Source organism: Oculina patagonica, chromosome 13, assembly GCF_052425735.1.
Source record: "Oculina patagonica isolate OP01 chromosome 13, crgOcupat, whole genome shotgun sequence".
NCBI classification, from domain to species: domain Eukaryota; kingdom Metazoa; phylum Cnidaria; class Anthozoa; order Scleractinia; family Oculinidae; genus Oculina; species Oculina patagonica.
This window is the reverse complement of record NC_135770.1, coordinates 6822343-6887000: the sequence shown is the minus strand read 5'-3', so window position 1 is coordinate 6887000 and position 64658 is coordinate 6822343. Positions and strand designations below refer to the sequence as shown.

The 64658-nt window shown below is 39.6% G+C and overlaps 1 protein-coding gene and 1 pseudogene across 2 annotated transcripts; both read left to right on the top strand.

Annotated features, from left to right (window-relative positions):
- The first annotated feature begins 11399 nt into the window (after window positions 1-11399).
- On the top strand, window positions 11400-25691 carry LOC144634952 (uncharacterized). Its single transcript, XM_078494002.1, has 4 exons — window positions 11400-11628; window positions 12563-13156; window positions 13545-14513; window positions 24998-25691. Exons 1-4 carry the CDS (start codon window positions 11400-11402, stop codon window positions 25159-25161), a joined length of 1956 nt encoding a protein of 651 aa, XP_078350128.1. The 3' UTR covers window positions 25162-25691.
- Window positions 25692-27690: 1999 nt separating this feature from the next.
- On the top strand, window positions 27691-33866 carry LOC144634950 (uncharacterized; annotated as a pseudogene). The gene is made up of 3 exons (XR_013567287.1): window positions 27691-28018; window positions 31004-31554; window positions 32375-33866. The product of XR_013567287.1 is annotated as an uncharacterized LOC144634950 (transcript).
- The last annotated feature ends 30792 nt before the right edge of the window (window positions 33867-64658 follow it).

Sequence of the window (64658 nt, the reverse complement as noted above, 5' to 3'; positions counted from 1 at the left end):
TTTTTCAGGCAAACTTGTTTCGCTAAATCTTTCCCATGAGTCCATGTATTCGTAAGGATAAATTCCCTTTTTGCAAAGAAGTTCAAAACTTTCATCAGACGACTGTGTTGAATTAGATTTTGTTATATTTAATTCCTCCTTCGGCATCGCTTTTACAAGTGAATCAAGACTTCCTTTAAGAAAGTTTAAGCTGTCTATAAAACGCAGTTTGCCAAGTGAAAATGTGATGTATTTTTCCATGTTGTTTGCAACACATTTTACTTCTTTCTGTGCCTCTTTTGAAATCTTTGAAATTGACTGCATTAAATGGTGCGCATCATAACCCCTCAGGTTGTGAAATGCAACTGGTATTTGGACCTTTTTCGGATCTAATCGCATCATAAAGTTACAAATGTTGTGTGCGGCTCCTCGAAACTTGCCTGTTATGTGGCAATGGTCTTTTACCACATCCTTGTAGTTCGGCTGGATAAGCGGCTTGTGGCACGCTAAGCAGTTTTTTTGGTTTTTCGCTGCTAATTTGTGTGTTTCTTTTTCAAGCTTTTTTAGCTTATAGTGGGTTTCGGTATCCAGGTTTTTTGCCTCTTTTTCCTTTCTGTAATAACATTTTTTGTGCATCTGTCCAAAGTAATTAAGCTCCTTTTTATTTCCAATCCAAACTGGCAAAGAGTCCAAAAAGTTTTGTTTTATTAGCGTTTCTTCGCAAATGTGGCAATTGGTTGCATTTTTGAAGTTTACCCAGTCTTTTGCCGTCATCACAAGGGGTTTTTGCTTTGACAATTCATATCTTATTTTCTTTTCTTCACTTAAAAGACAGTTCAAGAATACTTCAACGGAGTTTTCTCCTCTGTACACAAATGTTTTTTCGTGTTTACCATCACTTCTTACAACTGTGTAAGCAAATCCGCATGCCTCGTGCTGTTCTGTTTTGTCTGTGTAACTCGGCTTCATGTCTTTTACTTCTTCACCAAGGTCTTTTCTTATCTGGCGCTCCTCGGGCGTTTCGCGTTTACACCCTTCTATCGGCCTTAGCAATGCCTCAAAGTCGGCGTAAATCGTATAAGGCGCTTTCATTTGTTTTTGGTAGTTTTTAAAAGAAAGAGTGTTTTTCCCCTTCTCCGGCATTTCAATCCTTGTTGGCCTGCCTTTAGCGCCATTGCAATATTTTTTGTGCTTTTCGAGCAAGTCTTCTCTTGTAAAACCTGTCAAGCACATCATGCAAAAGTGGTTTTTATGCTGATCTCCAGTTTGGTCATGTAACAAAGCACTTACTCTTTTTATAAAACAGTAGTGCTGTGTTAATCCTGACTCAATCAACATAAGGAATATACGGGGAATGCTATTTTCTTTTTCGCTTAATCTTAAAGGTATAACACATTTGTCTTCTGAATCCCACCCAAGCACATTTATTGCAAGGTCCCTGTTTTGCGCCTCAAGCCTGTCAATCTGCTTTAGTGGAGTTGGAAAATCGATTCCATTGTAGTTAATGCCGTCGTCAACTGGGTATCTGCTTGTTCTTTGTGGATTTTTCCCATCTCTTGGTGGAAATAATGCAGCTCTCAAAGCCCATTTTAGGCATTGGTTGTCTCTGTTTTGCACGTTAATAATTGCTTTTTTGTTTGCCAACTTTGGGGGCAAAGGCAAATAAGTTCCTCCTCTCAATGGCTGATAACGCGCAACGTTGATGTACGCATTTGTTATTCTTTCAATGGCCCACCCAGAGCCGTTCTCTGACCAACCCTCAATTTCTCCCTTTGCTTTGTCAATAAATTTGTCAAACTCTTTTTTTATTTGGTCTTTGTCGTTTTTTAAAAAAAGGTGTGGTTCACTTTCTCTAAAATAGTGTTCCATGTATTGCTTCTCACCGTCTCTTTGTTTCGAAAATTTGACTTCAAGTCCAAAGCTTGCTTTTAAATTTTGTAAGTCATCAATTTCGCTTACCAAAAGCTCATAAAACTTTTTTTTGTGTTTTTTTGCAAAAATTAAAAGATCTTTGTTGTTTTTTTCGGTTTCGGGTATGTCCATTTTCCATACTCGGAGCCATTCGTTAAAATCGGTGTGGGCCAATAAAAAAGTTAAATTTCTTTGGGGGTTTTCTTGAAATTCACGGAGGTTTTTCTCCATAGCTTGCAAAACTTCTGACGAATATCTTGCGGCAGCCATTTTTCGGTGTATATACCTTAAAAATATTTGTTCAATTGATATTTATTCCTAGCACAGGGTTGGCCTTGCGAGCCCCGCACACAAAAGGGCTGGCCTTGCGGGCCCCACACACATGAGAGTTTTGGCATTGCGACCCCCACACACATGAGATTTTACCGGTTGTGGACACAACTTGCAAAAAATAGCGAGGCGAGACTGGCGAGCCAGCGAGCCAGGCGAGCCCGAGCGGTTTTTTTGCAAGTTGTGCCACAACCGGTAAAATCTCATGTGTGTGAGACAGACATTACCTTAAATAGTCAACGAGGCGCAGCCGAGTTGACTATCGCTCATAGAAAACGAGGGCGAATAGTCTAACTGTTTTAGTAGAAACTCTAAAGGATTTTAGTCCAAAACCTACAATATTGTGCACTTTGAAGACAAAAATCAAGAAAACTCACCGCTTGAGCTACGCGCGCGAGCAACTGTTTTCTATTTTAAGAATAGAGTGTTTCTGTCGAGTATCAGCCCGAGAAGCGAAGCTTCGAGGGCTGCTAGTTTTAAGAACATCAAATTTCCAAGGGGCAACTATCAGACCGATAGTTCCGAGACAGAAACACTCTATTGTCTTTATTGTTCACCACGAAACAAAACGAAACAAAACCAGACGAGAAACCCACTAAATGCAGTGAATTTGGTTGGGTTTTTTTGTCTGCAGGCAGCTTGTTTACAAAAAACAGTCACGGGCGGGCACTATCGATCTGGGCATTTTTCACGGGAGGGCACTATGGGCTGATACTGCCCTCCAGCGGACGGGCACTATCGCGTCACGTGTTCAATTTAAACCAATCAGAATCGGAGAAAATTTAGTGGTGAACTATAATTTAACAATAGAATGTTTATGTCGAGGAACTATCGGCTGATAGTTTCCCCGCGGAAATGTCATGTTCTTTTAAAACGTTGTAAAGCACAATTGACAATTTTTACCTGCAATATAAATAAATAAATAAATCATTATTTATTACTATTGTTTGTGTAGCGCGCGGATATTTTAAAGCAAGCGCGCGCTTTCTTTTCAAAGGAAACAACACGATTGTTGCGTCACTTGCAACAACGGACAAAGACTAGAAAGCTTTCCGAGAGCAACGTAGCTCTTTCTTGCAATAGAAAACCTTGATTCGGTAGTGAAACTAGAGAAAACTGGATTGGACTGCTACTGAAAGGATTTGTTAGAATAAGATGAAGAAAGGTCTATTGCATTGGAAGATTACAAAGAGCGCTCCGAGAACTTGAGAAAAGAGTTGACAAGTATTTTGAAGACTTTGGTGATATTCGGAAAAAATGTGCAAGCAAGCACATGCGGATGTAAAGAGGTTCCAGCTGAAAGCTAAAGTGGAGAAGAAGATAGTGAAGAGAGATGCTGAGATACAAGCTGCTATGTGGATGGATGTTGTGTTTCAAGGCGGCTAAATATGCTCTTGTAGGGAGAATATATATAAGCGTGTTTGATAATGGATGCTGATGCTATATTGATTTTAAAGTAATTTAACCGAAGAATCTACTCGAAAAGAAAAGTTAAAAAGTAAGTGTGCAATAATTGATCACCTAAGAGAGCTTAAAAGAGGCAGACTGCATGTGTCGATATCCCGCGCTACCCGCGGGAAGTGAACACTGAAGATCCCGAAATTTCAGAATATTCTCGACTCCTTTTTAAATCGAAAAGAGATGAATGAATCTTAGTAACAGTCGGTTTACAGTCGGTTTACTTTGTATGTTGAACACAACCGAAGCGAAAAGTAACGGTTTACAACGGTTTACAACGGTTTACAGAGGCAATAAAATATGATCATCAGAGTTTTTTTCAATAGATGTAAACCGTGTAAACCGTGTGTAAACCGTTTGTAAACCGTTAAAATAAGCTCAAATCCTCTTGTAAACCGTTCAAAATCACAGTATTTACAATTATTTAACGTTATAGCAAGTAACTTGGCAGCACGGATTCCATTTGGAACAAAAAACTTCGATTTAGTATAGGAAAACTGTCGTTTGCAATAGTTTTATATTAACCACCAGTCCGTCACGAGTCATTTGATTTGACACGCTTGGGACGAAATCGCGTGACGTTATTGTACACTTTAATCCACAAAAATCATTGTTTTTTCTTTACAATCTGAATTTGCGTCATCTCATTTTATCACGCTTGAGACGTAATCGCGCGAGAGAACTTTCGTTCCATTCCTTTCAAATGCTAAATTTGTTCAATTTCTTTTCGTTCTCTGCACTGAACGCTTCTCGGTTTTATTACGAAATTCGGGTTCAATTTAATATACTCATTGTATACACTATTCTTTTGTAAATCAAAAACGCTATTGGAGAAAGTGGTACAAATTGGTCTAATTACAACAAGTTACATGCATGAAAATCTCATTTTTTTTTTAATCTGAAGTTTTAGAGGCAGATTCTTCACTTAAAACTCGTTCAAATCAATATAGCATCAGTATGCCTTTATAAACACACCTATTCTACCTGCAAAAGCATCTAGGGCAGCCTTGAAATGCTACATGTCTGCAACAGTCACTTTTAAGATATTCTTAGAATAATTCATTTTTACAGCCCCCCTCCCCCATTTCAATGTTGTAAAATGAAGGATTATTTGCGCGGTATGTTGGGGAGCTCAACATTGAAAAGGGGAGTGGGGAGAAAAGGAATGAGTTTGGATATCGTGGCAACACGTTCGACGAGGGCTGTATAAGGCACTGCAAATACGATATACCCAAGTAGGAGCTCCTGACTCAAGCAATGACCGATAAAACAAGGTATTCTACGCCCCCCCCCCCCCCCTTAAAAAAAAATTACTAGAATATCTGAATAATAAACCTTTTCATGATTCACCAGCGTTTGAAAAGTGATGATGTCCGAAAAAGGAAAAGTTGAGAACAGTAATATAGGAAAAAATAAATTAAAAAATAATAATAGAAAAAAAACAGAGCAATTCCTGGAGCCGTAGGGTCGAATCTTCACGCGGGGAGGAATTTACACAGCCCCCAAGCCGTTTAGTGTAAACCCTATACTGGAAGATTCGAACCCGCGACTTTGAGGTGATGAAGCTACATCAGCCGCCGGCAGCGATGCCACTTCGCCACCTCCGAAATTCCTTGAGTTGCAAGCAAAAGTTTTGCCTCTGTATAGTTGGTTATAATTAATTAGCTTCCGCCGGAAGTCGGCTGAAATCGAGTGAACACCAAGTTATAGAAAATGGGCTAAGATTATTTCGCGGCAGTGAAACTTATTTCAAGCCTGGCGAAACATTTTTGGACCAGGCGGTCTGATGTCGGTCATTATCCTGCGCATTTCGATGGCGTAGTTTATGACCTTTTTCCTAATTCGGTTAAGCAACAACAAACATCACATCATTTCCAACAAGCTGTTGTCTTTACTTATAGTTTTGTTCAGTTGAGTTTCACATATTAAGAACGAAAGTGCCAAGCGAAAAAAATGAGTGTTTACGTTTCGTCTACAAGAAGCCAAATGTACTGCGAAGTTTCATCCAAATTTGAATACAAGCTAGTACACAGACTAATGAATAAGTGCCAAACCATTTGTTAAACGTATTGTTATATGTGTATTTCACAGTTTGATCTATTGTTCATTTTCAGCACTTGAACACTTCCATTTTATAGCCGACATTGACTTGAGAACGACATTAAGCCAACGTCGAAAAGTACGTTGTCGGTTAAACATTTTGTTTTACTGTAATTATAACTTTATGGCGATAACTGGTGACATAGATTATACACACACTCTTCGAGGAGAAACAGTTTAAAAAATTCAAAAGCCGGTGAAAAACGCTTGAAGCGCTGGTACTGTGCTCAAAGCCCTCAAAAGTGTTTTCTTTTTCTCAACTGTTTTAAAATAATTTTAGGCGGAGCACAGTTGTTCAAAAGATGGATAACGCTTTCCACCGAATAAATCGCTATCCAGTGGATAAATGTTAACAAAACATACTGAGATACTAACGGGATAGTGTTTTATCGGCAATTTGAGAAGTTTGCGGAAAATCTGTGAAATGCGTTTGTCTCAGCAGGTTTCGTCCAAGATTGTAGTTGATTTTGAATTTAATTTTTAGCTCTTTTTTAACGTTGTAAAGCACAATTGACAATTTTTACCTGCAATATAAATAAATAAATAAATAAATAAATAAATAAATAAATCATTATTTATTATTATTGTTTGTGTAGCGCGCGGATATTTTAAAGCAAGCGCGCGCTTTCTTTTCAAAGGAAACAACACGATTGTTGCGTCACTTGCAACAACGGACAAAGACTAGAAAGCTTTCCGAGAGCAACGTAGCTCTTTCTTGCAATAGAAAACCTTGATTCGGTAGTGAAACTAGAGAAAACTGGATTGGACTGCTACTGAAAGGATTTGTTAGAATAAGATGATGAAAGGTCTATTGCATTGGAAGATTACAAAGAGCGCTCCGAGAACTTGAGAAAAGAGTTGACAAGTATTTTGAAGACTTTGGTGATATTCGGAAAAAATGTGCAAGCAAGCACATGCGGATGTAAAGAGGTTCCAGCTGAAAGCTAAAGTGGAGAAGAAGATAGTGAAGAGAGATGCTGAGATACAAGCTGCTATGTGGATGGATGTTGTGTTTCAAGGCGGCTAAATATGCTCTTGTAGGGAGAATATATATAAGCGTGTTTGATAATGGATGCTGATGCTATATTGATTTTAAAGTAATTTTACCGAAGAATCTACTCGAAAAGAAAAGTAAGTGTGCAATAATTGATCACCTAAGAGAGCTTAAAAGAGGCAGACTGCATGTGTCGATATCCCGCGTTACCCGCGGGAAGTGAACACTGAAGATCCCGAAATTTCAGAATATTCTCGACTTCTTTTTAAATCGAAAAGAGATGAATGAATCTTAGTAACAGTCGGTTTACAGTCGGTTTACTTTGTATGTTGAACACAACCGAAGCGAAAAGTAACGGTTTACAACGGTTTACAACGGTTTACAGAGGCAATAAAATATGATCATCAGAGTTTTTTTCAATAGATGTAAACCGTGTAAACCGTGTGTAAACCGTTTGTAAAGCGTTAAAATAAGCTCAAATCCTCTTGTAAACCGTTCAAAATCACAGTATTTACAATTATTTAACGTTATAGCAAGTAACTTGGCAGCACGGATTCCATTTGGAACAAAAAACTTCGATTTAGTATAGGAAAACTGTCGTTTGCAATAGTTTTATATTAACCACCAGTCCGTCACGAGTCATTTGATTTGACACGCTTGGGACGAAATCGCGTGACGTTATTGTACACTTTAATCCACAAAAATCATTGTTTTTTCTTTACAATCTGAATTTGCGTCATCTCATTTTATCACGCTTGAGACGTAATCGCGCGAGAGAACTTTCGTTCCATTCCTTTCAAATGCTAAATTTGTTCAATTTCTTTTCGTTCTCCGTCTGCACTCAACGCTTCACGGTTTTATTACGAAATTCGGGTTCAATTTAATATACTCATTGTATACTCTATTCTTTTGTAAATCAAAAACGCTATTGGAGAAAGTGGTACAAATTGGTCTAATTACAACAAGTTGCATGCATGAAAATCTCATTTTTTTTGTTCATCTGAAGTTTTAGAGGCAGATTCTTCGCTTAAAACTCGTTCAAATCAATATAGCATCAGTATGCCTTTATAAACACACCTATTCTACCTGCAAAAGCATCTAGGGCAGCCTTGAAATGCTACATGTCTGCAACAGTCACTTTTAAGATATTCTTAGAATAATTCATTTTTACAGCCCCCCTCCCCCATTTCAATGTTGTAAAATGAAGGATTATTTGCGCAGTATGTTGGGGAGCTCAACATTGAAAAGGGGAGTGGGGAGAAAAGGAATGAGTTTGGATATCGTGGCAACACGTTCGACGAGGGCTGTATAAGGCACTGCAAATACGATATACCCAAGTAGGAGCTCCTGACTCAAGCAATGACCGATAAAACAATGTATTCTACGCCCCCCCCCCCCCCCCCCCCCCCCCAAAAAAAAAAAAAATACTAGAATATCTGAATAATAAACCTTTTCATGATTCATCAGCGTTTGAAAAGTGATGATGTCCGAAAAAGGAAAAGTTGAGAACAGTAATATAGGTAAAAATAAATTAAAAAATAATAATAGAAAAAAAAACAGAGCAATTCCTGGAGCCGTAGTGTCGAATCTTCACGCGGGGAGGTATTTACACAGCCCCCAAGCCGTTTAGTGTAAACCCTATACTGGAAGATTCGAACCCGCGACTTTGAGGTGATGAAGCTACATCAGCCGCCGGCAGCGATGCCACTTCGCCACCTCCGAAATCCCTTGAGTTGCAAGCAAAAGTTTTGCCTCTGTATAGTTGGTTATAATTAATTAGCTTCCGCCGGAAGTCGGCTGAAATCGAGTGCACACCAAGTTATAGAAAATGGGCTAAGATTATTTCGCGGCAGTGAAACTGATTTCAAGCCTGGCGAAACATTTTTGGACCAGGCGGTCTGATGTCGGTCATTATCCTGCGCATTTCGATGGCGTAGTTTATGACCTTTTTCCTAATTCGGTTAAGCAACAACAAACATCACATCATTTCCAACAAGCTGTTGTCTTTACTTATAGTTTTGTTCAGTTGAGTTTCACATATTAAGAACGAAAGTGCCAAGCGAAAAAAATGAGTGTTTACGTTTCGTCTACAAGAAGCCAAATGTACTGCGAAGTTTCATCCAAATTTGAATACAAGCTAGTACACAGACTAATGAATAAGTGCCAAACCATTTGTTAAACGTATTGTTATATGTGTATTTCACAGTTTGATCTATTGTTCATTTTCAGCACTTGAACACTTCCATTTTATAGCCGACATTGACTTGAGAACGACATTAAGCCAACGTCGAAAAGTACGTTGTCGGTTAAACATTTTGTTTTACTGTAATTATAACTTTATGGCGATAACTGGTGACATAGATTATACACACACTCTTCGAGGAGAAACAGTTTTAAAAATTCAAAAGCCGGTGAAAAACGCTTGAAGCGCTGGTACTGTGCTCAAAGCCCTCAAAAGTGTTTTCTTTTTCTCAACTGTTTTGAAATAATTTTTAGCATCTAGGGCAGCCTTGAAATGCTACATGTCTGCAACAGTCACTTTTAAGATATTCTTAGAATAATTTATTTTTACAGCCCCCCTCCCCCATTTCAATGTTGTAAAATGAAGGATTATTTGCGCAGTATGTTGGGGAGCTCAACATTGAAAAGGGGAGTGGGGAGAAAAGGAATGAGTTTGGATATCGTGGCAACACGTTCGACGAGGGCTGTATAAGGCACTGCAAATACGATATACCCAAGTAGGAGCTCCTGACTCAAGCAATGACCGATAAAACAATGTATTCTACGCCCCCCCCCCCCCCCCCCCAAAAAAAAAAAAAAAAAAATACTAGAATATCTGAATAATAAACCTTTTCATGATTCACCAGCGTTTGAAAAGTGATGATGTCCGAAAAAGGAAAAGTTGAGAACAGTAATATAGGTAAAAATAAATTAAAAAATAATAATAGAAAAAAAAAACAGAGCAATTCCTGGAGCCGTAGTGTCGAATCTTCACGCGGGGAGGTATTTACACAGCCCCCAAGCCGTTTAGTGTAAACCCTATACTGGAAGATTCGAACCCGCGACTTTGAGGTGATGAAGCTACATCAGCCGCCGGCAGCGATGCCACTTCGCCACCTCCGAAATCCCTTGAGTTGCAAGCAAAAGTTTTGCCTCTGTATAGTTGGTTATAATTAATTAGCTTACGCCGGAAGTCGGCTGAAATCGAGTGCACACCAAGTTATAGAAAATGGGCTAAGATTATTTCGCGGCAGTGAAACTGATTTCAAGCCTGGCGAAACATTTTTGGACCAGGCGGTCTGATGTCGGTCATTATCCTGCGCATTTCGATGGCGTAGTTTATGATCTTTTTCCTAATTCGGTTAAGCAACAACAAACATCACATCATTTCCAACAAGCTGTTGTCTTTACTTATAGTTTTGTTCAGTTGAGTTTCACATATTAAGAACGAAAATGCCAAGCGAAAAAAATGAGTGTTTACGTTTCGTCTACAAGAAGCCAAATGTACTGCGAAGTTTCATCCAAATTTGAATACAAGCTAGTACACAGACTAATGAATAAGTGCCAAACCATTTGTTAAACGTATTGTTATATGTGTATTTCACAGTTTGATCTATTGTTCATTTTCAGCACTTGAACACTTCCATTTTATAGCCGACATTGACTTGAGAACGACATTAAGCCAACGTCGAAAAGTACGTTGTCGGTTAAACATTTTGTTTTACTGTAATTATAACTTTATGGCGATAACTGGTGACATAGATTATACACACACTCTTCGAGGAGAAACAGTTTTAAAAATTCAAAAGCCGGTGAAAAACGCTTGAAGCGCTGGTACTGTGCTCAAAGCCCTCAAAAGTGTTTTCTTTTTCTCAACTGTTTTGAAATAATTTTTAGCATCTAGGGCAGCCTTGAAATGCTACATGTCTGCAACAGTCACTTTTAAGATATTCTTAGAATAATTCATTTTTACAGCCCCCCTCCCCCATTTCAATGTTGTAAAATGAAGGATTATTTGCGCAGTATGTTGGGGAGCTCAACATTGAAAAGGGGAGTGGGGAGAAAAGGAATGAGTTTGGATATCGTGGCAACACGTTCGACGAGGGCTGTATAAGGCACTGCAAATACGATATACCCAAGTAGGAGCTCCTGACTCAAGCAATGACCGATAAAACAATGTATTCTAAGCCCCCCCCCCCCCCAAAAAAAAAAAAAAGCCGATAAAACGAACTTTTTTATAACAAAGTACCCGGTTTAGAGAGCGATATATTCTTCGGCCAAGTCAAAGTTTCATACAGCAAAGATGAATTGGAACAGAACACAATCTCCCAGTCCTTTCGGCAATCTTACTGTACTATATCGAGGAGGCCATCTCTTCACCTATATCCCCACCCCACACCCCATAAACAAGGCACATTGACAGCAAAAATAAAACATCTCTAGCCTGAAGGTTTGAAACTGATCCAATGCAAGCTGGAACCGGAAAAAGGTCAATGAAGGGTTGAAGCTCAGCGCCAACAAAGACTATGTGTTTTTGTCTACCTTTGATCACACAGGCATAAGGTTTGCTCTCTGTCGAAGACTTTGTCAAAGCTTGATAATTATCGCAGCCTTTCCAGACGAAGTTATGGAAATATCAAAGGCGCGCCCGGTCTCCAACACGATGGTGTTTTCATCGATATTTCTCTCCGTTATTTGCTTCGCGGGATTGATTCACGTCGAGATCGAACTTCACGTTCATCGACAAATGCTTCAAATCTTGAATCAACAAAGAGAAGAAAATCTCAGGCCACTAAACACAGCAAACGACGAAAATGAGTCTGTGATGAAAATGTTACACAGTGATTCAAACAAAGGTGAGTAATACAATTATCGAGAAAATAGTTATATATAGGCGTAGATTTATATTTATCTGAAGAAGCTACAGCTGAAACATGACTGAAACATGACTCCTGTGAATCGCCATCCCATGTTCTTATTTTGAGAAAACAATATATTCCAAGCATTCTAGCGCCCCTATATTCTAGTACTACAGTAATTCATAATGCACAACAACTTGAAGTTTATAACTGAGTAAAAAATTGCGTTTTACACCTAAAAAACAAGCGCTTTCCTTGTACGACGGTTCCAAAGAAAAAATGTAAATAAATATTTCATACGACTTCCTTTAAAGATAACACCGTGTGACGAAAATTCGGTGTCGCTATCGCTAAAGGCCTACCCCGGGAGGCCAATTCAGCACTTCAGCACTTCAGTGAGGCAAAATCATTAAGAATAGCATTCAGTGACAGACACTTTAATTTAGCCTACATTAAATGAGAAGAAAGAGAGGCATTTAACTAGTGATTGTTTTAACTTTTTCACAACAACTGTGGGCATTTTTTAAAGAAACTAAAACATTGAGCACAAGCATTTCAGCAAAGAATGAAAAGCAAACGCCTACTTTAATAGTATGTGGCCAGAAGTCTATTTTATATGAACTTGTACTATTCGCACTGTTTTTCAGTACAAGCCATACCGTTAGTTTGTTTCTCTACCAATTTTGAAAAATAAAAAACAAGTAAGGTGGTGTCAATTTGAATAAGTTCCAATCTCGATTTATCACTAAGATCTTCCTTTTTAGGTTGCAAGTCACTTTCCACCTGTTTAACTCATGCAATTCTTCTGTGCACTTCAAATTAGACTTTCTGGTACGTAACAAAAAAATAACGGAAACTCTGAAAAGTCCGCTTTATAGTAGAGTGAGTGAAACATCAACTAAGTAGATTCATTCTGTGATGTTCCTCGCAGGACTACACATTCTTAACAAACGCCACGTTCCGGAAACAACAAACCAGAAAACAAACGCCAAAGAAACCATCGAACGTGATGAAATCAAAAGGGAAGTTAAAATTGCTCTAAGTAGCCTGGTCTGTAATGCTCAATGCCCCAAAGGCGTTAGGGGAAGACGAGGCAGGCCTGGTCCCAGAGGCTCTCCAGGTAAACATGGACCGCCCGGGCCGCAAGGACCACAGGGACCTAAAGGAAACCAAGGTACTCAGGGAATTCAGGGAACTCCGGGACCTAAAGGCGACCAAGGCCCCCAAGCACCCAAGGGCGATCCTGGTAAATCTATCTCAGCCCCTTCAATTGTGGTACCTCCGATGTCCATGGTGGTAAACGAAACTGGTACAGCCTCGTTTCAGTGCAAGGCTGAAGGAAACCCGGAACCTAAAGTCACGTGGCCGAAGCAGAATTCCAGTCTTGTCGCGGACAAACGAGTTGTGCCGTCACGTGGTGGTCTGATGATTACAGATGTGACGTCACAAGATGAAGGCATGTACACTTGTGTAGCAAGAAATATTCTTGGAGAAATGACGTCATCGGCTTCGTTATCTGTTCAAGGTGGGTAACAAGTATTGCATTTATAAACTTTATTGAGGATCAATTGTGTAAGCAGGGACCAGCGAAACAAAACAGAAGCACCGGATCCTAATGGAGAATCTAATAAGCTATGAGATTTTAAATAAACGAAAACAGCAAGGCTTACTAAAAAATTAAAGGAAATCTTGGCATTCAAACTATATTCTTTTATTGTTTTATTAGCCTTTTCATGTATCGGGGTTGTATTTGCATTTAAATACATGACTGTACAGTTATTAGCTATAAAAGAAAGCTATCGTCTGGGTAGCTATGAAGAAAGCCCTGTCTGTCAAGTTCTCTCAATTGCCTCTTTCTTCTAGTTCAATTTTTATCGCTTTAACGCTGTTGTTTGTTCGTTTCTTTAATCTAGTTGGCGCCGTGATCACTCAGAAGCCGTCATCTGTCATCGTTGAAGAAGGACAGAACGTGAACCTAATCTGCCAAGCTACTGGTCAGCCGACACCAACGGTCACGTGGCGAAAAGCGTTCAGTCAATTGCCAAAGGCTCCAGTTTTCGGTGAAAAATTGACCATACACAATATAGCAAAAGCAGATGGTGGGGATTATGTGTGCGTGGCAAATAACCTCCTTGAAGAGGACTCTGCTGTCGCACAAGTAATAGTGATTGATAAACTCAAATTTACCTTAACCCCTTCAGTGAAAGTTGTTGCATCAGATTTTAGCAATGTAATACTGTATTGTACAGCTCAGGGCTCAGTTGACATTGATTGGAAAAGAGCGGGCCAAAATCTTCCTCAGAATCATGTTCTCTATCCAAACGGAACTTTGCTTCTTAGAAAAGTTTCGAAAAACGATTCTGGGATTTACACCTGCGAAGCAAAAAATTCTCAGCGTTCTATCGTGGCATCATCTGGTGTTGAAGTGCTCAAACCCATGTCATCCTGTAGCGATTTAAAATCAAGCCGCAGCGGAAGCTCTTCAGGTAACTATATGATTGACCCGGATGGCAAAGGAGGCGTGACTCCCTTCAGTGTGTACTGTGACATGAGTGACAAGGGCGGTGTAGGCGTGACGGTCATAAGTCACGACAGTGAGAGTAGAACCCATGTTAATAACAAATCTCCTGGATGTTATAGTGCAGGATGTTACGGTAAAGATGTGAGGTACACTGGAGTCAGCATCGCTCAGCTAGCAGCACTCACTCGAGTCTCACAGAACTGTGAACAGTTTATCAAGTTTGAGTGCAATAATGACGTGGCGTTTATTGAGGAAAGTTATGCTTGGTGGGTGTCACGTGATGGAACACGGATGAACTACTGGGGCGGAGCTACAGGCCATGACAACATGTGCGCATGCGGAGTAACAAACTCTTGTACTGGTGGTCATTCTCGACCCCAGAGCTCTTTCGCGCATGCACGACGGAGGAGAAAGAGCTCTGGGGAAGTCTGGGACCTACGCCGCCTCTGATTGGCTATCGGATAAAACAATAATAACGCTTCTAATTGGCTAATTTGTTACGCGCGAAAAATAGAACTTGCAGCCGGCAATAAACAAATCAGAGAAAGGGAAAAAGATGGAGCTCTGTGAACAAAGCTGTGAAAACAGCGCTTCTATGTGCGAAACTCCAACAAAACCTTGTAATGCAACTTGTCGCTGCTGCAATTCTCCATTGGCAAAGATATACGATCGTATAGATTTATTTGGGAGAACTGCCCAAAAAGAGAATCTTGTAGAAAAGCTTAAGGAAATTGGAAGGATCGAAGTGCTAGAAGAAGACGTTGGTGTGGTTTCAACATTACTTTGCCGAAAGTGTTTTCGGAAAGTTGTGGGATTAGATAAAGCTGTGCATGCATTCAGAGACATGTGTTTAAACTCCATGATACAGAACGAAAAGGTTCGGCAAAAGCGTGGACGAAATCCGTTTTCGCCAACTGTACAAGGTAAACCAGAGAAAAGATTAAGGCAGTCTTCACTTCAGTCTGATCAGTTTACAGTGCGACACTTCGTCAAATCAGCTATCGACACAGAGAGAAGCAGGCCCGTGGACGTGAGTGAACGAGTTTGTTTATTTCCATTAGAAGAGCAAACGTTTACCGCAAGAGAGATACAACCTCTAGTACCCGCGGCTGAAAAAGGAACCAAAGAAACGCCGCAGCAAGCCTCCGAGATCTTGCAAGGTGCTGGTCTACGAAACCCCGAGGTTCGTTTATCTGTTAGTTGTAAATACTCATTCGATCAAAAAGGGAGTGAATTAGCCTCGAATTGATTTTACGATTGATCACGAGCGTCCTGTATCCTCTGACGTTCCCTACTGGTGCAAATTATGTCGCTGTATTTAATGTTCAATTTTTTATTCTTTGAACTCTCCATTTAGTAACTTGTTACTAAAATTGCTACTTCAATTGTTCTCCAATAATAAAATAAAATACCCCAAGGCTTTTATAATTATGGTGCCATAACAGCTACATGCGTAACTTAATAAAGAATGGGTTCCTTGATATATCGAGTGTACATCAAAGTATAGGCAGTATAGGTGCTAAAAGTGGTTTGTGTTTTTCTTGATTTGACCCAGCTGCTCAAGGCAGGCAAAGATGCCATCCCAAAATCAGTTATTTCAAATCTGGTCAATACAGTGCAGTGGGGAATTCCAGGAGACATTGCCAAAGATGTTCTTAGAGTTGAGAGCATTCAGAAAGCAATTAAGCTTCAACTGCTTCAACAAATAAATCAACAGTGTCAGGACTTGTGCGTAAGAACTCGTGGAGAACCTTCTGTTCTGAAAGACAGTACAGTAAACGCATTAGAAGGTGTAAAGTGGTGTAGTGTGATGCAGGAGATGAAGGAAAGGGCTCCAGATGTCTTGGACTTTATAGCAACAGTAGCTGCCCCTAGACTGAAAAAGAATGTGGATGAGCAGGTGCCTCCAGTCTGCATGATTTATGGGATGATGATGAACCAGAGGTGGCAGGAGTTAAGCCTGATACAGAAGATTGCCACGATTATTCTAGGAATTGGACACAGCAACAAGAAGGTTAAAATAATTTTATAAATTACTAATATAAATTATATATTATGTTATTCCCAAACGGCCAGCCCTTTATCACTGATGACAGCAGGGTCATATAAACATTTTTTCAATCAAAATATGATGGACCAGTCATTGTAAATACAGATTGAGAAGGTCAAAATAAGAGGAATTCAAGTTGGGAAACATTTACTATCTGTTTTGCTATTTATGTTTAAAATATCTCATATGTCCAGAACTGCCTATGATTATTGTAATCTCCTTACTTTCTCCTACATTTTCTCTATTTCCATCATATCTCTGCTGACTGGTCTCTGAAAATAGTCACATAATTAAACCTTCCAAGCATAACTCCCTATATAGAAAATGTTGATACTTCTTACAAGCCTGTCACAAGTATGAAATGTCACTTGCACAGATCACTGCTGTTATTGTCTCAGAAATACTCCCAGTCAGTTACATAATATATGCTGTATTTTGACAATTTTATTTTGTCAGGTGGACTCTCTAAGCACACACTCTGAGGCTTGCTTTTTTTGCAGCCACACTAACATCAAATACTAATCAACAACAACTAAGTAACTTTGTCTATAAATGACTCAAATAGCCAAAAAAAAACAAATTTATGACTGCTTATTAATACTATAGCAGCAAGCGTGGTTGGATTAGAATGCCCATTCTAATTAAGAGATGTCACTTCTAATTAATTATAAAAAAAAGTTTGCTTTGTTATTCTATTTGTCATACAACAAATGTATGCTGATTTATGTACAATTCTGTTTCATACAGACTTTTGAAAGAATGAGGAGTTTAGGAGTCTGCCAAACAAGGGCCAATTACTTGAAAACCATGGATGCCATAGGTAAGCATTAATTAAGGGACATAAATTAAAATACATACTACAAGTGACTGTTTAATAGCTTGGTTCCTTGCCCCTGGGTGAGGGATAGGGCCAGAAACTGTTTAACCCTTTACCCCCAAAAGCGGCGCGGTGGCCAAATGGTTAGCGCGCTCGACTCCGAGTCGAACAGTCCGGGTTCGAGCCCTGGCCGGGGCTACTGCGTTGTGTTCTTGGGCAAGACACTTTACTCTCACAGTGTTTCTCTCCACCCAGGTGTATAAATAGGTACCGGCGAATTTACTGCTAAGGGGTAATCCCTACAATGGACTGGCATCCCATCCAGGGGGGAGTAGCAATACTCTCAGTCGCAAATTAATGCTACGGTAACCGGGATAAGCTCTGGCTGTCTGGGCCACTTGGCTTGGACACAGACTTTACCTTTTACCCTAAAGCAAATGGTCTTTTTTCATAAATTAAAAAATATAAACCTGATATCCATATATGATTTACCATTTGAAAGTTCTTGATCAGAAAATTTCATAAAACACTTGAACAAATAAGAAGGAAGTTACAGTTTTGAAAGAAGTTGGTTGAAACATTAAAAAGAAAAAGATTTAAAAATTGTTTCTCTCCGTACATATATAGTAGGTATACCCTTAACTATAGCTTATTGTGCAGCTCTCAGTTTACTGGTAAATTTCAGCACATTGCATGTCACTTCTGTGTCAGACAAAAAAAGTTGCAAAAGTTATAGGGGTGGTCAATCATTGTCAAATAAATTGGACAAATATTGACCAAGTTATATAATTATGACACTATGTGCCAATTGGCACTCTTAATTAGGGGTTAAAGGGTTAAGAGCCATCTTAAAAATCGAATTAATTTGTATTCTCTTTTTTTTATGTAGGTGATGAGCTAGTAGAGAAGGTTCGAAAAATAATGGAGCAAAACAGTGCAATGGAACTCAGAGTCACCTTCGATAACTTCGATTTTAAGATGTTGGCAAATATTGTCTTAAAAAATCATAGGAACTCTGATTTCCATTGGATAACACAGTACTTTACTTTCAGTCGTGTTTCCAGTGCACATTTGGACGACACAAAGCCACTGGTGGAGGACATAAATACCTTTCACAATTCCAGTTACCTGCTTAGTATGGAGGAACTTCAGATGTTCAGAAAGGAATTTATTGTCCTAGTCAGCAGAGTGCTTGTGGAATTTTTCCCATGCCTCCACCCTCTGAAGCCTCTTATCCCAGAGCATATAAAGCATTCCTACTCTGATGAAATGGCAAAGAAATCTGTGATCATTAATCTGCCAGTTGTGCCATATAATCAGTCAAAACACTCTGATGTTGTGCAGTATCTGGAAGGCCTACAGGACCTGCTAACTGAGGTCTATGCTCCTGTTGACATGTTTCCATTAAACAAAGAGATGTCACCCTTGGAAAAATTGGAAACAACTGAAAGAGTTCTAAAAGGTGGGAATGATATAGAAGAAAAATAACAATTTTGCTCTACATGATCAGTAAGGGAATTGGAATTTTTTTTTTTTCAGAGAAGGGTATATTCTCAGCTGATCAGCCAATGAATGTTTTGTTGTTGTTTTTTTTAATTTGGTTAAAATGAAAAATCGAATTACCGTACTTACTTGAATACGTGCCGCCCCCGAATAACCACCGCCCTAGAATAAGCGCTGGGACAAAAATGTTAATAATAATAACTTGAACATTTCTTTTCATCAAAAGCAATATTTTGCAATTCAAAGTGATTGTCTACCACTCGCTTTTTTCTATTCATCTCTCTTACAATACATAGTTCTGTAAATATTGTGAACGCTGCAAACTTTGTCAGGGCAGCTAGCGCCACTTTTGTCTCAGCAAGAGACGAATACTGGCAATCAAAAGACGCTCTTTACAATTACTGTAAGAGATAAGATTTTCATGGCGTCCAAATTTTAAATAAGCGCCACCCTCAAATAAGCGCCGCACTTGAGGCGCGTAAAATTTAATAAGCGCCGTGGCGCTTATTCGAGTTAATACGGTATGCACTGTTGTATTTATGTTTGGTGTTTTAAAAAACTTCTTTGTTCTCATATTAAGGAAAGCGTATTCCACTTTTTGGCGACCTCCTTGGACGCGAGAGAGTGACAGGAGCCAAAAAAACTAGAGCTGGATGCGATTATTCAAGTGAACGTTTTGAATCTATTGTGGAAGCTTGCGCTCAGTGGCATGCAAAGCAGTCATTCCTAGGGGTAATGTAATATTTCTTAAAAATACGTATTTTCCAAAATCATGCATTAATTGACTAAATCTTGTTATTCCGAAAACATATCAAGACTTTCCTTTTTATAACCTCCCCCATCCCCTCAATCCCCTGGAAATTCCAGTTAAGTTCCTTCTTTTTGTTGGGCAGGGAGGAGGCAGGTATGGAAATTTTCAGGAACAACACATTCCACAATGATTATGTTTGAGAGTCAACTTGTGGAGCTCCCTTACAAAGACCACCTTGCGTACCAGGGTTTAAACATTCCCAGTCTAAGTGACCCTTCCTTGTCTTTTGTGCATGGTTAATGACATTTTGTAGAAACATTTACCGGTGCTTGATCTTTCCATACTTTTTTGATTTACCAAACTCTTTTTTCTCCCATCCCTACAAGGACATTAATAACAATTGGCAATTAATGGATTTAGTGCATATATAACTGGAATTAGAAAACTCATTCATTTCATCAATAACTACAAAACTAAAATTTTTTAATATCTAATTTTTAATTATTTCTGAATGCCTTGTTTAGTACATCTGGGAGCAGCTTTATGACACACGGTCTGCACGAGATGTTGGAACACTATACAACTTCAGGCAACGATTTGGCTTGGTGAATGTTACTAAAAAGGTGAAAAACAACTTTGAGAGTGCCAACTCACTAATGTTGTCAGCCACAAAAGCATACTTGTGCAGTGCCTTTATGGAGTATGCTGGACTGCAAACATTGGATGGAACTCCAAAGAACATCATCAGTTCAGATCCAAAAGACTTGGAGAAGATAATTGGTTCTTTTGTTGATGAGTATGTCATGCTAGAATGTGACGTTGAAAAGGCACGAAGACAACAAAAGGAACAAGCAGAGAAGCAGACAAATGAATGTAGGATTCACCATGATCAGCAATCAAGTACCCTGCAGCCAGGTACAGATTTGAAAATCTATAATAAAATCCTTATAACCTATTGCATTTTTTAGTGCATGCCTAATCTCAGAATTCTGTTTTTCTTTGATACAACCTGTAACTCATGGGTGAGAGAGAGGTCTGTACACAGTACCACTTTCTGCATTTAGTGATAAACAATGAGTGTTTAATATATGTATGTATGTATTTATTGTTATTATTTTTTTAAAGATCAAACCCAACAGAATCCTGACACAGTTCCAGTACCAAGGGTTCAAAGTCCTCCCTTACAATCAGGTAAGCAAAAAGGTATGCATACAAAATTAAACAATGTACAAAAAAATGTAGCTAAAAATCTCATGATACATTGACATTGCTTATAAATCATTAACTTATAAAATACATGTATGTAGATTATTATTAATATTATATATTACTCTGTCTTACAACCTTTTTCCCTTTCATCAAGTAATAAAACTTATTGCGTCCAGCTCAGTGAGCAGCCTGCATGACATGTTTTTTTTTTTTCTTTTAAAAAGATCCAACCCAATTGAATGCTCACACAGTTCCAGCAACCGGGGTTCAAAGACCACCGTTACCATCAGGTAAGCAAATCATTACAAATACAAACTTAGCAATCATTTACATGTCCTTCTATAATACATGTATATTATATTATATATTTATATTATAGATCATTATTTGTCTTACATGAAACTTTTTCTCTTTATCAAGTAATATATTACTTTTTGCATCCAGCAAGCAACCTGCATGAAATCTATAAAAAACAATTTTAGTTATTAATTCCCAGTATTATAGTATCATTTTTTTAATTTTAAAAAGATCCACAGGATCCAACCCAATTGAATGCTCACACAGTTCCAGCAACCAGGATTCAAAGACCACCCTTACAGCCAGGTAAGTAACTACATTGCCAGTGTACATAGTATTACATACAAGGTGAACAAAAATCAAATCAGTATGCCGTTTTGCCTTAGGTTTTGTAATTAAAGTAATATTTACTCCACATTATTAACCATACAGTCTCCTTTATTGGCCAAGATCCTTTGTTTCTGTCTTCAATAACTCAGTGTGAACCATAAAAGAAAATAAATTACATTTACTGTTGAATCTGCAGGACAAATTGTTGCCCTCATCCAGCAAACACCTGAACAGGGACCTACAGTACTAGCAGTAGGGAAAGTAATGACTTCTTCCAATATTGAGACCCAACCTGGCAATGTTCTAGTGTATATTGCACATGTTGAAGCTGGAAATCCTCAAGCAAACATGCTCAACCTCTGTGTTGGACAATGTGTTAGTTGCCCAGAAAACCTTCTGGCCATAATAAAATTATGTGGCCAGAACACATCAGTTCCTAATAACACCAACAATGAGCAGCCTCATCCTCAACCAAACAAAAGTCCAGAAGCTACCCCGTCAGTAATACCACCACAAGATCCTGCAAAAGATGACGGGGTGTTTAATTATGGCTTACAAGTAATACAGCTTGGTGTTTTACTTATGCAGCTTCATGATACTGAAAAGGAAGGTGATGGCAACAGAAATGTAAGAAATGCAAAGCTCTTAATGCTGTATTTTAGATCAAGGCCAAGAGGAACAAAGTATGCATATGAAATGATGCGATTTATCACCTGTGTCAAGGCCCTTTATACTGAGAAAGTAGCACACCAGGTAATTCATGGTCAGTATGTGAATTGGAGAGGTGGTGAAGGAAAAAACGTTGCTGATGACCTCAAACAAGAACACCTTGTGAAGGGGCACAAAACTGTTTTGAAGGATCTTGCTGGCAATAAAACCCTTCAAGCAGTAGAAAGGGGGACAGGGGCCTCTTTTGGTCTTAAGGCAATTTCCGACAATGTTGATAGCGAGTGTCACATTGCCCCTGATTACACACTCCACACATCTTTGAGTAAAGAGGAAGATGAAAACGAGATGATTAACCTAGTCCATAGCCAAAGACCATTTGCATTTACTGCAAGTCGCAAACACAACTCCTTCCCAAACATTTCAAAGAGCCCTCTTGATCAGTTAGATGTGGTAAAACTTGACTCTTGGTTAACAAGACATAAGAGAAAGCTGGCAGCCTGCAGGTTCGCTGAAGCTGATGCTGATGGCAGTGATGATGAGGGTGACAGCAGCTCAGAGCAAGAAGATGAGTCAGACGAGGATGAAAACAGTTTTGATTAGCTGCTACAATTAAACCACCCTGGTTCTTATCAGAACCACTTGAAAAGTTTACTTGGTGATGAACTTAACAGTGTCAACTTTAACTTATGCTTGACAATAAGGAAATATCAAGATCCATGGCATGAAATTACTTGGCTACAGTAAAACCTCTCTGTATCAATACATCACTTAATAACATTTAATCATACAGGGCCATACACTTGCATTGCCCAGGTGCTTCCTTACTTTTGTCTTTGGGGCAACTTGAAAAAATAACTTATTGTGAAAACTTTATATTAGCCACATTTCATGGTTGCGAGGCTGTAGGTGCCCTGTCGCTCTTCTATAGAATAAGAGCACACCCTAGATATCAATGCATTTATTGCTATAACAAGAAATAGCATCATTAATCTGATTTCATTATTACTGCTTTGGCAGTGACTTATATTCATTTCCCTCAGACTACACCTGGAGCTTAGCAAGAACACCCTGTATGATTTCAAAAATAGCTCTTGCATTCTCTTCACTGAAAACAGGCAGGGAAGAGAGAATGGCATCTACTGAGTGCAAATTTTCAATGTTTTCCATGACCTTGTCAATCAACTGTAAGCTGAAGCCAGTTGATAAGGATATGTTTCCAACGCAAGACCTGGAAGATCCCAGGCCTTCACGGTAAGAAATAAGATTTTTCCGAATAAGGTCTCTATGCTCTTGAGAGATGGAAATCTGAATCACGGTGGCTGCAGGTAATTCACTATCAGCATCACATTCATGTACAGTTTGGGGTTTTGATACAGCCTCCTTGCACAATTCACACTTGCAAATGTTTCTGTGATGATCACAGCAATTGTGACCACCATCTTTCCTCTCGGGGGCACGATAACCAAAGTACTGAAGGATGATATCTCGTTTGCATTCTGCAGACTTTGCAAAATTGATCATAGTATCTTGCAGGTCACGTTTTGCCTTGCTGATGTCATATGCATTATAATACATAGTGGCCTCAGCTGGTAAGCCATCTCTCCCTGCCCGGCCTGCTTCTTGGAAGTACTCTTCCATAGTGTAAGGTACACCCAGGTGAATAACCCTTCGAATGTCTGGGCAGTCAATACCAATTCCAAAGGCAATGGTTACAAAGAAGACTCTGTGTTTGCATTTGTTGCTGACCAGCTCATCCATAATCCGCTCTTGTTCATGTTTCGGATACTGAGCGTGGTACTGTGTGAACAGCCTGTTTTTTGCTACTTGATCTGCATCAAAGGGCTCATACTGCATGTTTCCTAGTTCTGAGCTAAAGTATAAAAAACTTTCTGCACAACACTCCAGATCACCATAGAAAATTGTCAGGGGCATCGACAACCTTTTTGCCTTTAACTCTTCAACATATGGTTGAAGTATGTTTACCCTTTCTTCCCTTGCAGCAGGCCGGGGTCTTGACTCAAAGTAAATATTTTCCCTGTCTGGATTCACCTCAACAATAAAGGGGAGTTGAAGACCGATTGACTCAATAATTTTTTCTTGTTTGCTTTTAGTTGCAGTGGCAGTCAGTGCCACAATAGGTACATTTGGAAATATGCTGCTAAGAACATCAAGTTTTCCAAAAGCAGGGCGAAATTGTTTCCTACAATGTGTAAGAGAAATGTATTTTAAGTAATAAAATGAGGCGAGCAACAGTTCTCACACTTTAAATTTATTTTCAGTGTATAAAAAGAGGAATAAATTCTCTCTTTGCAGATGAAAAACAGTAGGTCATCAAGAAAAAAGTGCAAAACTTTAAAAGTTCAATAGTTTTCATTTTATTCCGACTCAAATTTACATTGCCAAAAGTTGACTCAGAGTTAATTCATTTTGTTACAAGCTTTAAATTTGGACCTAATTGTGTACGCAAATAAATTTACAATGCATGAAACATTTGAAGCTTGCACTGAAACTAAATTAGATAGCTGGAAATCGTACATCATCGTTACACCACAATTCTAGGTAAAGCAGTATTATATTAAGGTATTGGAAAATAAGACAAGCACTCACCAGTCATCCACCAAATGCGCCTCATCGACAACAATACACCGCACATTTTTCTGAAACGCTGAGGTCTTCAGAATAGACTTTGTGCATTTGTCCAATAGAACCTCTGGGTGGGAAAACAATATATCTAGTTTACCTTCTCTTGCGTTAGACGTAGCTAAATCTAGAGATTTTTTGGAGCCGTCGAGAATCAGCGCTTCAAGGTGGTTTAGCTTGCTGATTTGATCGCGCATCAAGGCATTCAATGGCGAGATGACTATGGTGATGCTTGAAGCTTTTTTTGATGGCGATCCTTTAGATTCTACGAAGTTAAACACATCACTCATCAAATGAAAGGCAAGTGATTTGCCATATCCTGTGGGCAAAACGCCTAACACATCCTTTTTCGAACACACTACAGCTTCAATAATGGCCTTCTGTTCTTTTTTTAAACGAAAGTCACTTCCTTTGCCAGCTTTAGAAAGGGCAAAGCTTATCGCTCTAGCCAACAGATCCGCCATTTTTGATTTGCACTTAGAGCATGCGCTCTAAAGACAACGTAGCCAGATTTTGGCTACGCGGGCGCAGAGTTTCCCAGAGCTCTCGGTCGCGCGGCCAAAGAAAACCGACCTAGAGCTCTGGGGTCGAGAATGACTGGTGGTAAAAAGTGTAACTGCGACAACAGTGGCAGTGGTTGGTTTGAGGACAGCGGTCTGTTGACAGACAAGTCTGCTCTGCCTGTGACACAAATCAGACTGGGAGACTTAGATCACTCAAGCGAAGAAGGATATCATACATAAGGAAAACTCAAGTGTTATGGTCAGGCGTAAGGTTAATAGCTTGACATCACTGGCAGTTGCTTTACAACGTCAACAGACCTCATAAGTATGATAAAGAGAACTTATATGACTGCATTTATCATCATGCAAACCTCAGTTTGCGAAAGCGAAAGTAAATAGTAAAAAGGAGTTCATGTGATCTTACTCAAATAGTATGGAATGAATAGCACTTTATGCTTTAGCTTTAATATCATTTAAAGAAACAAAAGACAATTTAATTTACCAGTTAATATGATAGCATTTTAGAAAAATATTCCTTTAGTTTTAATGTAGGTGAAACTAATACCGACGCAACAGTGTAGCTTCCAAAGTGTTAATAAACTCTTATTTCAGTACAATTGCTGTAACGAAGACAAGCACGTATACAAAACCCTGCGTATTCTTCTTCATGTTATTTGACAAAGAAGAAAGAACGTTCCGAGACCAAAGTTATATTACTAAGCCCGGATTTCGTTTTCATTTTTCTCTCAAGGTCCCAATAAAAAACTTGAATAACTACAAGGCTCCAAGGCTAAAAAGTTGAATTTTTTCTGACTGTGTAAAAGAAATGGGAAAAGGGAATTTCAGATCCCCTGCTGCCACGCCCACCCCCCTCCCCCCCCCCTTTCCCCTCTCCATATATACTTAGTTGACTATGTGGTCCCCGCCTCTTTGTGTTCTTTCTGAAGCAGAAATATTACGTAAAAACTCCAATATTGTGAAACTAAATTTTAAGTTTTTCCAGTCCCTTCACTTTGTGTGCCCCCCTCTTTTCACCCTCCCGTCTTCCGCCTCCCATAAGGTTCCCACTCGCTTTACTATAGCTACCAGGTTCACGCTCCTTCTCCTTGAACGCCTTTGCACTTCAAAAGTGTGTGTGAGTTCGGTAGGCGAATCACGCCCCAGAAGCGAAGATATGGAACCTGCCGAAAATCGCGCCCCAAGCATTGCCCCACCCTTATTGGCAGGCTTTACGTTGATCCCTGAAACAATAATCGGAAAATTGAACGTCGTACAAGACGATAGATTATTTTTCAGTCCAGACATGTAACCCTAAACAAAGAGCAAAATTAGTCCAGTTCTGGCCCTCTTTCTCTCTCGCGGCCGAACTGGACTAGCCTGCAACTCTTCATTGTTACTCACACTACAATTAGGGACTGGTCAATAAGTACAGGGGGGGTGGGCCGGAGCAGAAAGGGGGTGGGTCATCAGTTTTTGGGCCCTCGAAAAGGGGTGGGTTATGTAGTTTTGATCTACACGTAGGGGGTGGGTCATCTTATTTATTCACTAACTTTTAACTGTTATAGTTCCAAGAAAAGTTGTATTCATCAGTATATAAAATTGATAAATTTCTCCATTTAAGCAGTTTTAAATGAATTTCTAGCGATTTCAAAAGGCCCAAATATAAAAATTTCCCTAGGGAGCATGCCCCCTGACCCCCCTAGATGGCTTGTAATCATTTCATCAGTTTACCTGACTCTCTTCAACCTGCATAGATTCAAGCTGGGCTTTAGGCCTTTTAATACCAGTGAACTCTTTTCTCAAATAATTTGCAAATATGAATGACTGACAGTGGTTGTATTTTATGTTATTAATTTCTGTATAAAAATATGAACTCTTCAGTAATTGATTATGAATTAATATCATATACTGATTCAGTTTCCCCATGGACTTTACATACAAATATGTGGAAAACTTACAAAAGGCTAGTATGAGAAGTGATAAATTCATCCTTCTTTGGTGTGTTAAGAAATGGAAAAAGAAGTACATGGAACAGCAGTGTCCATCAGGAAAAATGTCTATGTAGGGAATTTCACTTTAAAAGCTGAAGTCAAATAAAAAATCTCCAACCCCTAACAGATGTAAAAGAAATGATAGGTCCCTTGATTTTTTTTAGCAAAGGGGGTGGGTCATGTAATTTTCAACCGCCTGTTAGGGGTGGGTTAGTCAGTTTTGAGCCAGACGGAAGGGGTGGGTCACAAATTTTCTAGCCACCACTTTTCTAATTGCTCCGGCCCACCCCCCCTGATACTTATTGACCAGTCCCTTATTTCAAAGCAATATGCCGCTGGTAGGCGTATAGACTCCGACCGATCCTCTTGAATTTTAGCACTTTTAGCAATTTTAACAATTAAAGTAACCAGATGTAATGAATCGCTTTCTACCCAAGGCCCAGCCGGTATATCATAAATGTTATATACAGTTCAGCCCGGCCAACGTTATACTAACAGTGAAATGTATTGGGACAACACTCCGGTATAACAAACCTGTAATATATCGAGGACAATTTCACAGTCCCTTGGTAACACGTCATTATATTGCGATCTTACTATACTGTAAAATACACCTTTTAACCAATACCCCCACCCCACACTACAGGAACATGACACATGGACGTACGGACAGTAGAAATGAAAGAGCTCTAGCCTAAGTTTGAAATTGATCCAACGCAAGCTAAAACCGGAAAAAAGGTCAAAGAAGGGTTAAAGCTCACCGCCAACAAACACTGTGTTTTTTTGTCTGCCTTTGAACACACAGGAATAGGTTTCGCTCTACAACGAAGACTTTTGTCAAAGCTTGATAATTCTCGCAGCCTCTCCAGACGGTGTTATGGAGATATCAAAGACGCGCCCCGTCTCCAACACGGTGGTATTTTCATCGATATTTCTCTCCGTTATTTGCTTCGCGGGATTGATTCACGTCGAAATCGAACTTCACGTCCATCGACAAATGCTTCAAGTCTTGAATAAACAAAGAGAAGAAAATCTCGAGCTACGAAACACAGCAAACGACGAAAATGAGTCTGTGATGAAAATGTTACACAGTGATTCAAACAAAGGTGAGTAATACAGTTATCGAGAAAATAGTTATATATAGACGAGGAATTTTATTTATCTAAAGAAGCTACAGCTGAAACTAAGGAAGTTGAAACATGATTCCTGTGAATCGCCATCCCATGCTCTCGGTTATTTTGTAAAAATAATCCCGAGCATTCTAGCGCCCCTATACTCTAGTTTAAGTAATATAACTCATGCACAACAAATTTGTAGTCTTTACCTTAGAAAAAATTGCGTTTTAAATCTAAAAAATGCGCCTTTTCTTGTAAGACGGTTTTAAGAAAATATGTTATTAAAAGGTAATCCTTTCAGCATAAATAAATATTACATACGACTTTCTTAAAGATAATACCGAGTGACGAAATTCGATGTCGCTATGACTGAAGGCCTACCCAAGGAAGCCAACTCAGTACTAATTTAGTAAGGCAACAACATTAAAAATAGCATTGCGTGACGCTTTTAGGTCGCGCAGGACCCTTGCTCATTAATAAATTCATTAGGCAAATTTCCTGACGGGGTGCTATCTTGAAAAGCTTAAATTCGCTAAATTTTGAACATCGATTCCTCTAAAATTTATCAAGGATATTAGGGGATGATGGAATTACATCATGATTGTCTTTTTACTGAGAGATGACCTTTGTCTGTGATGTTACAAGATCTTAAAAGTTTAACTGCAGATAATGCGATTTTGTGTCCAAGTTTTCAGCTAGAACAGCGCACCGGATTAAATGATTATATAACCTAGTGATAAATCATAACCTCTTTTGTGTTCTGACAAGAACGAAATTTTCGATTTTAAAAACTGCTTGGAGTTTATGGCTTTAAAGAGAGTAGAAATGTGAAATCTAAACTTTGAAACGTGCTACCTTCATTTTGAGAAGGAAATTTCAAAATTCGCTCTTGTCAGAACACAAAAGAATACTCCAAGTTTGTGTTCCTCGAAGATCAACTCCTGAAAGTCTATATCGGCGGAGAAAACTTGGACACAAAATTGCAGGTTTTTAGGCTTCCGAAGACCTTCCGACTCAATGTTTACAACAACGTGTGCTATATTCAAAGCTGTGAATATAATTATGATAATTCGCTTTGTCCCAGCGCACGAGACACAAAGCTAAGAACAATAGCGCGTAATTACTTGTACAAAGAACTGTAAGAAAATAATACCATGAATATTTCGTTTGTTTTCGGCTTCAGTAGTCGCAGTTCGTGCACACTCTTTAAATAAATACATACATAATGACTGCAAGGGTCCTGCGCGACCTTAAGTTAGCCTACAGAAAAATAAGAAGAAAGACAGGCATTTAATTAGTGATTGTGTATTCTTGTGTATTCTATGTCCATGTTGGAAGCACCTAAGTCTGAACTTGAAAAACTAAGTAAGTTGATTTTTAAATTCTTCTGGAAGAATAAACCGGATAGAATAAAACGAGAGGTGTTATATCAAAATATTGATAGAGGTGGGATTAAGTTGCCCAATATTTTTTTGATGAATAAAGCACTGAGGTTAAGTTGGATCAGTCGGCTTTTGGATGGTAGGCCATGTAAGTGGAAGACAATACCACAACACTTCTTAGACAAACTGGGTGGAATTGAATTTGTACTGAAATGTAATTATGATGAGAAGAGCTTGGACAAACAAATCCCAGCATTTTACAGAAATATGTTATTGTATTTTAAAGAATTAAAATGCCTCTATGACAAAGAAAATCTAGAAAAATTCGTTCTATTCAACAACAAATTGATTCTTTTTGACAAAAAGACCGTGTTTGGAAATCTTGGTTTTATAATAATATTGTTACTGTCCAAGATCTGTTAAAAGACAATGGCGCGATGATGACTTACAATGACTTTACTAATAAATACAAGAACGTTAAATCGAGCTTTCTTCAGTTCTATCAGATGATATCAGCGATTCCAAAACGCCTGTTTCTTTTAGGCAAAAGTAATAGCATCGATAAGGAGATTTTCCATAATGGTAAACCAGTAGCTTTAGGACCAAAAACCAAAATAGATATATTTAAATTAAAATGTAAGGACTTTTACAGACTATTTATTGAAGGAAAGTACACGCAGCCCACAGGCTTTCGGAAATGGTCCAACTATTTAAATAGTGATGTAACAAAAGAATGTGAAAACTGTCTTAAATATACTCAAGCTATTTGCCAAGATACCAAAGTCCTACAAACAACTTTTAACCTATTACATCGCATTGTTTTTACTAAACGAGAGCTGACATTCTGTAATATTGCCAAAGACGCAAAATGTATCTATTGTGAACAAGAGGACTCGATAGAACACTGCCTTTTTCAATGCAAATCAGTGCTCGACCTCATTTCCAGTGCACGTAATTGGTTTGAGCAGAAAACAAACAAGTCTCTGGTTATAAATAGCTACTCTTTACTCTTTGGAACAGAACATCAAACAGCTGATAACACGAATCAAATAGAAAATCTCTTTATTATTTATCTAAGACATTACATAATTCATAATAAAGTGTAAATAAAATTAATTTAATAACTATTGTAGAACCTTAAAGATTAATAACCCTTTCTCAAATTACATTAATTATTATAGATGGAAATGTACTTTACATAGTGTATTTAAAATTGCTTGATAGTGTATTGGGGAATTGTTATACTGTAGTTAGTTTTCCGTTTTTTTTTTTCTCTCTTTTTGTCTGTTGTATATCGTTCTAGTTTTACTTGTGCTGTACTTGTAACATTTTATTTTATTTGAATAAATTATTTAAAATAATAATAATAATAATAATTAGTGATTGCTTTATTTTTTCAACAACTTAAGGTATATTTTTAAGAAACTAAAACACTGAGCACAAGCATTTCAGGAAAGAATGAAAAGCAAAAGCCTAGTTTAAAAGTATGTTTACTGGCCAGAAGTCTATTGTATAGCTCTTGTACTACTCGCACTGTTTTTCAATACGGTTAGTTTGTGACTCATAAAATGACATACTGTGAATTTTCTGGCAGATCATCACATTCGATACAAACGCCAAGTGGAAACAACAGACAAGAAAACAAACGTCAGCGAAGCCATCGATCGTGATGACATCAGAAAACTGCAAATTGCCTTGAATAGCCTGGCCTGCAATATTAATTGTCCTAAAAGCATCAGGGGAAGACGAGGCAGGCCTGGTCCCAGAGGCTCTCCAGGTAAACATGGACCGCCCGGGCCGCAAGGACCACAGGGACCTAAAGGTAACCAAGGTACTCAGGGAATTCAGGGACCTCCTGGACCTAAAGGTGACCCAGGCCCCCAAGGAACCAAGGGCGACCCTGGTAAATCTATCTCAGCCCCTTCAATCGTGGCACCTCCAATATCAAGGAAAATCAAGGAAACCCGGAACCTGAAGTCACGTGGCTGAAGCAGAATTCCAGTCTTGTCGCGGACAAACGAGTTGTGCCGTCACGTGGTGGCTTGATGATAACAGATGTGACGTCACATGATGAGGGAACGTACACTTGTGTAGCAAGAAATATTCTTGGAGAAATGACGTCATCGGCTACGTTATCTGTTCAAGGTGAATAGTGTTATAATTGGAACATAAAATATTGACACGTGCAGTAATGTTTGCAATTAAAGCAAGAAACTAATCAGTGCTTCACCGAAATTGGAACCCATTACCTCTGTGTTGCTGATGAGTCACGGGTTTAAATTCCGTTATTAGAGCACTGATTTAATTGGTTCTATTGCAAATGCAAATGTGCGTACCGTGTTTTCAGTTGAAACGTATGATTCATTAATACACACCATTATCAGTGTCATAATTGCCAGTCATTTTATTAAAACTTAATTAAAGCAGTAAAATGTTTGCATGCAGCAACTTGAAAGAAGCCTTTGTTTGGTAAAATTACATTAGAATGTAATATTTTTCACCGACATAAAAAGGTGAAAACAGTCTTTGTCAAGTGTTCTCAATTTCTTCTCTACAGTCGGGTGAACAAATGCTAGTTGATGACAACATCACTTCTCTGAGAAGTGACTAAGCCGGCGGTTTTCCTCCTAGAAGTTGCTTAGCAACATGACGTATTTGTTCGTGCAATACCCAGCAACGTGCATCGTTGCTGAGTCTCGCGCATGGTCTGATAAATACAACTACCGTGATTGCCTGCAGGCGCGCGCAATAGAGGGAATCGGCATGAGCGCTCGCGCTAGTTTTTGATTGGATAAAATAATTCGGAAATTCTTCGATTGCTTCAACGAAGATTTGCCAAAACTGGCATTTATTCCCCCGACTGTTAAGTTCTGTATCTGTTCACTTGTAAGTGTTTTTTATTTGCTTTTTTTCTTTTCTCAGTCTTGTTTTTTCTTGATATATTTTTCCTTTTTCGTACATTTAGTTGGCGCGGTGATCACTCGGAAGCCCTCATCTGTCATCGTTGAAGAAGGACAGAACGTGAGTCTGGTCTGCCAAGCTACTGGTCAGCCGACACCAACGGTGACGTGGCGTAAGTTGTATAATAATGCAATGAAAAAGCGATTCAAGGTTGAAAAAGTCAAAATGGTTATTGTCAGTGTAACAAAAGCTGACGGAGGAGATTACGTATGTTCAGCTAAAAATCTGCTCAATGAGGATTCTGCCGTGGCACAAATTACAGTCATTGAAGAGCTCAAGTTTAAGTTGCTGCCACCCGTAAAAGTTGTCGTATCAAGTTCTGCCGCCGTAATTCTGAACTGTTCAGCTCAAGGGGCTATAGAAATTTCCTGGAAACGATCAGGCAACAGTCATCTCCCAAATCATATTCTTTATCCAAATGGGACTTTAGTTGTCAAGAGCATTAGTTCGCGCAATGCCGGAACTTACACTTGCGAAGCTAGAAATTTCCATCGCTCCATTAAAGCAAACGCTCTTATCGAGGTTTTCCCAAAATCTTGCAGCGATTTAAAATCAAGTCGCAGTGGAAGCTCGTCAGCTAATTATATGATTGTCCGTGATGGCAAAGGAGACGTGACTCCCTTCAGTGTGTACTGTGACATGAGTGACAAGGGCGGTGTTGGCGTGACGGTCATAAGTCACGACAGTGAGAGTAGAACCCATGTTGGTAACATTCCTGGATGTGGCGGTGCAGGATGTTACAGTAAAGATGTGCGATACACTGGAGTCAGCACCGCTCAGCTAGCAGTACTCACTCGAATCTCACAGAACTGTGAACAGTTTATCAAGTTTGAGTGCAATAATGACGTGGCGTTTATTGAGGACAGTTACGCTTGGTGGGTGTCACGTGATGGAACACAGATGAACTATTGGGGCGGAGCTACAGGCCATGACAAGATGTGCGCATGCGGAGTAACAAGTTCTTGCTCCACTAGTAGTAAGTGTAATTGTTACAATGGTGGCAGTGGTTGGAGAGAGGACAGCGGTCTGTTGACAGACAAGTCTGCTCTGCCTGTGACACAAATCAGACTGGGAGACTTGGATAGCTGGCCACTAGAAGAAGGATATCATACATTAGGAAAACTCAAGTGTTATGGTCAGGCGTAAAAAAAAAGCTTGAGATCCCCACAGTTGCTTTACAAGACTAACAGGCTCAGCGAGTATTATAAATAGAACTTATATCATTGCATTTATCATCATGTATGACTCAGTTTATTAATTAATTTAGCGAACGTAAAAAGGAACACGTGATCATTTTCTTATAACTTTAAAAGTGGTATGGATTGAATAACACCTTATGACTAAGGCAATATAACTCTTTCCGGATTCAGACATTCTTCCTCCTAAAGGTTTTTTTCTCAAGGTCCCAATAAAGAACTTTAATAACTCCGAGGCTAAAAAGCTGAATTTTTACACTATGTAATAAGTGCGGGAAACCTTGAGTAAAAGATATAAGAAAAGGGAATTTCAGATCGCCTGCTGCCACTTTTCCCTCCCTCCCCCGGCCCAAAGAGGTCCCCGCATTTTTGTGTTCTTTCTAATGCAAACATATTACCCAAAAACTCCAATATTGCAAAAATAAATTTCTAGATTTTCCATTTCTCTTCACCTTGGGAACCTCCTCTTTTCATCTTCTCGTCTCCCGCTTTGCATAAGCTACCCACTCGCTTTACTATAGCCACCACGTTACCGCTCTTGTCTCGTTGAACGCTTTCCGTATTTAAACGAATAAGCGCTGTCCCCGAATAAGCGCCGCCCTCAAATAAGCGCCGCATTTGGGACAAAAAAGTTAATAAGCGCCGCCCCCGAATAAGCGCTGCAGATCCAATGCGGCGCTTATTCGAGGAATTGCGTATAACTGAAAATAGCACTACAAAGCAACTCGAAAACAGCATTGGAAATTCCTTTTCGTCAAAAGCGATGCTCCGCAGTTCAAGTTATTATACTTAACCGCTCGCCTATTATTTTTTATTCCAAATTAGCTCAGTGGTTTTATTCCAAACAAGAACATTGAGAAGCTTGAGAAGCTTCAAATCGGGCGTTTTGCCTTGAAAGGCAGGGTTCAGTACAGCAGAAACGACGAAGTAGTTACTTAAGTAGCACTCAGTCCGACTGTGTTTGTGTAAGTCACAGGGCTTGCATGAGCTGTATTAGTGTGCATAATATAATATCTAGAACGTTGTCGAGATTGCATTATTACTTAATGACATGATGGTTTCAATTTATAAATGTATCTCACACAATACAAATAAACGATTGAAGTAGACGACTAGACAATGTAAAGTTTTAAGACTTAGCAAAGTGCAGTGTATTGGTAATACTGTAAGGTGCGGTTTCACCTGAAGGTCGTGTGCTTTTCGGTATTTTCCAGGCATTGCACTTTGATGGGACAGTACTACAACTGTTTACCGGGGAACTACTATTGTCAAGAAAATGATCACAACTTGTTGATGAATGATTGAACATTTGTTTCATACCATTACTGTAATAGCAATTGATGAAGGCTTTTAGTCTTGAACCAAAGTATAAGGACTGGGAAATACATTATCAGCCACCTTAAACGGAAATATCTTGTTGGTGTTTCAAGGAATCCAAGGAAACTTCGCTCATCCCATGTATCTATGTATTGCGGTATTTTGTAATTTTTTGAGTGATTTTTGGGGATGTTTGGCAGGTGATAGTTTTTTTAAAAGAATTAGTAAAATTTAGACAACTAAGAAATATTGAAAATTTAATGTGAATTTAACATTGGAATTTGAAGTTAGAAATTGGCAGACGAACACCAAACAGTCCCGTGACATCCTGGAGTGTTTTTGCATGGGGGTCAACTGTGTGATGATGTTTCCATTTTGTTCTTCAATCACCACTGATAAAGAACTGTTGTTGGTGTTATGTTGGTGTTATCACATGTCAAGCCTTTAACAAGGTATGAGAGAACACAAGGATTTAAATTATTCTGGTGCTCAATTTTTGCGGAACTAAAATTAATGTTACTCAAATTCCTGATGGATTCTGTCTTAAACTGTTACGAGCTTAGTATTTCCAAATTATTGCATGTCAATGTAAGGCAAGACAAGACATGCCTTGGTTCTTATGTAATTCTCTTAAAAACACATAAGATATTGACTATAATTTTGTCTGTGCTATGGCAATTCACAGTGGGGTGGTCTTGATGTGTCTTTAACTTGTAGACTGGACTGGACTAGTAAAACGCGGACTAGTAAAACGCGGACTTGTAAAACGCCTCTAGACACTTCGAATTCCTTGGCCACAATCATCTTACGGCTCTCTTCAATACATAATGTCTCAAAAAAACAGTAACCTCAGAAAGAAGTCAGAAGCAAATAAGGTCGAAAGACCGAATTTGAACATATAACGGCAAATGTTCTAATGTCACGAACGTAGGAGTCGTGTAGGCCCGTCACCTTTATTTACGATTGACTGTTGATTTCTGGACGGGCCCCGTTCTACCTCGTGCGAGCAATACAAACGACTGCACTCAACAGACGTCAAGTAGTGGAAAGAAAGAAACATATGCACACAACTCATAGCATCAATCCCGTTGTTTTAGTAGGGGTTTGCAGAACGAACATGTGCTATACTGCAAAAACATCTCCACGCTAAAACAGACCATAGAGTGCTCAAAAAAGCTAGAAATATGCCGTCGAAGAAACACACAATAGCTTCAAACACAAATTGTTTCGCTCGCTAAACCGTTTAGTTTTATCCGATTTACAAGCGCTTGTTTTACAAGTCCGCGTTCTACAAGTCCGTGCTTAACAAGCCCTCGTTTTACAAGTCCGCGTTTTACTAGTCCGCGTTATACTAGTCCGCGTTTTACAAGTCCGCGTTTTACTAGTCCGCGTTTTACTAGTCCAGTCCAGTCCTCGAAATACAGTATCCCAAAACTCCCCGCCCTCTAAAGATAAGTCCTTCACGGTTCTTGTCGTTTTTCGGTGCCTATTCATCTTCGGCATCTTTCTCATCCACCTCTCGTTCTGTCCTGTGTCTGTCATCACACGAAAGAAAAGCTGATTCTCAAAAAATCTGCCACAAAAGGAAATTGACAAAAACAATATGAAAACCATATATCGAAAGTTTCTTATTCTAAAATTTTATCATACGTCTTAATTCAGAGCTACAAAGAAGTTCCTCCTTTTGAGTTATTGATACTGTTCTTACAGTACCTCTTTCCACTAGCGAAATTTTACAAAATTCCTTCGCGGCGAAAAGGTAGCGCGAATCCAGAACAGACTCCAATCGAGAGTGGGTTAATTCTAGATTACTATTAATTAACTATTACAACATTCATTTTTAAAATAGTTTCCCAAGCCGACTAAGCTAACTTAACGTCGAGTGTATCTTTCAGTACAAAACATGCCGTTATGACGCCGGAAATCCAGCTCACGCATACTATACCCCGTGACTCACGCAAACCTCCGACTTACGTGCTACTACAGTCATTCCTTTCTAAACATTTTTTTTTTGACCACCACCGTACCTTTCTACCCAAAAAACTCATGAAACCGCCCGGTTTTAACCTGTTTTAACCTTTCAAAAATTAGAGCGTTCGAAACTAAATAAGATCCGTAATCACAAACAACATACAGCCGTTTACCAGCACTCTTTAAAACTCCTGAAACCCTTCAAAATCAGGCAAAATAAATCTTTGAAATAACCTTTATCAATGTTTCTTATTTTTTATTCAGTTCTATAAAATGCCTTTCGTACACTACTGTCAAACAAAAATTTCAATTTCCTCAAAGTTTCAAGACAAAAGAATAACAAATATTTCGTGCACAATGTAATTTGATTAAGCCAATATATCACGTCTAAAAATACTTCAAGCAATTCAGTGAAAACCCGTTTTTTTTTCGTATCAACGAAAACCAGTTTCGAATAATCAATACATGAAAATAACAATAAGATCAAACGGAAGAAAGGAACCTTTCTAATTATTTGAAGACTTTCAAAGCCGTGATATTATGCATCCAATCCGCGATAAAATTTAATTACAACAAAATCCAAGTTCTCATTTTGAAGTCCATTTTTTTCAGTTGATACCTTTATCCAACTTGTGAAAAATTCCATTCAAGTTCCTATTAATACTGTACATTCCCAATGTTTTGCTCAGGTCTTCAGAAGCGTCTTACTAACCAAATCTAAAATAATTCCAAAACATGCTGTACAAACATTCTACTCTTTGTGACAAACAACTTGACGACCAATTGTTCAGAAATGAAAATCGACACAGTTCTTCCTAAATAAAAAAAAAGTTTTACGGCGGAATCAGGCTCAAAAAATATACCGCAAGATCACACCCCCATTCATAGTCAGAAACCAGCAAACCATCTAGTTTGCTAAAAAAAAACACTGCGTGACATCAATGACGTTACCTTTTTCATTTACAAAAATAACTTTAACTTGTCAAAGTAAGTGCAATTTCACAATGGTGAATATCAGTACAGTATGGGACCCAGTTCTCGGCCGGATCCAGTTCTCGGCCACTTTGTGTTTAACGCGTTTTTTCACACTCCAGTTGAATTAAAAGAAAAAGGTAATTCCTTCAAACGATAGACTGATTCATGTGCTTTAAGTATCTTGAGTTTGATCGTTCAATTCGATATAGAAAGCTCACACGTCGAGTTTACGCGGAGGTAGGTGAATTTGCATTCCCGAAAAATTTGTTTGTTTACGGCTCCTTAAAATTCATGGATGTAGTTAAATTCGTATTTTATCCAAAAGCCCCCACCATACCAGCTTATTTTTGGCATGTGAAACGTAGAATAATTCATCTTTCTGCTTTAGTTAACTTTTCGTTGAACCGTTGTATTTTTTGGTCTTAATTTACTTCGAAATTTTTTCTTGCGACGTTTGCGTATTTGCCAGTTCTCGGCCACCCTGCTCGCTATCACAGCTTAGCGCTTGGTTTTTAATATAATTTCATCTGCTGCTACCAGAATGAACGAAATAAATGTTTTAAAAATAAAGTTCAATCTTATCTCTAAGTTTTGAGCTGACTCTTGTCTTGTCTATTATTTCTACAACACTTAAATCTTTCAAGACCTTTTCACTGCAAAATAAACCATCTAAATGCACGGGTCACACAATGCGGTTTTGCCAGAACCTGCACATAAGCAACTAGGCGCGTTGAAATCCTTCTTTTCTAAAGTAAAACAAAGCCTCATAAAAATAATTTGGGATCGATATAACATAAATAGGTTTACAGAGTGATTTTATGACTATGAAAATTAATTGAGCATTTTTTTTACAGATAATTACGCACAAGCTTTTTAGTGGCCGAGAACTGGACCAAGGTGGCCGAGAACTGCGCCCACAAATGGAGCTTTTATTTTTATTATTGCTCGGGCAAATTAATTTTTGACCGGTCGATAGCTTTATACCAAAAAGCTGAATAATGTAGCTAGCTCTGGGAGAAATTTCAAGTTCCTGCGGTTCTTCTGAGGTAAGAAATACAAGTTTACGTCAAAAATGGCCGAGAACTGGGCCAAGGTGGCCGAGAACTGGGCCCACAAATGGAGCGTTTATTTTTATTATTGCTCGGGCAAATTAATTTTTGACCGGTCGATAGCTTTACACCAAAAAGCTGAATAATGTAGCTAGCTCTAGGAGAAATTTCAAGTTCCTGCGGTTCTTCTGAGGTAAGAAATACAAGTTTACGTCAAAAGTGGCCGAGAACTGGGCCCCATACTGTACTTTGCCCATGGATGTAGTTAAATTCGTATTTTATCCAAAAGCCCCCACCATACCAGCTAATTTTTGGCATGTGAAACGTAGAATAATTCATCTTTCTGCTTTAGTTAACTTTTCGTTGAACCGTTGTATTTTTTGGTCTTAATTTACTTCGAAATTTTTTCTTGCGACGTTTGCGTATTTGCCAGTTCTCGGCCACCCTGCTCGCTATCACAGCTTAGCGCTTGGTTTTTAATATAATTTCATCTGCTGCTGCCAGAATGAAAGAAATAAATGTTTTAAAAATAAAGTTCAATCTTATCTCTAAGTTTTGAGCTGACTCTTGTCTTGTCTATTATTTCTACAACACCTAAATCTTTCAAGACCTTTTCACTGCAAAATAAACCGTCTAAATGCACGGGTCACACAATGCGGTTTTGCCAGAACCTGCACATAGGCAACTAGGCGCGTTAAAATCCTTCTTTTCTAAAGTAAAACAAAGCCTCATAAAAATAATTTGGGATCGATATAACATAAATAGGTTTACAGAGTGATTTTATGACTATGAAAATTAATTGAGCATTTTTTTTACAGATAATTACGCACAAGCTTTTTAGTGGCCGAGAACTGGGCCAAGGTGGCCGAGAACTGGGCCCACAAATGGAGCGTTTATTTTTATTATTGCTCGGGCAAATTAATTTTTGACCGGTCGATAGCTTTACACCAAAAAGCTGAATAATGTAGCTAGCTCTAGGAGAAATTTCAAGTTCCTGCGGTTCTTCTGAGGTAAGAAATACAAGTTTACGTCAAAAGTGGCCGAGAACTGGGCCCCATACTGTACTTTGCCCATGGATGTAGTTAAATTCGTATTTTATCCAAAAGCCCCCACCATACCAGCTAATTTTTGGCATGTGAAACGTAGAATAATTCATCTTTCTGCTTTAGTTAACTTTTCGTTGAACCGTTGTATTTTTTGGTCTTAATTTACTTCGAAATTTTTTCTTGCGACGTTTGCGTATTTGCCAGTTCTCGGCCACCCTGCTCGCTATCACAGCTTAGCGCTTGGTTTTTAATATAATTTCATCTGCTGCTGCCAGAATGAAAGAAATAAATGTTTTAAAAATAAAGTTCAATCTTATCTCTAAGTTTTGAGCTGACTCTTGTCTTGTCTATTATTTCTACAACACCTAAATCTTTCAAGACCTTTTCACTGCAAAATAAACCGTCTAAATGCACGGGTCACACAATGCGGTTTTGCCAGAACCTGCACATAGGCAACTAGGCGCGTTAAAATCCTTCTTTTCTAAAGTAAAACAAAGCCTCATAAAAATAATTTGGGATCGATATAACATAAATAGGTTTACAGAGTGATTTTATGACTATGAAAATTAATTGAGCATTTTTTTTACAGATAATTACGCACAAGCTTTTTAGTGGCCGAGAACTGGACCAAGGTGGCCGAGAACTGCGCCCACAAATGGAGCTTTTATTTTTATTATTGCTCGGGCAAATTAATTTTTGACCGGTCGATAGCTTTACACCAAAAAGCTGAATAATGTAGCTAGCTCTGGGAGAAATTTCAAGTTCCTGCGGTTCTTCTGAGGTAAGAAATACAAGTTTACGTCAAAAATGGCCGAGAACTGGGCCAAGGTGGCCGAGAACTGGGCCCACAAATGGAGCGTTTATTTTTATTATTGCTCGGGCAAATTAATTTTTGACCGGTCGATAGCTTTACACCAAAAAGCTGAATAATGTAGCTAGCTCTAGGAGAAATTTCAAGTTCCTGCGGTTCTTCTGAGGTAAGAAATACAAGTTTACGTCAAAGGTGGCCGAGAACTGGGCCCCATACTGTACTTTGCCCATGGATGTAGTTAAATTCGTATTTTATCCAAAAGCCCCCACCATACCAGCTAATTTTTGGCATGTGAAACGTAGAATAATTCATCTTTCTGCTTTAGTTAACTTTTCGTTGAACCGTTGTATTTTTTGGTCTTAATTTACTTCGAAATTTTTTCTTGCGACGTTTGCGTATTTGCCAGTTCTCGGCCACCCTGCTCGCTATCACAGCTTAGCGCTTGGTTTTTAATATAATTTCATCTGCTGCTGCCAGAATGAAAGAAATAAATGTTTTAAAAATAAAGTTCAATCTTATCTCTAAGTTTTGAGCTGACTCTTGTATTGTCTATTATTTCTACAACACCTAAATCTTTCAAGACCTTTTCACTGCAAAATAAACCGTCTAAATGCACGGGTCACACAATGCGGTTTTGCCAGAACCTGCACATAGGCAACTAGGCGCGTTAAAATCCTTCTTTTCTAAAGTAAAACAAAGCCTCATAAAAATAATTTGGGATCGATATAACATAAATAGGTTTACAGAGTGATTTTATGACTATGAAAATTAATTGAGCATTTTTTTTTACAGATAATTACGCACAAGCTTTTTAGTGGCCGAGAACTGGACCAAGGTGGCCGAGAACTGCGCCCACAAATGGAGCTTTTATTTTTATTATTGCTCGGGCAAATTAATTTTTGACCAGTCGATAGCTTTACACCAAAAAGCTGAATAATGTAGCTAGCTCTGGGAGAAATTTCAAGTTCCTGCGGTTCTTCTGAGGTAAGAAATACAAGTTTACGTCAAAAATGGCCGAGAACTGGGCCAAGGTGGCCGAGAACTGGGCCCACAAATGGAGCGTTTATTTTTATTATTGCTCGGGCAAATTAATTTTTGACCGGTCGATAGCTTTACACCAAAAAGCTGAATAATGTAGCTAGCTTTGGGAGAAATTTCAAGTTCCTGCGGTTCTTCTGAGGTAAGAAATACAAGTTTACGTCAAAGGTGGCCGAGAACTGGGCCCCATACTGTACTTTGCACCGTAAGCTTTTTTCTCTGTCCTTCCGCCGAAGCAAAAAAACACAATCTGATTACACATTAACCCAAAAGTCGACCAAGTGTGCCTGCAACGATTTCCTGTCAAAACTAAAATGAAAACCATTGCGGTATGCGTCACCCGTAGCGGTTTTGTAGCAACCCCGAGCTATCCCCGTCTTTTTGGCCGCGCCAGGAGACTACGCTCTAGGACGACCAAAGGGTAAACCTTAAATCGGCCACGCCCGATTAATTAGCTCAGTGGTTAGAGCGTCCGACTAGTGTACGGAAGGTCGTGGGTTCAAATCCCATCTGTGAACTCAGAATTTTTTTCTGAGTTAATTCTCTCCACAATACACTATACATTTACAATAGCCACCACGTTACCGTTATTCGTTTAAATACGCTTATTCGTTTACAATACGTAGTTCTGTTAACGTTGCCCAAGGCCGTGAACTTTGTTGGGTCAGCAAGCAAAACAACTCTCTTCTGTAAGAGGCGAATACTAATAATCAAAGTCCCTTCTTTTAGTTACTGCAGAACTTTCGGAAAGATTAGATTGTTTGTGGTGTCCAATTTTTAAATAAGCGACCGACTAAGGTATGCAAGATAGCAAAGACCGATTTTCCCAAACTTTTCCAGAATAAAGGCCTCGGTAAACTAGTTCTAAAAATATAAGTTTCGGATCCTTAAGAATTTTTTTGATTTTTTAGTAGAATTTATAATAATTTGCCCGTGGCGGCACGCTAAATCAACGCCGAAATAGCGACTTTTGTGGAAGCTGTTATTCATATATTAAAAGCTTCCTAGAAAAAATTACCAAGGAACTTAAAACCTTTCATTTCCTCTGTCTATAAGTGGTGTTCAAATTATGTGGAACAAAAACTGGAATTTTTAACGGAATTTTAAGTTTATACATTTTGACAGTCGTATCAACAGCCGAATTTTGCCTAAATTCACGGGTCAAAAAATCACTCTGGAACAAGACTTTACCCATTAAGACTATACGCCGTAGAAAGAGAAATTTCCCATCTACAGTTTCCACGAAAAAAAAATTGGGATAAACGAAACGACGAGTTTTGAAAGCGTTTTGAAAATAGGTCACTCGAGTCATACGAGTGACCTTTCGACCTTCCGTGTCAATAACAACAACTAACGGAAGGTCTTCAAATGTTACGTTTCTTCGTTAAAAGACGTGTAATTTCCACTTTGTTGCATGCTTTTAAATAAAAGGAAACCAGGTTTCTTGCGGTGGAATTGCTTATTTGCTATGTTGGCGAATTTGTTCGAAACTTTCGCGAGAGTTTTGAAATGCGAGCTTATCTTCTGCTTTGAGCGGTTCCGGTACGTTGATTACCAAATTATACTTTCGAATCTGCTATCAACGAGAATGTGGCATCTACAACGAAGTAAATACCAAATCTGAGCAATATAGAAATATTTCTTACCTTTATGATTTTTCCTAGTCCAGAAACCACATTATTCGTACCAAAATACGGAGCGAAATCAACCTCTTCACGTCTTCTTGTCGCACGCGATCATGTTTCAATGTAACGTCCATGTTAACGATTAACTTGGCAAAACCGCATAATTCAACAGGAAGTACAGTTCACTAAGGCTTTCTTGGTAGTGCAGCAGCGCATTTTCCCGATCTTACTTTGACATCTCAAATACTCGACGCTGTCAGCTGTGTTCTGAGATGTGATGTGAATGTTCAAAGCTAGACTAGATAACTCCAATTCACCCCGGAAGTGGCGCGGCCACGAAGCAAATTTTCAACTACCGATTATACTTGCTGTCACTCCAGTGCAGTTCATTTTGACAGAAACGACTGTGCCGGCTTTTGCTTATGGCCGCGTGTGAATATGGACAGATTGCAGGGGGAGAATGTACAAGCTATACAATTCAAGTGATAGCAGATGACTTTTTGCAGGTGTCTTACTCTCTACTAAAAGCCACACCCCTTTACAAACTACCCTTTGGCGAACAAGCGATACAATTCATGTGATAGCAGGTGTCTTACTCTCAACTAAGAGCCACACCCCTTCTACCCTCTGGCAAACATGATATACAATTGAATGAAAACAGAAGACAATTTGACAGGTGTCTTACTCTCTACTTAGAGCCACACCCCTTTACAAACTACCCTTAGCGAACAAGCTATAACAATTCAAGTGAAAGCAGATGACAATTTGACAGGTGCCTTACTCTCTACTTAGAGCCACACCCCTTCTACCCTTTAGCGAACAAGCTATAATTTAAGTGATAGCAGATGACAATTTGGCAGGTGTCCTACTCTCTACTTAAAGCTACGCCCCTTTACAAACTACCCTCTGGCAAACATGATATACAATTGAATAAAAACAGAAGACAATTTGACAGGTGTCTTACTCTCTACTTAGAGCCACACCCCTTTACAAACTACCCTTTAGCGAACAAGCTACACAATTCAAGTTATAGCAGATGACAATTTGGCAGGTGTCTTACTCTTTACTTAGAGCCACACCCCTTCTACCCTTTAGCGAACAAGCTATAATTTAAGTGATAGTAGATGACAATTTGGCAGGTGTCCTACTCTCTACTTAAAGCTACGCCCCTTTACAAACTACCCTTAGCAAGCGAAAAAGCTATAACAATTCAAATGATAGCAGATGACAATTTGACAGGTGTCTTACTCTCTAATTAGAGGCATGATCTTTTACAAACTACCCTTAGTGGAAAAGCTATACAATTCAAGTGATAACAGATGACAATTTGACAGGTGTCTTAATCTCTACTCAGAGCCACCCCCATTTACAATCTCCTCTTAGTCAACAATCTATACACCCTTTCACAATCTCACCCGGCCTAAGCCAACAAACTATACACTTAACAATCTTAGAAAACAGACCTCAACATGACTGCTGTCTTATTTGCTACAACAGCTGCACCCCTTTACAATCTCTTTACAATTTCTCTTTCTACGGCGTATAGTCTTAAAGGGTAAAGTCGTGTACCAGAGTGATTTTTTGACCCGTGAATTTAGGCATAATTCGGCTGTTGCTACGACTGTCAAAATGTATAAACTTAAAAATTCCGTTAAAAATTCCAGTTTTTGTTCCACATAATTTGAACACCACTTATAGACAGAGGAAATGAAAGGTTTTAAGTTCCTTAGTAATTTTTTTCTAGGAAGCTTTTAATATATGAATAACAGCTTCCACAAAAGTCGCTATTTCGGCGTTGATTTAGCGTGCCGCCACGGGCAAAATATTATAAATTCTACTAAAAAATCAAAAAAATTCTTAAGGATCCGAAACTTATATTTTTAGAACTAGTTTACCGAGGCCTTTATTCTGGAAAAGTTTGGGAAAATCGGTCTTTGCTATCTTGCATACCTTAGTCGGTCCGTAGAGCAAACCCCTCTTAAAATCCAGCTAATTGTAACAGAGAAAACTGTAACTTTCAAATTATACACAATTCATATTTCTTTTTGCACTGAAATTTGCGTTCTGAGACAATCGCAGCTTTGCAACCCAGCATTTTGTTAATGCCGTCTACAACACCATTCGTTATATAAGATGTTTAATGTGTTATTAAATGTCGCTCAAAGTTCCTGCCAGTTTAATATTTTTTCTTAAAAAAAATCGTCTAGAAAACGTCCGCTTTTTCATTCCCGACGAGTTGATGAAGAGTTGAAATTACAGGTTTCTCCCAGATCTGTTGTTAATGAAAGAATTAAACTAGTAATAATCAGAGATTAGGGGAGTGCGTTCGACCCAAGATAGGTACTCAAGATAAGGCTAGCAAACGTAATCCGAGTTACACGACTGTTTATATCGTTATACGAGTTTAAAAACGACCGCGTGTGCAACAAAAAGTGCGCATCCAACATCACTTGAAACTATCAGAGTAACAATCTCAATCCAACAGTGCACGAGGCAGCACATCAATGTTTTACTTCTTTTAAAAGGAGGACTGCCGAAACGTTTATTTTTCAGTACAACTTACAGGACAAACTCGAAAACGCAAACCGAAGAAGATCGTTAGAACGAATCAACCTCGTTCCCAGGCCTCTCGCAAAGAAACTGCGACGTCATTAATTAGCCAACCTGCCACATACCAAGATACATAGACCAACACATAAAACGACTTTCACTGGACATCCACGGGATCACAAACCACCACAAAATTAGAATTTGTTCTCCTACCGTCGAACACAAAAATTGTTTACAGCCTAGCGTATCGGCTTCATGAATTGTTTTTGCGCGCGCTGTCTTTGTTGACGTTGCTGTGACGCAATTAATTGCTTTCTAATTACCGTATTTATTCGATTAAGCGCCCAACCTCGAATAAGCGCCCACCAAGAATAAGCGCCCAGCCTGTAGGTAGGAAAGTTAAATAAAACTAAAATGATGAAAATTTAATAAGCGCCCAGCCTCGAATAAGCGCCCACCTCGAATAAGCGCCCACCCTCAAGGTCCAAAAATTTAATAAGCGCCCAGGGCGCTTAATCGAATAAATACAGTAACAATTAGACTACGAGCCCGAGTTTTCTATGAGAGAATAGTCAACGAGGCGCAGCCGAGTTGACTATCGCTCATAGAAAACGAGGGCGAGTAGTCCAATTGTTTTAGTAGAAACTCTAAAAGATTGCAGTCCAAAACCTACAGTTTTGTGCACTTTCAAGACAAAAATCAAAAAAAATTACCGCTTAAAGAGCTACACGCGCGCGATTGTTTTCTATCGGCGAATAGAAAACAGTGGGAGAACCAATCAGATTCGCGGATTTTTAATAGAACACAGCTGAGTTTCTACTAATGTCTATTAATCACATGAGATCAAGGCCAACTTGCCACATACCGACATACATACATAATACGATTCATAGAACCACTTTCGCTTGCGCGTTCACAGGACAACCACGGGACCACAGGCCACCGCAAGATTAGGATGCGTTCTCCTACCGTCGAAAGCAATAATTGATTAACTAGATACTTAACTAATTAATACACTGTTCTGGGTGCCTCCATTTGTCTTTATGGAACCTGTTTAATTGGGTAAATATGAAAAACATCTGTCTATAACTCACAGATGAATCGACGAGTAAGAACTTCCTGTAGGGAAGCGCTAATTATGGGAAAGCAATCGACAGAACTGTCACCTATCTCGACATGAACTTCCGTAGTTTAAGCCATAACCGAACTGGTGCAAGACATGTAAATATAATATGTAAACAAACTCACAAACATTAAAAAGCTCTCTAAATATCTTTGAATTAGAAACAGTTTCCTTCGTATTTGTTGTTTTTCTAAGCATCCAATCTTATTTCTATCACTGCGTTAGAATAAAAAATTGATTTTTTTCTATTCTGAAAGAAAGTATGCTGAAATGCGCCACCACTGTTTCTTATGCGTTTTCGTGTTGTTAGCAACACTTCCTTTTTATTTGTATTTGACTAGTTTTTACCTGTAAAAAACACGCCCACTTTCTTTCAAGATAACCTGTCTAAGTGATGCAGGTGCGTCGCAAAATGTTCCTCAAAGAAACGGCCAGTTTAATATTTTTTTCTTAAAAATATCGTCTAGAAAACGTCCGCTTTTTCATTCCCGGCGAGTTGATGAAGAATTGAAATTACAGTTTTCTCCCAGATCTGTTGTTAAAGAGCTGAGTGAACTAAACAATTAATTAATTCGATTCTTAACCAATTTGAATACGCTGTTTTTTAATTACGGGCGCCTTCATTTGTCTTTATGGAACCTGTTTATTGGCTCTTACCCAAAGATGAACCGACGAGTAAACATTACCTGTAGAAAAAGTTAATTAGTGCAGGACAAGTAAATATAATGTGTAGACAAACTGGAGGAAATTAAAAAAGCCTTTTGAACAACTTTGAATAAGAAACCTTTTCCATCGTATACTTGTTGTTTTTCTAAGAATGAAAGATAAATATTTTTCTATTCTGAAACCTAAGTATGCTGAAATGCGCCACCACTGCTTCTAATGTGTTTTCGTGTTGTTAGCAACACTTCCGTTGTATTTGTATTTGACTTTACCTGTGACGAATACGCCCACTATATTTCAAGATAACCTGTCTAAGTGATACAGGTGCGCTGATACTCACACCCTTGAGGTAATTGAAACAAAGTTAACCCCCTACGAAAAGGTCTTCATTGAAAATAAGCGATTTTACTGTCTGAAAAACTTCAAGAGAAAGAATGATGGGCCGTCCTTTCCCTACTATTCCTTTGCTGTTGGTAACAGTTTTTTGGGGAGGCTGGATTCACTGCCCCACAAATGCCGACCACCATGGTATGTAAATTGCTGTTTATATTCCTAGCCCAAGCTATAAAGTTAAAGGTTTCAATTAGAATGGCTTTCCAACTAGCTGATAATGGACACACATGAGAGTTACCGGTTGTGGCACAACTTGCAAAAAAACCGCTGCTCGGGCTCGCCTGGCTCGCTGGCTCGCCAGTCTCGCCTCGCTATTTTTTGCAAGTTGTGTCCACAACCGGTAACTCTCATGTGTGTGGGGGTCGCAATGCCAAAACTCTCATGTGTGTGGGGCCCGCAAGGCCAGCCCTTTTGTGTGAAAGGAGGAAAATGTGAGTGGCTTTCACATTCCTAACTTCCTGAAGCAGATTCGCCGGACCCGACAGTATACCAATCGTTGTATGGCGCCATTGTATTAAATTACAACCAACCTTTAATTGCTGTGCCAGAAACAATTCCTATTGAACAAATGCTCTTATTGAGTAAACGAAGATGGGAAGAGGGAGAACTGGAGAAATTGACTTGAATGTAAAGAAAAACTTGAAAAGATCTCATGGAAAAGCGTTTACAACATACAAAAAAACTAAAGAAAATGAAAAACAAATAACAATCTTTTTAACAGACGAGCTGATTGAAAAATTAAAAAAATTAGACAGCAGTGTTGTCGCAAACGTTTTAACAAGCTAAACAAAACCTGCACGCTCCGGTGAGTTGCGTGACATTTTCAGAGAGAGCCTGGAAACCATATTTCTAGTTCTCAGGCCCTTGGACGAGCAGAAAGAAACATGGCGGCCTAATCAGGATTTAGTGTTTGGGCCGATAAAAAACGAAACAGAACAGATATTACAAAAAAAATACGCTCAGTTAACGCACTGTAATTTTTTGTGCCCCCACAGAAGCTGCCGAAGTGAAGCGAAGAGAAGAAATCGAGAAATAACAGGATTTGATCACAGAAGTTTAACGATCGATCGAAAGAACTTTCCCGAAACATCGGACTCAATCGGGCCTGTTTATTTTTTTTTCTGCTTCAAGCATTGCTTCCACGACTTGATATGTTATCTGTCTGACCTCATTTTGCCAAACGGGAGTAGAAAGTTCGGTTAAAATAAAGCAAATCGCTTGGAAAAGCACCAACATTTTAGCCTATTTACCAAACTTTACCAAGTGTCTAATTAATGATGACATCATCCTGATGCCCAAAAGCGCATGCGTACTTGCTCAAAATAGGTGAAAGGGTACCACAAGTGAAAAACGTGACAAAGTGAACTATATATAAGTTAACGCGGCCGTAATTTTTTGTTAGTTCACAAATTCTGGTGAAGTCAAGGGAGGTAGTGGATGGCCAACCACTTGAATCCTGTTATAATGGCTTGTGCGGATGGTGAATTACGGGGTATAGGGGGACTCCTTTCAGTGGGAGATACCCCTGGGTGAACCCGCCTCGGCCCTACTGATAACGTGGGGGTGCTCAGAAATCCCTCGGGATTTCAAACCTCGGCAGAGGTAAAAATGTGGGACAGCCGCCTTGTCAGCGGCGGGGAAAAAGTCCTAGCCGGGGCTAGGCAAGAAACAGCCAACGAGCACCCCCCGACCAGGGTTTTGCCCTTTCGTTTGACCTGTCACGCAACGTCACGCGTGACTGTCACGCTCTGTGTCACACAATGTCACGCTGTGTGTAACACAATGTCACGATTTGTGTCATGCGTTAATTTTATTTTTCTGAACACTCAGATTAAATCCAGTGTTTATTTTCTCAAATCTGATTTCGACTCTGCTGATATTCTTTTTTTTAACCTATCTAATTCTTCTTGTCGAATTTCCTGTCTCAGTTTCTCAATGTCAGGCTGTGGGGATGACTTTTTTTGGCTTAAATTTTTTGTAAGGTGCATGCGAACAGTCTCTTTGAGGGCCATGTAACGAGAATATTCATCCAAAATAATTTGAAACTCTTTGTCATCAACTTTATTGTCAATGAGAGCGGCAGAAACAAGTCTATTGACAGTTTCACGTTTGGCAACAGCAAGAGAAGAAATTTCATTATTTTTCATAATTTTTGGTTCAAGTTTTTTGCTCGCTCCAGTGAAAGCGGCTGACAAAACGCCTGTAATTGCAGCACATGCTGCGAGAGGAACGCTTACCGGCAAACCAACGACTGTTACCGCTGTTCCAAGGCTGGAAGCAGAGAGAACACTGGACAAACCACCCATTGAAATTGCGGAATAATGAAAAAAAGACTTCACCTTTTTATACTTTTTCAAAACAGCTCGGTATTTTGCAACTTCTTTGTCAAATTCTGAACAAATTTGATTGATTTTTGTTAACCTAAAGTTTTCTGGTTGATTTGGCAAAGCGGGATACAGTGTTTGTTTTACGCTGTTTTCTTCGCGATCACCATAAGCAGGGGCACTCGGGAGAACATTAGCAGATGACATGGTCTCGTATACATAAAAGTTATTTTTGTATTTAATTTAATTCAATTCCAACTCATATGTAAGATTTGTGCCGTTAAAATCGAATGGCTTTCCATTCTCATCTCTAATCGAAAGAGTCAGAGATGATACATTTTCTTCAGCAGAAACGTCGCGCAAGACGTTAAAATGTGTATTTTAGTAATAAACTTTTTCATACGGTTTTCCACGTATGTCAAAAAACGCTAAAAGGCTTGATGGCTTACCATTTAGCAAGCTTTGTTGCTTGTCGATAAGGTCACAGTTGATGAAGTAATTTTTAGGATTTGAAACATTATTTACCTCAATTGTTTCAAAAAATTCCTTTTCAATACTTGCGTAATTCTCAAACCCAGGCAAATTAAAGAACTTAATAAGACTTTCATTCAGTCCAAAAGCTTTTAAATTGGGCTCTTTTGCTTTTATTATCAATGAACGACCTGCAATGCCTTTTGTTACAGAAAACATGTTTTTCTCTGGAAATCCTTTTTCAAAAATACTCCCAATGTCATCGAGTGAGAAGTTTCCTTGCCGTATATAACGCGCCTTCTCTTCCTTGTTCACTTGTTTATAAAAAACTATTCCATCCTTTTCCAAACTATTCCAGCTGTTGTAAAGAGAACAACTTAAAAGCCGGATATAGCTTGGTTTTGGAATAGGCTGGTCAAAATAAACAGTGTTCGGATTTTCTTTTGTGGTGACAGTCAGCACAACCATTTTTATATTAAATAAAAATAAAAAATGTTTAATATAAAAGAGGACCATGGATGCAAAAACAAGAGGTTTTATGAAGTGGATGAAAACCCCAGAAGCAACTACAATTTCTGAAGCGGCAAAAGACAATGCATGGAAACCTTTTCTTGCAAAATATCCAAACGCTGACCGAACAAAATTTGTTGCACAGGTTGAGTTCGCGTACAACCACACAGCAACGGCAGACATTTATTACAAGGCAGGGCAAGGCCATTTGATAAATGTTTTTGGCTCTGACAGCAAATATTGGAGCCCAGAGATGAAAAAAGCACTGGGGGTGAATCAAATTTCAGGCGGTTTTCCACAACAGCTGTCACCAAGCGGCGCAAAAGGCTCATCTTTGCCAATTCCCGCGGTTGGATTTCACGAAGCCGCACCGAGTTTGAAAAAAATATTTAACAGCAAAATCAACATCTACGTCACACCAGACCAATATTTCACAACGAAATTAAGAGAGATTTTTCAAAAAACAAAACTGAAGCATACATCAGGAAAAGAGTCAAAAAGGTGGCTTGCTAGCCAAAATATGGGCTATTGGCCACAGCAACTTAACTTTGCGGTATGGTGCGCGACAACAGGCTGCGGTATAAGTCGAGATATTTTCGATGAAGAGCACTCAGCTCTTAGCTTGCCACCGATTGTGCGTAATTTTTATCTTTTTCACGTTTATTTCACGATAAGGCGAATATTGTTTCAGATGGGGGGAATTCAGAGCGTAAGCGCCTTGCCAGGCGACCCCACTTTTAGCCAGTTCGACAACAAGTACGACGTGGCTTCTTACAAAAGAATATGCGCTGAGTTCGGTGTCGACCCGTCAAGCGATTTCCGTTTCACAACAGGCGCAAACCACGGACTTGGTAACGTTTATATCTGGATTACTAACATTGGACCAAACAAAACTGGAGCAAAATACCCCGATTACGATAAATTTTCGGACGAAGGGGGAGCTGCAAGCAAAGGTAACTTGATTCAATACATCGAGCCAGACGACGCTGCATATGCACAGGCAGACTGGTTTTGTCCTAACGGCACTGAAGGGCTTACTCAGGCAGGTTTGTCGAGAGTAAACCAGTCGATAGAGGCTTTTGTCTACTGTATTCTCGGTTCGCAGGTCAACGTTCGAAGTAGCATACTTGGAACAGGCGGCCGTGCAAAGGAAGCGCAAAGTGAGTTCCTCGTGTTGGTTGAAGACGCTATAAGGCAACCTGATCTGGCAAAGTCGGTCCAAAGATACCAATTAGCCATCGACGAAGCTAAGGTTCGGCTTAACCTTGCAGTCTGCCCAGGTGCCTGGCTGATGCCCGCTCGTATGGTGATAAACACAGAAAGCGTTGTTGGTTACAATAACCAGCTTAAGCAGGCTGTTGTTGGGATGAAATTAGGAGTGAATGATGAGGTTAATAAAGCTACAAAAAAAGCAGCTCTTAAACTGATGGCGGGAGGAAAATCAAAAATCAACCCACCAAACAGCCACCCTTCAAATCCTATACACAAGAGCGCCACAGCAAAAAAAAATCAGGCACCTGCAGCAAGCGCTGCTGAAACACAAGCTAGGGACCTTTACGGTCCCCGTCCAAAGGACGGCAACGCGCAAAGCGCTAAACCTACGAAGGCCGTAGCCAATGATTCACACGAAATAAACAAAGCAACTGTCGCTGTTGGCGCGGTTGGAGCAGCAGCTTTGCTCTACACCCTTATGCGCTAACGTCTCTTTTTGATGTATTTTTCAACAAGAAAAGCAACCACAGCAAGGATAAGCAGCCAGGTGTGCTCTGCAAGAAATCCAATTACTTGACCAGCGGTTTTGAAAAGAAATTTCGCAATCGAGCCAATGAGACCAGGCAGAGCTGATGCTACCTTTGAGCCAATATCACTTAGGCCTTTCCCCAACGCTTTGCCGGTTGCCTTCAACGCGTTTGTAATGGCTCCAATAACAGAACCAATCGTGACACCAGCAGCCAGAAGTATTGCTGTTAATGTCACGCCATGTTTTTTGAAGATCTCTTTGATCCTCTCACGAAGTGGAAGCGCCCTTTCTCTTTCTGCAATCTGCGTTTGTAAACGCCCGAGCTCCTCGGTTCTTTCCGCAACTCTTTCTTCCGCGGCTTGTTTGTCAGTGGGGGAGGCATTCTCATCCTCTATAACAGCTTGATCTTCCTCGTTTTGTTGCTTCAGCTCGGATTCTTTCTCTTTTAGATCATCCAACGCTCTTGTGTCGTTGAGCCTTTCTTGCAAAGTGTTTCTTCTGCTCTCTATGGCAGCGAGGCTTGCCCTTAGTTGGTCGACTCGTGTTTGTTCTTCTGCCTTCTGCTTAGCTTGTTTTTCAAGAGCAGCAACTTCTTTTTTTTTGTTTTCAAAATCCTTTTCAAGATTTTTTTTTAGTTGCTTAAGTCTGCGCAATTCTGATTCATTTTCAACATTTGACCCAAGTTGTTCCATCTTGGCATCTATTCGCTCGATTCTTATTCTGAAATCTTCTACTTCTTGGGTGGCTTTTTCTTTCTGCATGTCAATTGTTTCTGCCTGTTGTATTTGACTTTCAGCTTCTCTTAATCTTGGTCTCATTTCTCTTATTTCTTCATTGTCTTGAGCAATCAGAGATTCCGCTTCTGGCCCAAGGGGGGCTTTAAACTTGTTTGTGAATTTTTTGAGAAGGCCAGTTCCGTCTTTTTTGAAAATTTCGGTCTCGCCACCTTTTGATCCAAAGGATACAATTGTAGTTTCATTGCCACTCTTTTTGCTAAAACCTATTGGGCCTAATTTTGCGAAGTTCACTTTGGGGAATTTTCTTTTGATAAAATCTTTAGCTCTGTCAATCATTGCCGGTTTGTCATCTTGATGAATAAAGCTTCCCAAAAAAGGTGTTTCTTCGTAGGATGTGTCTGGCAGCCCGCTCTGTTCGTGCTGCATCGTTTGCATTTCATGTTGTTCACCCCCATGGTAGGGTGTGGATGCCTCCCCGGGCTGAAATGGTCGGGTTGTGTCGACCTCTTGTTCCTCTTCATCATCGTTATCACTGTTGTGGTCAAGATCTTGGTCCAAATCAGGGTCCTCGAATCCAAAATCACCACCACCTGTTGCCATCGCTTAATTTATATATATATATTTTTAAATTAAACTTTTCAATTTAACAATAAAACCAATCGAGAGATGGCTGCTGTTCAAGAAAACCTTCGACCGGGACGCACAGAGAAAATACTCGGCGCACTGAAAGCCGAGCGCGCGGTAAAACGAAACACTTTTGACCGCACAGAAGCCAATCCAGAGGAAACGTTGTATGTTTCAGTGCCCAAGCTGAACGAAAACGAGGTCATTGTGCCCGGCTCGCTGGCGCTGCGCTTCAACATCGACTTGAGCGGAGGCCATGCCAACAACTTTCTGGTTGACAACGTCAGCCGAGCTCTGGTCGACGATTTTGTTGTAAAGTACGAAGGCACCGTCGTGCAGGACACGGTTGGCTATGACATCTACAAAATATTTGAGGATTTTTTCCTTTCGCAGGAGGAGCGCGACGACAGGGTGCCAGAGGGCATTCAGAGCGAGGACCTTAACAAAATTCGCTCAAATGCTGGCGATAAGAAAACTTCAGGTGTGGACGCAGAAAAAAAGCTGAATGAGATATATGGAAATAAATACCGCATCCGCCTGGATCACCAGATTTTAACTGACCATGGGGCATTTTATCCTCAGGCACTATACAACGATCTTGTGTTCGAACTGAAGCTCGCGGCAGCCGAACATGTGGTCAGAGGCTCAGATACAACAAAACTAAAATACAAGTTGACAAACATCCAGCTGGAGTACGAGATGATAAGAAGCGAGGAAATTGCAGATGAAGCGTTCAGCGCTTATTCGGGCGGCAAAGAGCTCGCTTACGACCACATCCAGCGTGTTAAAGTGGTGACTTTTGCAAAAGGCTCCGACACACGTCTGAATCTAAGGGTCAACCCGCAGAGGAGGTCCATGAAAGGTATCTTGCTCCTATTTATTGAGCAATATAACAAAGGTGCAAGGAGCTCGGAAAAGTACATTAACCCGGACCTTACAAAAGTAAGCATCACTGTCAACGGCTCGCCAAACATGCTGTACAACAACGGCATCGAAGGAATGGACATTTGGGGAGAAGTTAAAAGATTCTACATGAAAGAAAAAAATAAAACGCAGCACATGACTCTGCAAAAGTTTTACACAGAAGACAAGTTTGGCCTTCTTATTGATCTGCGTTCCATGGCTGACCACTCGATGCACGGAAGCGGCACGCGCCTTGTGAACACAAAGGACGGTGTCCAGCTTGAGCTAGAGAGGAAAGCAAGCGGCTCAGGTAATTTGAACTGCCACATTTACGTAATCAGCGACGCCCAAATGAATATACTTGGCAGGCAGTTAGAATCTGTGCTTTTATAATTTTTTCTTTGAAAAAGTGTACCTTAGGTACATATACGAACGAAGATGGATCCTGCCAATATACCCTTCAACGCCCTCATTGTGGGACCAACGAACTCAGGAAAAACAAGATACGTGGTCAATCAGCTTTGTGGCCCTTTCCGAGGCAAGTTTGACTACATCGTGCTCATCTGCCCGACTTTCGAGCACAACAAGACTTATTATCGCTTTGCTGAGGAAGATATTCGATTTTTTGTTTTCATTTGCGAGCAGCACGAGGTGGAATCTTGGTTAAGGCTTTCAAGATTTCTTTTTGAGGGTACGAACACGCTTATCATCCTCGACGACTGTGCTGCTTCGAAAGATGTAAAAGGAAGAACAGGGGAGTTGGTGAATCTTGCTTTCTCTGCTCGCCACGCAGGCTTGAGCATATGGGTGTTAACTCAAAAATTGACAAGCATAACATCCTCATTCCGCGAAAATGTTGCGGCAATCGTTTTCTTTTACACCCCCTATGCCAAGACCACGAAGGCAATCTTTGAGGATTACGCTGGCGAACTTGCCAATGAGGATTACAAAGAAATCATTTTAAAGCTAAAAAAAAATAAGTTTTCGCATCTTGTCATTTCTCATCGCCACCCTTACGGCACAAAATTTTCTTATTGAACATATTTTTTAGAGTAATAAATGGCTGACCCGTTCGCAACTTCTCCTCCCGAGAGCGTCAAGGGCGCTGCAAGTGAACAAGAATTAGCTTCCGTAATGGAACTGCTAGGAGCTGAACCAGAAAGTACAGAAAGCGCTATGGCACTCATTCAAGGCCCTGACATTCCTGCTTTGCGTGAACAGCTTGCAATCCTTGTTTCAACAGGAAAAGCCAAAGAAGCAATCGGTGTGCAACTGACACACGAGCAGGTGAAGCGCTTGACAGATAAAGAAGTTGAAAAGTACTTAAAGAGATATGAGGCATACGTTGGATCCAAAACAACCGACAGCTTGATTGACAGCTTTATTTTTCTTGTTACTAAAGTCGTTGGTATGGCCGTAAATATCAAGGACGTCAATGATTATCAGAAGGAACTCAAAAACGACTACATCATCAGCAAAGAGCTGTCCACTTTGGCAGGCGGTCTGGCTTTGAAATGCGGCCGCTTTCTTGCCGTTGCAAATGCTGCGCTCATCACAACAAAGCACATTGTTTTAAACGAAGCTACAAAGTCGCACACTTCGCTGTGCGAAACCAAAGGTGCTTCCAAAGATGCGGACACAAACACTACTGAAGATTTTTCTGAGCAATGCTAAGAAAATGCTAAGTAATTACTGAACAATGCTTAGCAATTGCTTAGCAAAAAATCTTGCTGAGCAATTTTCTATTTAAATATTATTTTTTTTTATTATAAATGGCCGAGCTCGAACAAACTCCGATCGCTCAAGAAGAACAGAAACAAGTTACTTCAACAACTCCAGCAACAAAGCCTGCCAAAAATCCAAAGCGAGTTGCTGCTGGCAAGCTTGCAGCTGAAAAAACAAAACAGGCTCGTGAAGCACAGAAAAAAGCTGCTGTCGAGGCTGCTGCAATAATTGCAAAAGAAAAGGAAAAGAAATCTGCTGCTGCAAAGCGAAATGCAACACCACCGGACGTAACGGAACCAGCTCCGCCCGAGGCTCAGCCGCAATCAAGCGGTCTCACCACAAATCAATGGATATCTTTGCTTGGTATCGGCGGTGCAATCGTTACAACTTATGTGAAACGCGAAGACATAAAAGGCTTTATAAACGAAAAAAGAAGTCCAACATTTAAAGCTCCGCCAACTCTTATAACTGATGACACACCAGTTACAGCAGAAAGTATTGGAAGGGTTGCAACGCGTTCTTCAGACACGCCTTCGACAATCCAAAATGCCATTAGACCTCGCAAACAAAGAGGAATCCGTCCGATGGATTAAAAAATTTCTTTTGAACATTTATTTTTCATTTATTATACCGACAATGTCCCTTGGTTTTATTCTTGACAACCTTGTTAAAGGTGCAGCTATGGCTGGTATTGCATTACTTTGGTTTGAATTTTCCAAAACTTGCGTTAAAACCGCTATTCGGGTGCAAAAGGATGAGGATACAATTTTTAAAAGAGGTATAAAAAAAACAAAAGAAGTTGAATCTGGTGAAGAAGTTGCAAACTTTGCTTCGCAAAACGGTGAAGAATAAACAAAAAAATTTTTCAATTGAATATTTTTTATTATTTTATACTGAACCGCCATGTCCGACAACAAGCTCGTGAAAACGCTCATGGATGCCGCCACCATTACAGGTCTCGCCGCCGGAATCGGCTGGGCTGCCAAAAAAGTTGTAAAAGAAAACTTCACATCCGACCCAAGCAGCAGTTTTATGAACTATGTAAAGTTCACAGCCGTCATGGCTGGCAGCGTTGCACTTAAACAGTATCTCGAGGACCAGAAAATTCTCCCCACCAATTAAAAAAAAATATCATAATATAAGAACAAAAACACACAATGGCAAGCGTAGCGATTATGGCTGGCGGAGCTATCTTGAACGCTGCTGCTTTCATTGGCGGCAACTATCTTGCTCGAGCTTTGGGTGGCGGAGATGACGCCGCTTTGAAAGAAAAAGAAAGACACGACAAAGCTCTCGAGGCTTACCAGGCAGCTTACGCGAAGTACTCTCGCGACCGCACGAAGCTTCTCGACTGGATCGAAACCAACAATGAGATCAAACAGCAAGCGAAACAAAACTTTACGAACACAGACTACGCTTTCAAACTTTACAACCAGGCACATCCTGACAAACAAATGATTCCTCCGAAAGAACCCAAGTTCTCTGATTTCTATCAGCCAAGCGAGCAGCAGAAACAAGGTGAACTTATGTTCGTTGGCGCAGGCGCTCTTGCTCTTGGGTACGCTGCCTTTCGGTTTCTTTAAACGTTTCTTTTTTTTCTTGTATACGCATGGATGCAAAGATTTTTGCGGAGCAAAACTTTTCGAAGAAAATCTCGAAAGTCTACTATAGCCCCCAGGGCTATTGGAAGGGAATTGCTGCGATAAAAAAATTAGCCGAGGCGGCCAAGGTTTCCGAAGATGCCGCAAAAAAGTGGCTAGTTAAGCAGGCCCTTTGGCAGATCTACCTTCCGGCACCACGATACGTTCCTCGCCCAAAATTCGATGTTTCTTCTCCAAACGCGGTCCACCAGGCGGACCTTCTTTTTCTGCCACACGACAAACTGCCGCGAGGGCGAAAAGTTTACAAATACGCGCTGACTGTTGTTGACGTTGCCAGCCGTTTCAAAGAGGCCGAGCCTTTGACCTCCAAAGATTCAACTGAGGTTGCAAAAGGTTTTCAGACAATTTACAGGCGAAGTGCACTAAAATGGCCACAGATGCTGCAAGTTGACCCTGGTCGCGAATTCATGGGATCTGTTACTAAAGAAATGGAAAATCACAAAACCTATATTAGACGCGGGCGTGTTAACATTCACAGAGATCAAGCTATTGTTGAACGTTTTAATCAAACACTGGCAGGGCGCCTGTTTGGTTATCAGTACGGTGTCGAGATGAACCTGCCATCTGGCCAGCGGTCGACAGCGTGGGTAAAAAGGCTACCCGAAGTTGTTGCCGCTCTAAACAACGAAGTAACCAGTCTTACTGGTAAGAAACCTGCTGCTGCAATTAAAGAAAAGGCTGTTTCGTCAAAACCGTCCTCAAAATATACAAGACCTGTTGGCAAGAAAGAAAAAAAACTCCCCTCTCTCGTTAATGTGCGCTTTCTCTACCAACCTGGCGAGCTGGAAGGCGGCGTAAAAAGGGCTACAGATCCGATTTGGTCATTAAAAGTCTACAGCATTGAAAGGTCTGTTACTAAACCTAATCAGCCAGTTCTTTATTACTTGCACGATGGTCCAAAGCGCGGCTTCGTGCGTGAAGAATTGCTTGTTATTCCTCCAAATACACAGTTACCACCAAGCACTTAGTGCTTGAGCCCCTTGGGCTCAGAAAAGCTCTAAACGTTATGTTTATGTAGGCTTTGTTTCGCAAAACTTATACCCGTAAGCATTTGTATGTATCCCATCATCCGCTATCCATCGCTTTGAGTCAAAGGAGGATAGCGATTTTTTGTTCACCACTATCGAACACAACTCATGCTTAAAGCTTCTTAGCATGTGCATTTCGTGAAAGCTTTCCTTGGTTTGGAAAAGTGTTTCTTTGAAATTTTCGTGATTTATCTTTTTCTTTGTCACACACTCTTTTACCCCCTTTGCCTTTTTTATATTTATTTCGTCCACTTTTAGCATTTTGCAACATTTTAGCACACTTGCTTTCGGATGTTTCTTTATTATTTTTTTGACCAATTCTTCATCGTTTGCCATTATTGCCTGCATTCTTTTCCCGGCCCCTGCGCACGCGCACTCTTTTATTTCCACCTCAGGGAAGCCTTTCTTTATTTTTTCAATTTCATTTTTGCTTTCACCTTCTGTCATTATTGAATACATTTTTGGCCTCAAACAAACGCACTCTGAAATTTGTTTTCCTGCGCATTCGTCTTTCATTTTTCCCAAAACTTTTTTGTTTTTTGTTGAAAACAGCGAATGATCTTTCGGGTAGTCGCTTGTGTCGTACTTGTCAATGTTTTCTGCCATGTCCGCGTAAACGTCTTCTGTTTCTATCTCAAGCAAAAGGCTGTCTGTGTCTGTATACAAAAGCTCGCAACGCTCCCCGTACTCTTTTTTCAGGTGGTTGTAATAAAAATCGTACATACATAACTTGCTTACGTCAAGGATGGTCATGCCTGTGTAGACCGGTTTATTAAGAAAAAGCTTACTTTTTCGCATGTCTATTCCAACCAGATCGTTTGAAAACATTACATGTCTTGAATACAATGGGCTTGCAACTAATTTTCTTATTTTCTTTGTTTCGTCGCTGCGCACTATTCTTATGTCTACACGGTTTCTCAGGTTTTCCATTGTTTTTCCAAAAACTGAGTTATTCATCAGCTTGTAAAAGTTCTTTTCAAAGTCGCTTTTCGCTTCTTTTCGGAATTCTGTGTTCATCCGGATGTACGGCTCCATCCACGCCTCTTGTTCAAACTCTAAGACCCTGTGCACTTTTTTGAGTTTCATTCCCTGTTTTAGATAAAACTGCAAGTTTCGGTAATGCACGACGTAATTGGTTTTGTCTTCAAGAGTTAAAACAAGCTTTTCGGTGTCTGGCGGGTGCAAATCAAGATTTTTTATTGTTTTGTTTTGGTAAGGCGAAAACATTTCTTTGTTTATTTTCTTTTTCTCTGGTGCTAATGGATAGCTGTTGTGGGCGTCATGCAGCTCTTTCGGGTATTCCAAGTCCACCTCTAAAATCCATCCAGCTTTTGCATACTCTTTTTTTGTCGTTATTTCTTTTTCTGTTGGCATAACCTTTTTCCATCTAAATCCACTTTTTGGAAGCGGCTTGCTCATTGCCCACCCGTAAAGGTTATTCGCATCGAGGTACGTTATGTATTTTTTTGGCTGGCTCGGGTCAAATCCCTCAACATAAGGGTTGTTCGCCTTTGCATACCTCTTGCTTACCATCGAAATCCCGCCTCTTATTCCCCTTTCGACAAAAAGATGCATTTCATAGTCTGTAAGTAACTCAAGCTCCACGCCTGTCTTTTTCAAGAGTGCGTCCCAAGCAAGGCCTGGCGTCGTGTAATAATTCGCGGGGTCCAACCCGTACTTCTCAAGACAGAGTTTTCGGAAGCTTTCAAAGACGTCGGCTAACAGGGTCACGTCAGTCTTAACGTACAAATCGTGGTAGTCGCCCAGGGTCTGGCAGCCAAAGGTTTCCCACACGTTTTGCGCGTGTTCGTACTCTTTATCCGTTATGTTCTCATCATTAAGTTTGCTGTAAAACTTTTCTTTTTCAGGCAAACTTGTTTCGCTAAATCTTTCCCATGAGTCCATGTATTCGTAAGGATAGATTCCCTTTTTGCAAAGAAGTTCAAAACTTTCATCAGACGACTGTGTTGAATTAGATTTTGTTATATTTAATTCCTCCTTCGGCATCGCTTTTACAAGTGAATCAAGACTTCCTTTAAGAAAGTTTAAGCTGTCTATAAAACGCAGTTTGCCAAGTGAAAATGTGATGTATTTTTCCATGTTGTTTGCAACACATTTTACTTCTTTCTGTGCCTCTTTTGAAATCTTTGAAATTGACTGCATTAAATGGTGCGCATCATAACCCCTCAGGTTGTGAAATGCAACTGGTATTTGGACCTTTTTCGGATCTAATCGCATCATAAAGTTACAAATGTTGTGTGCGGCTCCTCGAAACTTGCCTGTTATGTGGCAATGGTCTTTTACCACATCCTTGTAGTTCGGCTGGATAAGCGGCTTGTGGCACGCTAAGCAGTTTTTTTGGTTTTTCGCTGCTAATTTGTGTGTTTCTTTTTCAAGCTTTTTTAGCTTATAGTGGGTTTCGGTATCCAGGTTTTTTGCCTCTTTTTCCTTTCTGTAATAACATTTTTTGTGCATCTGTCCAAAGTAATTAAGCTCCTTTTTATTTCCAATCCAAACTGGCAAAGAGTCCAAAAAGTTTTGTTTTATTAGCGTTTCTTCGCAAATGTGGCAATTGGTTGCATTTTTGAAGTTTACCCAGTCTTTTGCCGTCATCACAAGAGGTTTTGGCTTTGACAATTCATATCTTATTTTTCTTTCTTCACTTAAAAGACAGTTCAAAAATACTTCAACGGCGTTTTGTCCTCTGTACACAAATGTTTTTTCGTGTTCACCATCACTCCTTACAACTGTGTAAGCAAATCCGCATGCCTCGTGCTGTTCTGTTTTGTCTGTGTAACTCGGCTTCATGTCTTTCACTTCTTCACCAAGGTCTTTTCTTTTCTGGCGCTCCTCGGCCGTTTCGCGTTTACACCCTTCTATTGGCCTTAGCAGTGCCTCCAAGTCGGCGTAAATTTGGTAAGGCGCTTTCATTTGTTTGTGGTAGTTTTTAAAAGAAAGAGTGTTTTTCCCCTTCTCCGGCATTTCGATTCTTGTTGGTCTGCCTTTAGCGCCATTGCAATATTTTTTGTGCTTTTCGAGCAAGTCTTCTCTTGTAAAACCTGTCAAGCACATCATGCAAAAGTGTTTTTTATGCTGATCTCCGGTTTGGTCATGTAACAAAGCACTTACTCTTTTTATAAAACAGTAGTGCTGTGTTAATCCTGACTCAATCAACATAAGAAATATACGGGGAATGCTATTTTCTTTTTCGCTTAATCTTAAAGGTATCACACATTCGTCTTCTGAGTCCCACCCAAGCACATTTATTGCAAGGTTTTTATTTTGCGCCTCAAGCCTGTCAATCTGCTTTAGTGGAGTTGGAAAATTGATTCCATTGTAGTTAATGCCGTCGTCAACTGGGTATCTGCTTGTTCTTTGTGGATTTTTCCCATCTCTTGGAGGAAATAATGCAGCTCTCAAAGCCCATTTTAGGCATTGGTTATCTCTGTTTTGCACGTTAATAATTGCTTTCTTGTTTGCCAACTTTGGGGGCAAAGGCAAATAAGTTCCTCCTCTCAATGGCTGATAACGCGCAACGTTGATGTACGCATTTGTTATTCTTTCAATGGCCCACCCAGAGCCGTTCTCTGACCAACCCTCAATTTCTCCCTTTGCTTTGTCAATAAATTTGTCAAACTCTTTTTTTATTTGGTCTTTGTCGTTTTTTAAAAAAAGGTGTGGTTCACTTTCTCTGAAATAGTGTTCCATGTGTTGCGTCTCACCGTCTATTTTTTTTGAAAATTTGACTTCAAGTCCAAAGCTTGCTTTTAAATTTTGTAAGTCATCAATTTCGCTTACCAAAAGCTCATAAAACTTTTTTTTGTTTTTTCTTGCAAAAGTGTAAAGATCTTTGTTGTTTTCGTTAGCTTCCGGTATGTTCATTTTCCATACACGGAGCCATTCGTTAAAATCGGTGTGGGCCAATAAAAAAGTTAAATTTCTTTGGGGGTTTTCTTGAAATTCACGGAGGTTTTCCTCCATCATAGCTTGCAAAACTTCTGACGAATATCTTGCGGCAGCCATTTTTCGGTGTATATACCTTAAAAATATTTGTTCAATTGATATTTATTCCTAGCACAGGGTTGGCCTTGCGAGCCCCGCACACAAAAGGGCTGGCCTTGCGGGCCCCACACACATGAGAGTTTTGGCATTGCGACCCCCACACACATGAGAGTTACCGGTTGTGGACACAACTTGCAAAAAATAGCGAGGCGAGACTGGCGAGCCAGCGAGCCAGGCGAGCCCGAGCGGTTTTTTTGCAAGTTGTGCCACAACCGGTAACTCTCATGTGTGTAATGGTAATATCGTAATTCCTTGGGTAAAATTTTCTACTGCATAGCTGAAGAGCAAACGTTTACTTAGTTTGTTCGGTGAGGGCGGAAACTGACTAGGGAGTGAAAAATATCGTCATATAATTTGGCTCTTTAGTGCCTTTATAAAATACAACTTGTTAAATAATACACTATTGCGTTTACCTTTTGAGTGGTATCAATGTCCACATTTATATCTTCTATAAATGCATCGTGCAACTCTCTTCAATCGAATCGTGAGCTCAAACTTCATCGCGAATCGAAAAAGAAAAAGAAAAGAAGTACTAAAGTTAATGTTTCGGAACTTTCTTCGTTATTCCTATTGGGTTTCCGGTCGCCGTGTCAAATTCTGGCTCCAATACGCGGCTCACTTTTCTTTAATTATCACAAAGCAGAGGGACCGTGCGAAGAGATTCTTTTAAATTTTATTCGTTGCTTGGAAAAAAAGTTTTAAATTTCTCTACTTAAACTTTCTAAACTGAATACACACAAAGGTT

Excerpts from the sequence above, each read along its gene's own strand:
- LOC144634952 (XM_078494002.1), top strand. The coding sequence starts at position 11,400 with ATGGAAATATCAAAGGCGCGCCCGGTCTCCAACACGATGGTGTTTTCA. Across the intron at positions 11,629-12,562 it reads ACACAGTGATTCAAACAAAG|GACTACACATTCTTAACAAA; the intron begins GTGAGTAATACA and ends TGTTCCTCGCAG. Across the intron at positions 14,514-24,997 it reads AGTAACAAACTCTTGTACTG|CTCTGGGGTCGAGAATGACT; the intron begins GTGGTCATTCTC and ends ACCGACCTAGAG.